Here is a 72,089-nt window from a genome sequence, read left to right as displayed (position 1 = left end):
CCCTATTTTTAAGCTGCTGCTACTCTCTGTTTATCATATATGCATAGTCACTTTAACCATATCTACATGTACATACAACTTCAATAAACCTGACTAAATACTTATCCATACCTACAGTGGTTCCTCCTTTAACAGTTGTGTCATACTGCAGCACACCTTGCAGGCTGCTGCAGCATTCTGTGGCACGTTATCTATTTGTCAGACATTTTTTTTGTTAATGCAAGTTAGTGCTAGTTTGACCACCAGAGGGCATCTTTGAGAAGCCTTTGATTGTCTTCCATATTGTCATTACCAGAGTTTTTTTTTGTTGGTAATAACATAGTATATGGAATTGCTTTTAAGAAAATTGGTTTAATTAATTAGATTAATATTATGGTGTTTCTATTCTGAGAAAAACGTAAAACGAAACCCTCAGGGTTTCCGTTAGGATGGAATGGAAAATATGGCACTGTACAATGTGGGGGTCGGGAGTAGGTATAAGACGATTGGAGGATTCTATATAGTTTGCCTTCATTAGACAACTTTCTTCCAATATTTCTGTAAATCAGCAATATTTATTCCCATAGTAATATGTTATAGATCCATAACTAAATCAACATCTGCATTTTGAAACAGTATTTTTATCATTATTTTATTAACAAAAGCATTAAGATGCTGATGAAGAAATACAGTACTCTACAGTATATGCTTTTACATTTGGATAATAAATCATTTAAAGTATGTTGAAGATATAAGCCACCTGCATTTGTTTATTAGGCTTCTGTGTAGTCTGGCAAGTAAACATAGACTACAGTACATAATATAGTACACAAGGGAAAGTACCTAATTCTTCACATAAGAGAGAGCAGGCAAATGTCTGTACTACAGAATGCAGGCACGCGAGAAACCGGGGTTCAATTTCCCGACTGGAAGGAAGGAGTAGGCTGTTCTTGTAAATAAGAATGTATTCTTAACTGATTCCATATGTGTTATTTCATAGTTGTGATGTCGTCACTATAATGCTACAATGTAGAAAATAGTACAAATAAAGAAAAATCCTGGAAGGAGTAGGTGTGTCCAAAACTGCTCTGTGTTCAAAGCTGAATTAATTTGATTAATATTATGGTGTTTCTATTCCAAGAAAAAGGGCACGCAGGAGACTGGGGTTCAATTCCCCGACAGGGAGGAAGGAGTAGGGTGTCTTTGTAAATAAGAATTTGTTCTTAACTGACTTGCCTAGTTAAATAAAGACTAACTAAGCACTAAACACTAAGAACATTTCTACTCTCTAATTCTAGTGTAACCAACTTTCAGTTGAGCGTACTTGCCTTCTCTACTTCTCCACCGGAAGTTGATGCTGTTGCTATGAAATCTCTCAACTTTCAGTTGAGCGTACTTGCTCTTTGCCTTCTCTACTTCTCCACCGGAAGTTGATGCTGTTGCTATGAAATCTCTTGCTAGCTAGTTAGCATAACAAATGACTAGTTAGACATTTTTCGACTTCGGGTGTGCTCTTCAATTCAATCTGGAGTGTGCTCTTAAATTCAGAGCGTTGTCAGATGTCGTTTTGCAAATTCAGAGCGTTTTCCTCTCGGCGAGCACACTAGGACCCTCGGGCCAGCGTTCTGACCTTACAACCGCAGTCAGGGCACCCAAGCTAACGTTGGCTAGTTACTTCCAGACACAAATGAGACCACGCTGACCATTTTACTCGCCCTAGCTGAGCTGGTTAGGCAGTTTTCATGTTAACCAGAGCGTTGGTGACTACCTGTGCTGCTGGACATTTACTGACACCTGCCATATTCAACGGGTGTTGAGAGCTTGTAAATTCATTATTCTGCGTTCTGGTACTCAGACAAGAGTACTCTGAAATCGGAGTAGATAGCCAGAGTGAATTTACAGAAGCTCCCGAATGTCCCTTGAGAAAGCATAACAACTACACCATTTAGCTAAGCTAAGAATGACGAGAACAATCAAGTCTATACTTAATCTACTGGCAAGTTTGATGTACAACTACTATGATACCGGTACATGGTGCTGTGTAATTATATGCTATGTGGTTCGTAAGGACATAACGTGTAAGGTAACTTATTTGAAAAGTCATTACATTATTACATAGAGCGCATCCTCGCGGTAGATTGCTACAATATACTCTGCGGCGTGAGCGCGCTGACTTCGGGCAAGAAGGTTGATGGTTCGAAACCTGCTCCCTGCGTGTTTCATTTGAAGTCGTGCACAATTATCAGTTTATTATTTGGTTTATATTGCACATTCATTGTCAGTTAGAGGCACAGTAGTGCATTTTGGGAGACAAAAGCAAAATCAGTGTGTACTTCCGGCGCCGACAGAGATGGCCGCCTCGCTTCGCGTTCCTAGGAAACTATGCAGTTTTTTGTTTTTTTACGTGTTATTTCTTACATTAGTACCCCAGGTCATCTTAGGTTTCATTACATACAGTCGAGAAGAACTACTGAATATAAGATCAGCGTCAACTCACCATCAGCACGACCAAGAATATGTTTTTCGCGACGCGGATCCTGTGTTCTGCCTTACAAACAGGACAACGGAGTGGATCCTATGCAGCGACCCAAAAGAACGACTCCGAAAGAGAGGGAAACGAGGCGGTCTTCTGGTCAGACTCCGGAGACGGACACACCGTGCACCACTCCCTAGCATTCTTCTTGCCAATGTCCAGTCTCTTGACAACAAGGTTGATGAAATCCGAGCAAGGGTAGCATTCCAGACGGAATTATAATTATAATCACAGCCGTATATATCCCCCCCCAAGCAGACACATCGATGGCTCTGAACGAACTTTATTTAACTCTCTGCAAACTGGAAACGACTTATCCGGAGGCTGCATTCATTGTAGCTGGGGATTTTAACAAGGCTAATCTGAAAACAAGACTCCCTAAATTTTATCAGCATATCGATTGCGCAACCAGGGGTGGAAAGACCTTGGATCATTGTTACTCTAACTTCCCCGACGCATATAAGGCCCTGCCCCGCCCCCCTTTCGGAAAAGCTGACCACGACTCCATTTTGTTGATCCCTGCCTACAGACAGAAACTAAAACAAGAGGCTCCCACGCTGAGGTCTGTCCAACGCTGGTCCGACCAAGCTGACTCCACACTCCAAGACTGCTTCCATCACGTGGACTGGGAGATGTTTCGTATTGCGTCAGATAACAACATTGACGAATACGCTGATTCGGTGTGCGAGTTCATTAGAACGTGCGTTGAAGATGTCGTTCCCATAGCAACGATTAAAACATTCCCTAACCAGAAACCATGGATTGATGGCAGCATTCGTGTGAAACTGAAAGCGCGAACCACTGCTTTTAATCAGGGCTAGGTGTCTGGTAACATGACCGAATACAAACAGTGCAGCTATTCCCTCCGCAAGGCTATCAAACAAACTAAGCGCCAGTACAGAGACAAAGTAGAATCTCAATTCAACGGCTCAGACACAAGAGGCATGTGGCAGGGTCTACAGTCAATCACGGACTACAGGAAGAAATCCAGCCCAGTCACGGACCAGGATGTCTTGCTCCCAGGCAGACTAAATAACTTTTTTGCCCGCTTTGAGGACAATACAGTGCCACTGACACGGCCTGCAACAAAAACATGCGGTCTCTCCTTCACTGCAGCCGAGGTGAGTAAGACATTTAAACGTGTTAACCCTCGCAAGGCTGCAGGCCCAGACGGCATCCCCAGCCGCGCCCTTAGAGCATGCGCAGACCAGCTGGCCGGTGTGTTTACGGACATATTCAATCAATCCCTATACCAGTCTGCTGTTCCCACATGCTTCAAGAGGGCCACCATTGTTCCTGTTCCCAAGAAAGCTATGGTAACTGAGCTAAACGACTACCGCCCCGTAGCACTCACTTCCGTCATCATGAAGTGCTTTGAGAGACTAGTCAAGGACCATATCACCTCCACCCTACCTGACACCCTAGACCCACTCCAATTTGCTTACCGCCCAAATAGGTCCCCAGACGATGCAATCTCAACCACACTGCCCTAACCCATCTGGACAAGAGGAATACCTATGTCAGAATGCTGTTCATCGACTACAGCTCGTTATTCAACACCATAGTACCCTCCAAGCTCGTCATCAAGCTCGAGACCCTGGGTCTCGACCCCGCCCTGTGCAACTGGGTACTGGACTTCCTGACGGGCCGCCCCCAGGTGGTGAGGGTAGGCAACAACATCTCCACCCCGCTGATCCTCAACACTGGGGCCCCACAAGGGTGCGTTCTGAGCCCTCTCCTGTACTCCCTGTTCACCCACGACTACGTGGCCACGCACGCCTCCAACTCAATCATCAAGTTTGCGGACGACACAACAGTGGTAGGCTTGATTACCAACAACGACGAGACGGCCTACAGGGAGGAGGTGAGGGCCCTCGGAGTGTGGTGTCAGGAAAATAACCTCACACTCAACGTCAACAAAACTAAGGAGATGATTGTGGACTTCAGGAAACAGCAGAGGGAACACCCCCCTATCCACATCGATGGAACAGTAGTGGAGAGGGTAGCAAGTTTTAAGTTCCTCGGCATACACATCACAGACAAACTGAATTGGTCCACTCACACAGACAGCATCGTGAAGAAGGCGCAGCAGCGCCTCTTCAACCTCAGGAGGCTGAAGAAATTCGGCTTGTCACCAAAAGCACTCACAAACTTCTACAGATGCACAATCGAGAGCATCCTGGCGGGCTGTATCACCGCCTGGTATGGCAACTGCACCGCCCTCAACCGTAAGGCTCTCCAGAGGGTAGTGAGGTCTGCACAACGCATCACCGGGGGCAAACTACCTGCCCTCCAGGACACCTACACCACCCGATGCTACAGGAAGGCCATAAAGATCATCAAGGACATCAACCACCCAAGCCACTGCCTGTTCACCCCGCTGTCATCCAGAAGGCGAGGTCAGTACAGGTGCATCAAAGCTGGGACCGAGAGACTGAAAAACAGCTTCTATCTCAAGGCCATCAGACTGTTAAACAGCCACCACTAACATTGAGTGGCTGCTGCCAACACACTGTCAATGACACTGACTCAACTCCAGCCACTTTAATAATGGGAATTGATGGGAAATGATGTAAATATATCACTAGCCACTTTAAACAATGCTACCTTATATAATGTTACTTACCCTACATTATTCATCTCATATGCATACGTATATACTGTACTCTATATCATCGACTGCATCCTTATGTAATACATGTATCACTAGCCACTTTAACTATGCCACTTTGTTTACATACTCATCTCATATGTTATACTGTACTCGATATCATCTACTGTATCTTGCCTATGCTGCTCTGTACCATCACTCATTCATATATCCTTATGTACATATTCTTTATCCCCTTACACTGTGTATAAGACAGTAGTTTTTTGGAATTGTTAGTTAGATTACTTGTTCGTTATTACTGCATTGTCGGAACTAGAAGCACAAGCATTTCGCTACACTCGCATTAACATCTGCTAACCATGTGTATGTGACAAATACAATTTGATTTGGTTTGATTTGATTTGGTCGTTAGGGCAAATCTGGTCTGTGATAGGATGGGGGTTTTTCACACCTAGCTCAGTTATTAGACTATTCTTTAATAAAGGTTGAATAGTCTATTGCTTAGCTGTTAGCCCCCCTCCCCAACTTGCAACAAATTGTTCTTAGTCTCATCTTGTTCCTTGTCCTCTAGCACATGTCATTCTCCACCTGAGTGGCTCGCTTGTGGGCGTGCCTGCAGGATATGGCTGCATTTTTGGTTGTGCGTCAAGAATTCTGCGTAGCAAGTTTGTATGAAGGTGTGGTTATTCACAGGAAAATTGTTACACGCTACATTTGTGTCCTTTTGTCGAAATAAACTTTTTTCTTTTCGATCAAAAACAATTGTTATGAAAGAAAAAATGAGGCTTCAAAGTAAAAAACAAATTGCAATCAAATATTTTGTAATAGAGCGCAAAACTTTATGCATTTTATTCCCCCAAAAGATTTAGAGAACAAAAATAGTATTTGAAAACAAAACTCCAATTTAATTTCGCTATCAACCACCCTCCATTTTGGCAAATGTTTGAGTGTCAGTTTGGCTACAACCAATACAGCCTTTCACAGCCTAGTGGTTAGAGCGTTGGACTAGTAACCGGAAGGTTGCAAGTTCAAACCCCCGAGCTGACAAGGTACAAATCTGTCGTTCTGCCCCTGAACAGGCAGTTAACCCACTGTTCCTAGGCCGTCATTGTAAATAAGAATTTGTTCTTAACTGACTTGCCTAGTTAAATAAAGGTAAAAAATAAAATAAAATAAAAAAACTATCATAGTGGACACCTACAAAGAAGGACTGTGTAATGATGGCATCTCAGGTAAGCAGCACTGGGTGTTCTTCAGAAAAGCAGAACTTAATATTTGGTACAGAAACCTTTTTATGCAATTACAGAGATCATATGTTTCCTGTAGTTCTTGACCAGGTTTGCACACACTGCAGCAGGGATTTTGGCCCACTCCTCCATACAGACCTTCTCCAGATCCTTCAGGTTTCGGGGCTGTCGCTGGGAAATACGGACTTTCAGCTCCCTCCAAAGTATTTCTATTGGCTTCAGGTCTGGAGACTGGCTAGGCCACCCCAGGACCTTGAGATGCTTCTTACGGAGCTACTCCTTAGTTGCCCTGGCTGTGTGTTTTGGGTCGTTGTCATGCTGGAAGACCCAGCCACGACCCATCTTCAATGCTCTTACTGAGGGAAGGAAGTTGTTGGCCAAGATCTCGCGATACATGGCCCCATCCATACTCCCCTCAATACTGTGCAGTCATCCTGTCCCCTTTGCAGAAAAGCATCCCCAAATAATGATGTTTCCACCTCCATGCTTCACGGTTGGGATGGTGTTCTTGGGTTATACTCATCCTACTTCTTCCTCCAAACACAGCAAGCTTGTTTAGACCAAAAAGCTATATTTTTGTCTTTTTTTACAGAAGCATGAAAGAACAATATATCTGTCAGGGAATGCTGTTCTGATATGTCAGATGAAGAGTTAGACCAGAAAGTCAGGGCCATTAAGGCAAGGATGCCCCATGCAGGCTTTACAATGGTCAAAGGAAGTCTCCAAGCAATTGGCCATTATGTACCAAGTCAAAGAGTTCAGGAGTCTTTGCAGCGTGTAGATCGAGGCAGGTATCATTTCCAAAATGATCCAGCTTTGTTGCATTGCTCAGCAAAAATACTCTGTTCCTGCTCCCCTGTCTCTCGTCCACATTGATACAAATCATTAATTGATAAGGTACTAAGATGTATAATGTCTCCATCAAATCTAAGAAGTGATTTAAACTTTTTTTATTCTTACTTATTTGTAGACACATTTTCAATGATGTATGAAATGGGACTTTTTCTTCATCAACTGGTAATACATAAACAATGAAGCAGGTTAATAGGTTAAACATCTCACTTTTAATTCCAATGCTTTTTCTCAAGATACAACATTGTCATCTTTGGCAATATAAATGGATTTTCAAGGAAGGTAAGTATATTATTTTCTATACATATTGCATATTTCCCTTTACCTAATGAACAAGCACAATACCAGTCTGGTGTTAAGCGTAGGCTACCTCTTGTATAGATGTTCTATCTAGACACTGCGGCCAATAACAAAGCAGCAACTGCTTTGGGATACTTTATGGATGGAGTCGGCAAGAATAGATGGCCTCCAAGGAAATATTGATATAGTAGAATGAAAAAAAGGATTACTTGTACTTTACATATTCATCCTAACCACGAATGTATTGTAACATCTTGTGAGGGGTTACTTTCTGTATTAAAACCCTTGACGTCCTCCTCATCAAACCTCGTAAGCTTTCTGTGCTGTATTGACGTATCCTGAAAATGACATCTGCTGCTTTAGATTGAACGGTCATATCTCAGTTATTGTTTTCATATCTACAAAAAATAAGCTATTTTCTTTACATTAGAGACCTGTCTCACATGCATTCATTAAAAAACCCTTAAGATGTCAGCTGCTAATTTTCAGATTTACACCACATAAACACAGCCATTTTCACTGGACTATCTGTTGCTGCCAAGTCATGATTTCCCTGGGGGTTAGCCTTGCAATAACCAAGTGGTGAGACACAGCCCTCTATATTTAAATGTTTCAGGTACACTCAGATAGGTGTCTGCGTCACATACAGTCAGTAACCACTCACAGCGGCACACACAACTTCTATAACCTCGGACCCACCTCAGTGTTCACTATTCATGGAGGACCACAGAGATTAGGTTCCTCCCACTCACAAAACATTATATTTCTCTCTGTTAGAATGGAACGCTTATGGAGAGATGTTTGTAGTGCTGTAACATACTACTACAACTTGCTGCACAGTTTGGAGGACCTACGTTGACCTGTCGAATTCTATTTTGTCGAATTCTATTTTCTACTTTTAAACTCGGACAAAACAGAGATGCTTGTTCTAGGTCCCAAGAAACAAAGAGATCTTCTGTTGATTCTGACAATTGATCTTGATGGTTGTACAGTCGTCTCAAATAAAACTGTGAAGGACCTCGGCGTTACTCTGGACCCTGATCGCTATTTTGACGAACATATCAAGACTGTTTCAAGGACAGCTTTTTTCCATCTACGTAACATTGCAAAAATTTGAAACTTTCTGTCCAAAAATTATGCAGAAAAATTAATCCATGCTTTTGTTACTTCTAGTTTAGACTACGGCAATGCTCTACTTTCCTTTCAAGGTTTTACTGCTAACCTACAAAGCATTACACAGGCTTGCTCCTACCTATCTTTCCGATTTGGTCCTGCCGTACATACCTATACGTACCCTATGGTCACAAGACGCAGGCCTCCTAATTGTCCCTAGAATTTCTAAGCAAACAGCTGGAGGCAGGGCTTTCTCCTATAAAGCTCAATTTTTATGGAATTGTCTGCCTACCCATGTGAGAGACACAGACTCGGTCTCAACCTTTAAGCCTTTACTGAGGACTCATCTCTTCAATAGGTCCTGATTGAGTGTAGTCTGGCCCAGGAGTGTGAAGGTGAACGGAAAGGCTCTGAAGCAACGAACCACCCTTGCTGTCTCTGCCTGGGTGGTTCCCCTCTCTCCACTGAGATTCTCTGCCTCTAACCCTTTTACAGGGGCTGAGTCACTGGCTTACTGGTGCTCTTTCATGCCGTCCCCTAGGAGGGGTGCGTCACTTGAGTGGGTTGAGTCACTGACGTGATCTTCCTGTCTGGGTTGGCGCCCCCCCTTGGGTTGTGCCGTGGTGGAGATCTTTGTGGGCTATACTCGGCCTTGTCTCAGGATGGTAAGTTGGTGGTTGAAGACATCGCTCTAGTGGTGTGGGGCCTGTGCTTTGGCAAAGTGGGTGGGGTTATATCCTGCCTGTTTGGCCCTGTCCGGGGGTATCGTGGGATGGGGCCACAGTGTCTCGTGACCCCTTCTGTCTCAGCCTCCAGTATATATGCTGCAGTAGTTTGTGTCGGGGGTTAGGGTCAGTCTGTAATATCGGGAGTATTTGTCCTGTCTTATCTGGTGTCCTGTGTGAATTTAGGTATTTTCTCTCTCTCTCTCTCTCTCTCTCTCTCTCTCTCTCTCTCTCTCTCTCTCTCTCTCTCTCTCTCTCTCTCTCTCTCTCTCTCTCTCTCTCTCTCTCTCTCTCTCTCTCTCTCTCTCTCTCTCTCTCTCTCTCTCTCTCTCTCTCTCTCTCTCTCTCTCTCTCTCTCTCTCTCTCTCTCTCTCTCTCTCTCATATTCATATATATATATATATATATATATATATATATATATATATAATCTCTGTATCTCTCTGAAGACCTGAGCCCTAGGACCATGCCTCAGGATTTTCCTGAGCCCTAGGACCATGCCTCAGGATTTTCTGGCCTGATCACTCCTTGCTGTCCCCAGTCCACCTGGCAATGCTGCTGCTCCAGTTTCAACTGTTCTGCCTGAGGCTATGGAACCCTGACCTGTTCACCGAACATGCTTCCTGTCCCAGACCTGCTGTTTTCAACTCTCTAGATGCAGAGGTCGACCGATTAATCGACCGATTTTGGACACCGATTAACTAGGCAAGTCTGTTAAGGACACATTCTTATTTTCAATGACGGCCTAGGAACAGTGGGTTAACTGCCTTGTTCAGGGGCAGAACAACAGATTTTTACCTTGTCATTTAATTTTTTTGCAACCTTCCGGTTATTAGACCGACGCTCTAACCACCTGCCTTACATTGCAGATGCTCTAACCACCTGCCTTACATTGCACTCCACGAGGAGCCTGCGTGGCAGGCTGACTACCTGTTATGCGAGGGCAGCAAGAAGCCAAGGTAAGTTGCTAGCTAGCATTAAACTTATCTTATAAAAAACAATCTTATCATAATCACTAGTTAACTACACATGGTTGATATTACTAGATATTATCTAGCGTGTCTGCGTTGCATATAATCGATGCGGTGCCTGTTAATTTCTCATCGAATCACAGCCTACCTACTCCTACTTTAACAAACGCATTTGCGAAAAAAAGCACTGTCGTTGCACCAATGTACCTAACCATAAACATCAATACCTTTCTATAAAATCAATACACAACTATATATTTTGAAACCTGCATATTTAGTTCATATTGCCTGCTAACATGAATTTCTTATAACTAGGGAAATTGTGTAATTTCTCTTGCGTTCCGTGCAAGCAGTCAGGGTATATGCAGCACTTTGGGCAGCCTGGGTCATTGTGAACTGTGTGATGTCCATTTATTCCTAACAAAGGCCGTAATTAATTTGCCAGAATTGTACATAATTATGACATAGCATTGAAGGTTGTGCAATGTAAGCAATATTTAGACTTAGGGATGCCACCCGTTAGATAAAATATGAAACGATTCAGTATTTCACTGAAAGAATAAACGTTTGGTTTTCGAAATGATAGTTTCCGTATTCGTATTTCTGTGTGTTGTTATGTTATACTTAAGTCTATGATTTGATATTTGATAGAACAGTCTGACTGAGCTATGGTAGGCAGCAGGCTCATAAGCATTCATTCAAACAGCACTTTCATGCGTTTGCCAGCAGCCCTAATTCTTCAAGCATTGCGCTGTTTATGACTTCAAGCCTATCAACTCCCGAGATTAGGCTGGTGTAACCGATGTGAAATTGCTAGCTAGTTAGCGGGGTGCACGCTAATAGTGTTTCAAACGTCACTCGCTCTGAGACTTGGAGTGGTTGTTCCCCTTGCTCTGCATGGGTAATGCTGCTTCGAGGGTGGCTGTTGTCGTTGTGTTCCTGGTTCGAGCCCAGGTAGGAGCGAGGAGAGGGACGGAAGCTCTACTGTTACACTGGCAATACTAAAGTGCCTATAAGAATAGTCAAACTTATATGAAATACACATGGTTTTGAGAGAAATAGTCCTATAATTCCTATAATAACTACAACCTAAAACCTCTTACCTGGGAATATTGAAGTCTCATGTAAAAAGGAACCACCAGCTTTCATATGTTCTCATGTTCTGAGCAAGGAACTGAAACATTAGCTTTTTTACATGGCACATATTGCACTTTTACTTTCTTCTTCAACACTTTGTTTTTGCATTATTTAATCCAAATTGAACATGTTTCATTATTTATTTGAGGCTAAATTGATATTATTGATGTATTATATTAAGTTAAAATAAGTGTTCATTCAGTATTGCTGTAATTGTCATTATTACAAATAAATAAATAAAAAATTGTCAGATTAATCGGTATCGGCTTTTTTTGGTCCTCCAATAATCGGTGTCGGTATCTGCGTTGAAAAATCATAATCGGTCGACCTCTAATTTGAACATCTTGGTCATGTTCTGTTATAATCTCCAACCGGCACAGCCAGAAGAGGACTGGCCACACCTCATAGCCTGGTTCCTCTCTAGGTTTCTTCCTAGGTTCTGGCCTTTCTAGGGAGTTTTTCCTAGCCACTGTGCTTCTACACCTGCATTGCTTGCTGTTTGGGGTTTCAGGCTGGGTTTCTGTACAGCACTTTGAGATATCAGCTGATGTAAGAAGGGCTATATAAATACATTTGATTTATCCACCTCTTCTGTGTGGGATATGTTTTCCTACCTCGTCTGCGGGCAGATCTGCAGCATTTCACAGAGAGTTGGAACAATCACCCTTTAAGTACAGAGGCGAACATGACACCTCACCAGCTGTGGCATATCGGAATGCTCCAAACACCCATGTCTGAGCCAGACTATGCAGAGGTATGTGTCTGTGATATGTGAATGGCTTGACAGATTTTCCTTTAAATGTATCGTCACTAATACAGATTTGTTTCTTTTGAGCATTCCAGATTCAGCAGGTGGAGGACCTGCTTTATCAGGAGGCTAATCTGGAAACACTGACAATGGGGTCATTGTTCCTGACATCCCATGCCCCCTGTCTACTGAGAATCTTGCTGTGCTGCAACGTCAAGTGAACCCTACCACTGACTCCTCATCTTATTATTAAAGAGATGTTTTACATTGAAACACAGATATAGATGTAGTAGTCCCAGAGTTAATGATCCAAGGTCAGTTTTGCATTTCACTTCCTGATGATTATGATGACTGACCGTGTTAGAATAAAAAAAGCAAAGCTTAATCATGCTCTCTCTACCCACCTGTCTCTCGTCTGCAGGTATGTTTTGATGTGAGAGAGGAAGCCAGTCCCGTCATCGCCACCTCACCCGCTCTTAAGATAACCTTCGGGCCAACTGGGAGCCCAAGGCTGGTTAGGCGACACCGTTAGAGACACAATGTAATTGTGATGAACTGAGAGAACATTAGCAGCACTGTAAATTCATGAATCATACGCTGTCTTCCCCGCTCCTCTGTTTAACCTCTTTCCCTTTCTGTCTTCTACACCTCTCTCCCCACCTCGTCTTTCTTCCTCCTTTTATAATGCGCAACATATGTGCGTTGAAGTACAGATTGAACATGTATTGATAATATATTATCGTAATTATAATGCATGTATTATGTATTCATAACACCTGGATCATCTACTTTCAATAAAGAGTTAAACATTCTCCACTGGTTGAAATTAAGTCTCTCATTGAAATATTCTCAGATATCCTTAATATCCTTAATCTGAGTATCCTCTGATTAATGCAGATGAAGGGAGTTAGATATGCTTGTTTCTAATCTATTGCATAGTTACAATGTGTAATCATTGTGACTAAGTAACTATGCGACGAGACAGCCTACAGGGAGGAGGTGAGGGCACTCGGAATGTGGTGTCAGGAAAATAACTTCTCACTCAATGTCAACCAAACAAAGGAGATTATCGTGGACTTCAGGAAACAGCAGAGGGAGCACTACCGTATCCACATAGAATGGAAAGTAGTGGAGAAGGTGGAAAGTTTTAAGTTCCTCGGTGTACACATCACAGACAAACTGAAATGGTCCACCCACACAGACAGTGTGGTGAAGAAGGCGCACCTCAGGAGGCTGAAGTAATTTGGCCTGTCACCTAAAACTCTGACAAACTTTTACAGATGCACAATTGAGAGCATCCTGTCGGGTTGTATCACCGCCTGGTACGTCAACTGCACCACCCTCAACCGCAAAACTCTCCAGAGGGTGGTGTGGTCAACACAACTCACCCACCGGGGGCAAACTACCTGCCCTCCAGGACACCTACAGCACCCGATGTCACAGGAATGCCAAAACGATCATCAAGGACAACAACCACCCGAGCCACTGCCTGTTCACCATGCAGAAGGCGAGGTCAGTACAGGAGCATCAAAGCTGGGACCGAGAGCTTACAGCTTATCACGGTCATCAGACTGCTAAACAGCCACCACTAACTCATAGAGGCTGCTGCCTACATAGAGACTCATTAGTCACTTAAAAAAACGCCACTTTAATATAGTTTACATGTCTTACATTACGCATCTCATATGCATATACGGTGTCTTATACCATCTATTGCACCTTGCCGCTCATCCATCGCTCATCCATATATTCATATATTCTTATTCCATCTCTTTGGATTTGAGTGTATTAGGAGGTTGTTGTGGAATTGTTAGATTATTGTTAGATATTACTGCACTGTCGGAAATAGAAGCACAAGCATTTCGCTACACTCTCATTAACATCTGCTAATGAGACATGGCCACTAAAACACATGGCCACTAAATGGCCACTTAAACACATGCTTGCATTCATGTCCAACTTGGTCAGCTGTCATGTCCAATCAAAACCCTCCGTATATCCTAAGACAAGCAGTCTAGGCCAATCACAACGTAGAGTGTATCCTCTGCATTTTGGTTTATAATTGTCACCATAATAAAGGAACACCACCTCTAATAAGCAGCCATCAAATCGTATCAGTGCCCTCAGAATCTGGCCTGACCCCTTTTACCTCACACGACCCCTAATGACCTCACGTGACCACAGAGGAAGTCACTACTTCCTGTGCCCAGGGGCGCCATGGGGGGGGGGGGGGGGGGGCAGACCAGAGAGGATAGTTGGCAAATAAGGACGTGGAAGTTGGATGTTGTCCCCGATCCGTCCAGATTACCTCAGGATCATCTAATGAAGTGTGTGTGTGTCACTCCTGGAGGTCAACCCAGTGACAGCTGACGCTTTAACCCGGAAAACAACTCAGAACTGGACGCATCACTTCACCATTTTCGGCTTTTCAAAAGACAGATTGTTCCGTGACAGTCCGTTGATTCACAGCAGACACACACAGTCACCCTAAGTGAAGCCAGTCAGAAAAGCCTAAATCCACACAATCACCTTTTGTTCTTTGTTAGAGAGGGGGAGAGGAAAAAACTGTGTTGCAACACGACGGGGGTTTCGAACCCTATATGTAAAGACTCATGGGAGATTACAGGGACGCTGCCTGTCGTTCGGCCTGAACAAGACCCCAGCTGTTTGACAGGAAGTCACCTTTGACACGGCCGGGTGAGCACCATCCAGCGGGCTGGAAGTCCCTTGGAGGAGGAAAGTAAAAACTGACACTGAAAGTGTATGGGCAGCAAGAAAGCACCCTGTGTCCTCTGAGTGTGGTTTGTGTGTGATAGAGAGAGTGTGTGTGTATGTGTGGCGGGGGGGGTGCACAGTGTGGTCGCTGGCCAAAATAATTCCGGTGAGACATTTTCAGTGAAGTCACACAGAGAGAGGAATCATGAGTTTGCAACGAGGTGTTTAATACTTTTTGGAGTACTTTGAATTCTGTTTTTATCGGGCAGAAGAAGAAGGGAGATCAAACACCTGAAGAAGAAGGGAGATCAAACACCTGAAGAAGAAGGGAGATCAAACAACACACCTGAGAGAGAGGGAAAGAAATTGAGAAACTGTGTGATATTTTTGTTGTCCATAATATGTCAAGAACGTTTCAAGAACATTTCCAGCACAAAAGCCATTTGACAGAAAACCAGGACAAATGTCATAAACAACCTTTGAAGGGCATTTCTGACAGCGATTGAGAGACCGCAAGCACACAGCTGAATCAAATTACGCCTTCTTCTGACACTTATGCCTTTGATACAAACTTCAGATTCCCCCTACGCGAAGGCAGAGAGAGAGAAAGAGAGACAGGGAGAGACGGAGAGAGAGAGGGCAGAAAGAGAGAGGGCAAGAAAGAGGGGCAGAGAGAGAGGGCAGAAAGAGAGAGAACGAGAGAGAACAAGTGAGGAGACAGAGAAAAGAGAGGGCAGAGAAAAGAGAGGAAGAGAGAGTAAGGGAGAAAGACAGATGTTGCATAAGAATAAGGGCATGAAACAGACAGACACACAGAGGGAGAAGAGAGAGAATGAAATACACAGAGAGAAAGGGAGAGAGAGAGCACAACCTTGCCATGCCAAAAGACGAACACTATACAGTAAGTCATTAGCATTGCAGATGCTAGCGATAGGAAGACTGAATAATAGCTCTCATGCATCCCAGGCTGAATCGCTCAATCCCAGCATTGTCCATTGAGTACGTGTGGGAATCTGAGAGAACTCCGAAAGCTCCCATTCCGGCGTTAATGGAATTTTGCTGTGAATGTGTGTGGGATTCAAGGCTTTTCCTCTTATCACAGCAAAATGTCAGCTCGAGGAAGTAGCGGTGTGGAAAGAGAAGAAAGCATAGTGGGAATACTTCTCAGGCTATGTCAGAGGCATACTTTACATTCATCTGGCAAAGGATTTCACATGATGGGCCATTTACATGCATTTATTTTCAGCTGGCAAGTGTTTAGCTGTTATATAGCTTACCATGCACAGACATGCACAGACATGCACAGACATGCACAGACATGCACAGACATGCACAGACATGCACAGACATGCGCACACAGTCATGCATAGCAACTCGGGAAGTTAGTTTTATTGCAAACACACAGACAGATGCATGTGAAGACTGGTTTACTAACTGACTCACAAACACAAAGACATATATTTATGAAGTTGAGATGTTATTTCATTCATTACCAGGGATGTAGTAGTACCCCTTTAAAATAATCTATGAATTGATGGACTCGTGACTCAACCATTGGCAACTCAGACTTATACTCGACTCGTACATGAGCCACAGGGACTTGTGACTCGACTCTGACTCGAGAACATGGGCCTTGGGACTCAACCTCCAGGTTTAGTGTCTCGACTACAACACTGGCTACCATTTATTCAACATACCTTGTTGTCATTGGTGAACTGACATATCACAGATTACGGTTGACATAAAGCTATAGCTACAGGGTATAGATCAAGAACTGATTCATTAACATAGGCCTACTAATCTTAAACGTAAACACTGACCGCCAGTTGAGATGACGGGAGGCGATTAACACTTATTTTGCGTAAAAGGTGATAAATGCTACTGAAATCCCCCAAAAAGTGTTTAAATGGCACATACAGTTGAAGTCAGAAGTTTACATACACCTGGTTTAGCCATGTACATTTAAAGTCAGTTTTTCACAATTCCTGACATTTAATCCGAGTACAAATTCCCTGTCTTGGGTCAGTTAGGATCACCACTTTATTTAAAAAATTTGAAATGTCAGAATAATTGTAACGGTTTTCTTCGGCCCCCGCCTCTGACGTGTCCGCCTCCACTATGAACGCTAAAGAGGGGTCCGGAAGCGCACCGGTTCTCTCTTCAGCAGTGAGGAAATGGGATCAGCCACCTGACCAAAACCCCGGATAAACCTCCGGTAGTAATTGGTAAACCCTAAAAACTGCTGCACTTCTTTCACCGTGGTCGGAGTCGGACAATTACACACGGCTGTAACGCGGTCATCCTCCATCACCACCCCGGGGTGGAAATACGATAACCCAGGAAGGAAACGGCCTGTTTGAAGAACTCACATTTCTCCGCCTTGCAATACAGGTCATGCTTCAGCAGTCGCCCAAGTACATTACGCACCAGAGACACATGCGACACGCGTGTGGCAGAATAGATCAAGATGTCATCGATGTACACTACCACTCCCTGCCCGAGCAGGTCTCAGAGAATCTCATCTACGAAGGATTGGAAGAGGCTGGAGCATTCTTCAACGGCCCGTCGTATGAGGTTCCGGTCTGTAGACTGTTGCCGGACGCTCTGGACTGGGTACTGTTGCCGGACGCTCTGGACTGGGTACTGTTGCCGGATGCTCTGGACTGGGTACTGTTGCCGGACGCTCTGGACTGGGTACTGTTGCCGGACGCTCTGGACTGGGTACTGTTGCCGGACTCTCTGGACTGGGTACTGTAGCCGGACGCTCTGGACTGGGTACTGTTGCCGGACGCTCTGGACTGGGTACTGTAGCCGGACGCTCTGGACTGGGTACTGTATCCGGACGCTCTGGACTGGGTACTGTTGCCGGAGGCTCTGGTCTGGCGAGGCGCACTGTAGGCCTGGTGCGTGGTGCCGGCACTGGTGGTACTGGGCCGAGGACACGCACCTCAGTGCGAGTGCGGGGAGGAGGAACAGGACGTACTGGACTGCCGAGGCGCACTATAGGCTTGGTGCGTGGTGCCGGCACTGGTGGTACCGGGCTGGGGACACGTACCTCAGGGCGAGTGTGAGGAACAGGGCATACAGGGCTCTGGAGAAGCACAGGAAGTGCAAAAACACATACATCACCCATGTCACACCTTGACCTAACCAAAACAACAAAGAAAACAAAGAATACTCAGGTCAAACCACAATCTCTCTCTCTCTCTCTCTTTCCTCTCACCCCCCAACCATCATTACCCATCTCTGTCTGTCCAGCTTCCAGTCTGTCTTTTCCCTTTGAAGTGTGGGTCACCATTGCCTCGTTTCCTAACTACCATGTCCAGTGCTGTGACAGACGACCAAGTGACCTGGTCTCTCACAGAGCCACGTGATCAATAACTACAACAGTCTGATCTGATCTTGCCCCTCCCCGACTCAGCGGGGGGTTTTGTGTGTGTCCAACTGGAGTGGGTTCTCTGAGAAGCAGAGGATCAATACATGGGCATTCCTGATGATTAGCATTAAACATGTCTATTGATTATTAGGACCTATAGATTATCTGTTCACATCACTGGCTGTTTAAACACATTTTAATCTATGACCCTATAGACACAACATTAACATATGTGTCTAAACTTTAATATAACAGAGGTTTTTATTTTCTACTTTTAAATGAGGCTCAAGTCCAACCCCAAAGTATGGAAACTGTTATCTAACTGAGAGCTTTTTACTTTCTACCCTGGTCAACTCTTCAGACATAATGACAGGGACTCCACTTTGAATTGTTACGTAAGAGGAATATGTAACTAGGGTATTTGGACATGTATTTTTCCACATTTTGTTATGTTACAGACTTATTCTGAAATGGATGAAATTACGTGTTTTCCTCATCAATCTACACACAATACGCCATAATGACAATTGAAAACCGGTTTTATATATTTTTACAAAAACCTTATTTAGATAAGTTTTCAGACTCTTTACTATGAGACTCGAAATTCAGCTCAGGTGCACCCTGTTTCCATTGATCATCCTTCAGATGTTTCCACATCTTGATTGGAGTCCACCTGTGGTAAATGAAAATGATTAGACATGTTTTGGAGAGGCCCACACCTGTCTATATATGGTCCCACAGTTGACAGTGCATGTCAGAGCAAAAACCAAGCCATGAGGTCGAAGGAATTATCCTTCAAGCTCCGACACAGGATTGTGTCGAGGCACAGATCTGGGGAAGGGTATCAAAACATTTCTGCAAGTATTGAAAGTTCCCAAGAACACCAACCTGAGCAATCAGGGGAGAAAGACTTTGGTCAGGGAGGTGACCAAGAACCCGATGGTCACTCTAACAGAGCTCCAGAGCTCCTCTGTGAAGATGGGGATGTTTTTTAGTGCCAGGGACTGAGAGACTAATCAGGATCGAGGGAAAGCATAGTACAGAGATATCCTTGATGAAAACCTGCTCCAGAGCGCCCAGGACATCAGACTTGTAGCGTCATATACCAAGATGACTCGGGGCAGTAATCAGTGCCAAAGCTGCTTCAACAAAGTACTGAGTAAAGGGTCTGAATACTTATGTAAATGTCATTATTATGTGACGCCTCTAGCACTGAGATGCAGTGCCTTAGAGCGCTGTGCCACTCAGGAGCCCCCACTTCATAGGTCCTTATATCTACCCATAAACATCTAAATACATCCATAGAACACTATGACCAAGGCTGGATGAATATATATAATAATAATAATATATAGCTATAATAAGTGTTTTTATTTTTAAAAATGACTGATGTTTTACATTGGCTGCGGGAAACAAAAATGATTTAGCCTTCATTTATGCTTTATATGTTTTTATAAGGTAGCAGACTTGACCTTGTTGGGCAACTGTTAGTGACATAGACACATTTTCATAGGCAAAGCCATTGTACGTCAACTTCCCCTCGGTTTTTTCTACCTTGAATGCAATCAGGCCTACTTACAATCTTTCTTCTAATGACCTGCTTATTTGCAAAGTGTCCCACCCAGCATGTCACTTTTGGAATAGGGTTTTTAATTGTTGTGCTCTGTAGTTATGCTCATATGTTACATAATCAATGAGTGTGTGTCATAGCTACAGGCTTAGCCCATGTGTTATAATGGTTTCTATTTTGCAATGTTAATTATTATTATTACAAACTATAAAACTAACAAAAATCTATTGCTATGATAAAATACTCTTTGTTTAATGGTTGTAGCATCATATTTTACGGTGAATCTTAAGGCCTCCGTCACCCGACCTGCTATCACGCTACGTTTGCTTGGGCCACAAGAAACTATAACACACCAAAATAAATAGCATGTCATCCTGTGTGGGCAAAACACAAATGACTGTTTAACACACTAATTACTGTTTACCACTTTTCTGGGAGCTGGGGGAGCTGGAGCTTTCATCCTGAGTCGTTTGTATTTAGATTCAGCTTAAGCCTTATTATAAGACATTATAAAGGGTCATATATTTATAACAACTTATTAAGCATGACACCTGTAGTCTTTAATAACTAGGCTACATTACATATCAGAAAACGATTTCTTATTTTTCATATACCATTTATTCATCCATATCCCAGTGGGAGAGAAATCATGATGATACTTTAAAGAACGGAAGTGTTTAAATGAACATTACATTACTATTAGATAGTCTTCTTGATTAGCTACATTAGGTTATGGCCTCTTTGCCTCGGATGACTAGGTGTTTCATTAATGGCCCCAAGGTATCATCCTTGGCAGTCTAAACAAAATAGTGTTTGTTTGCATGACATTGTTTCTGTCCAATCCCACGTAGTCCTAGCTATAAAAGCACAACCCTACCTCCCATCAGAATCAAAACAGCAGGAGACACGCCAGCAAAGGAAACATTGTAGTATCCCAGTCAAGGTATGAATACAGCAAGGAACGCAAAAATGCATCTTCTCAACTTTTTGATTTTGGCCATTATGGTCACCAGCATCAGTCAGTTATGATTCAGTGACTGTGGTTCTCAAATTAGAGCCCCAGAATACACTGACATCTATGTACAGTGCCTTCAGAAAGTATTCACACCCCTTTTTCCACATTTTGTTGTGTTACAAAGTGGGATTAAAATGGATTGAATTCTCATTTTTTTTCAAAGATCTACACAAAATAATCTGATGTCAAAGTGGAAGAACAATTCTAATATTTGTTAAAAAATACATTTAATAACACTAACGCTATTCAATAAAGATATGAACATGTATAATTGTTTGTGTGTTATTAGTTTAAGCAGACTGTGTTTGTCTATTGTTGTGACTTAGATGAAGATAAGATCACATTTTATGACCAATTTATGCAGAAATCCAGGTAATTCCGAAGGATTTACATACATTTTCTTGCCACTGTGTCTTGATTAGATAAGTATTAAACCCCCTGAGACAAAACATGTTATAATCACCTTCGGCGGTTGACATCTAGTGGAAGCCTTAGACAGTGCAACTTGACCCCATAGACACTGTGTATTCGGTAGGCCAAGCTTTGAAAAACTACCAACCTCAGATTTCCCACTTCCTGGTTGGATTTTTTTCAGTTTTTCACCTGCCATATGAGTTCTGTTATACTCACAGACATCATCAAACAGTTTTAGAAACTTCAGAGTGTTGTCCATCCAATACTAATAATTATAATCATATATTAGCATCTAGGACAGAGTAGGAGGCAGTTCACTCTGGGCAGTTCACTCTGAAAATGCTGCCCCCTATCCCAAAAAGGTTAGCTCTGTCAAATTTGTTGTTGATCATTGCCTGTGCTTATCTCCATTCCATTTATTTTTTTGATCCTGAAAAGCTCCCTAGTCCTTAATAATTACAGGCATACCCATAACATGATGCAGCCACCACTATGCTTGAAAATGTGGAGAGGTACTCAGTATTGGATTTGTGTTGTATTGGATTTGCCTCAAACATAACACTTTGTATTCAGGACAACAAGTTCATTGTTTTTCTATTTTTGTTCAGTATTACTTTAGTGCCTTGTTGCAAACAGGATGGATATTTTTGAATATTTTTTTCTGTCAATTACGTTCGTGTTGTGGAGTAACTACAATGTCGTTGATCCATCTTCAGTTCTCTCCTACCACAGCCATTAAACTCTAACTGTTTTAAAGTCAACATTGCCCTCATGGTGAAATCCCTGAGCGGTTTTCTTCTTCTTCGGCAACTGAGTTAGGAAGGATGACTAGATCTTTGTAGTAACTGGGTGTATTGATACACCATTCAGAGTGTAATTAATAACTTCACCATGCTCAAAGGGGATATTTGTTGTCTGCTTTTAAATGTTTTTCCCATCTACAAATAGATGCCCTTCTTTGTGAGGGGTTGAGAATCCTCCCTGGAATTTGTTGTTGAATCTGTGTTTAAAATCCACTGCTCAACTGAGGGACCTTGCAGATACAGTGTGTTTGGAAAGTATTCAGACCCCTTGACTTTTTACACATGTTGTTACTTTACAGCCTTATTCTAAAATGGATTCAATTGTTTTCTTTCCCCTCATCAATCCACACAATAACACATAATGACGACGCAAAAAACAGATTTTTTGACATTTTTGCAAATGTATACAAAACAATAATAACTATATCACATTAACATACGTATTCACACCCGTTACTCAGTATTTTGTTGAAGCAACTTATTATGTGAATTGTTAAGCACATTTTTACTCCTGAACTTATTTATGCTTCCCAATTACAAAGGGGTTGGATACTTATTGACTCAAGAAATGTCTGCTTTTTCAAATAAACTTTTTAATAACTTCTAGAAAACATTCTAGAAAGATCATTCCACCTTGACATTATGGAGTATTGTGATGTTTTTGTTTTGCTTTTGTTGAATCTATTTTAAATTCAGGAGGTAACAAATAATCAAAGCTTGATGAACAGTTTGTTATTTGAATCAGCTGTGTAATCCTGACCTGCCAGTACCGTTTGCTCCTGGACCGATGCTACGCCAAAATGTTTCCCCTACCCACTGACTCCACGTTCATCAACCATCCCTTACTCTATGGATCACATGACCACCATACACGAGTAAGGAGAGAGCCAGCACACCCACGTCTCCTTTACGACCTTCTGCTTCATGGAGCAGCAGAATGAGAGTATGTCCACCTACTTCCTCCACTGAATCACCCATCTCAAATCACCCATCTCCCATCTCTGCGAGAGGGGGCAGCTGCAGTACGTTTATGCAATGCAACAACCGGAGGAGAAGGAGCGTCTTTTCCACTACCCAAGACAGAGTGACCAACTACAAGACCATCAACTCACCTCCCATCACCACCAGAGCAGAGACCATCTCATCATCAAAAGAACAGTGGATTTGTGACCACTTTGAATACATTATGGGGCTCGAAGTGGGTGTCATTGGCTTCGCTTGCATCACCATCACCGAGAGTGAGATCTTTGAGACACATCAGTAGATATGTCAGACATAGCAATTATTGCACTATTAAACAAGGAAATGTAATGTAATGTAGCAGAGAAATAGTAGTATACGTTTAAGATAGGATAACAAGAATGCTTCAACAATTATTGTGTGTAGGCCTACAAGCTATACATAAGACAAGCATGGAAAGTGTTTAAATGCTGTATATGACTGTAATTTGCTTTGGATGAAAGTGTCTGCTAAATGGAATATGTTATTATGTTATAATGTTTTAGTGTTCTACTATGAAAAATAACAATAATAATAATCTATTAGCAATTTACACACAGTACCCTATAATGAAAAAGCGAAAACAGGTTTTTCGAAATGTATTTATAAAAAGTATTTAGACCCTTTGTTATGAGACTCGAAATGGAGCTCAGGTGTATCCGTTTTCCATTGATAATCCATGAGATGTTTCTACAACTTGAGTGGAGTCCACACTTGGTCATTTAAATTGATCTGACATGATTTGGAAAGGCACACATCTGTCTATTTAAGGTCACACAGTTGACAGTGCATGTCTGAACAAAAACTTGAGGTCGAAGGGATTGAATGTAGAGCTCCGAGGCAGGATTGTGTCTAGGCACAGATCTTGGGAAGGATACCAAAACATTTCTGCAGCATTGAAGGTTCCCAAGAAAACAGTGGCCTCAATCATTCTTAAAAGGAACCACCAATACTCTTCCTAGAGCTGGTCGCCCGGACAAACAATCGAGAGAGAAGGGCCTTCATCAGCAAAGTGACCAAGAACCCGATGGTCACTGTGACAGAGCTCTAGAGTTCCTCTGTGGAGATGGGAGAACATTCCAGAAGGACACCCATCCCTGCAGCACTCCCTCACCAACATGTTCTTTATGGTAGAGTGGCCAGATGGAAGCCACTCCTCAGTAAAAGGCACATGACAGCCTGCTTGGAGTTTGCCAAAAGGCACCAAAATACTCTCAGACCATGTGAAACAAGATTCTATGGCCTGGTGAAACCAAGATTCATCTCTTTTGCCTGAATGCAAAGCATCTAGAAAAAACCTGGCACCATCCCTACGGTGAAGATTGGTGGTGGGAGCATCATGCTGTGGGGGTGTGTTTGAGTGGCAGGGACTGGGAGACTAGTCAGGTTTGAGGAAAAGATGAATGTGTCAAAGTACAGAGAGATCCTTGATGAAAACATGCTTCAGAGCACTCAGGACTTCAGACTGGGGCAAAGGTTCACCTTCCAACAGGGCAACAACCCTAAGCACACTGGCAAGACAACGCAGTAGTGGCTTTGGGACAGGTCTCTGAATGTCCTTGAGTGGCCCAGCCAGAGCCCGGACTTGAACCAGGTCAAACATCTATGGAGAGGCCGGAGAATAGCTGTGCAGCAACACTCCCATTTATCCTGACAGAGTTAGAGAGGATCTGCAGAGTGAAATGGGAGAAACTCCCCAAATACAGGTGTAGTGTCATACCCAAGAACACTCGAGGCAGTAATTGCTGCCAAAGGTGCTTCAACAAAGTACTGAGTAATGGGTCTGAATGCAAATGTAATTGTGATACTTCTGTTTTATTTTTAGTATTTTAGTAAACCATAAAAAATTTTTTTTTTTAAATGCTTGGTCATTATGGGGTATTATGTGTAGTATTTAAAAAAAATCAATTTAGTGTACATAGTGTACATAAACTTAGGTTAGAGTCATTAAAACTCATTTTCAACCACTCCACACGTTTCTTGTTAACAAACTATAGTTTTGGCAAGTCTGTTAGGACATCTACTTTGTGCATGACACAAGTAATTCTTCCAACAATTGTTTACAGACAGATTGTTTCACTTATAATTCACTGTATCACAATTCCAGTGGGTCAGAAATGTACCACGTTCATCTGTACAAACAATAGTACGCAAGTATAACACCATGGGACCATGCAGCCGTCATACCGCTCAGGAAGGAGACGTGTTCTGTATCCTAGAGATGAACGTACTTTGGTGTGAAAAGTGCAACTCAATCCCAGAACAACAGCAAAGGACCTTGTGAAGATGCAGGAGGAAACAGGCACAACAGTATCTATATCCACAGTAAAACGAGTCCTTTATCGACATAACCTGAAAAGCCGCTCAAGCCACTGCTCCAAAACTGCCATAAAAAAGCCAGACTACGGTTTGCAACTGCACATGGGGATTAAGATCGTACTTTTTGGAGAAATGCCCTCTGGTCTGATGAAACAAAAATAGAACCGTTTGGCCATAATGACCATCGTTATGTTTGGAGGAAAAAGTGGGAGGCTTGCAAGCCGAAGAACCTCATCCCAATCGTGAAGCACGGGGGTGGCAGCATCATGTTGTGGGGATGCTTTGCTGCAGGAGGGTCTGGTGCATTTCACAAAATAGATGGGATCATGAGGATGGAAAATTATGTGGATATATTAAAGCAACATCTCAAGACATCAGCCAGGAAGTTAAAGCTTGGTTGCAAATGGGTCTTCCAAATGGACAATGACCCCAAGCATATTTCCAAATTTGTGGCAAAATAGCTTAAGGAAAACAAAGTCAAGGTATTGGAGTGGCCATCACAAAGCCCTGACCTCAATCCCATAGAAAATTTGTGGGCAGAACTGAAAAAGCATGAAAAAAGCAAGGATGCCTACAAACCTGACTCAGTTACACCAGCTCAATCAGAAGGAATGGGCCAAAATTCACCCAATTTATTGTGGGAAGCTTGTGGAAGGCTACCTGAAGTGTTTAACCCACGTTAAACAATTTAAAAGGCAATGCTACCAAATACTAACTGAGTGTATGTAAACTTCAGACCAACTGGGAATGTGATGAAAGAAATAAAAGCTGAAATAAATAATTCTCTCTACTATTATTCTGACATTTTACATTCTTAAAATAAAGTGGTGATCCTAACTGACCTAAAACAGGGACTTTTTTCTTGGATTAAGTGTCAGAAATGTCTAATAACTGAGATTAAATGTATTTGGCTAAGGTCTATGTAAACTTCCGACTTCAACTGTTTCTGCGTTGTTTGTAATAATTTTTTTACTATTTTTGTACATAATCTTGCAGCTACCGTCTCTCATGAATGAAAATAACTTCTAGACATCAGGCCTGCGATTACTCACCACGGACTAGCAGAATCCTTTTTCTTCTTTCACAACTCTGACGAGCCCAAGGTGGAGGATATACGGCTCCCTTGGGAACATTCCCCGACCCCCGTGATCTGCATGAAGAGGAGGTGGAGAAAGAAAGGTCGGAGGGCAGGCTGCATTCTGAGGAGTATGAGGCGATCGAATAAACAACCACTCCCCCAACATGCAATCTTTGGACAATAAAATTGATGAGTTATTGGTATTGGGAAGATTAAACCACCAATGGGACATTAAAAACTGTAACATCTTATGCTTCACAGAGTCGTGGCTGAACGACGACACTATCAACATACAGCTGGATGGTTATACGATGTACCGGCAGGATAGAACAGTGGCGTCTGGTAAGACAAGGGGTCGGCAGTCTATGTATTTTTGTAACAACAGCTGGTGCACGATATCTAAAGAAGTCTCTAGCCAATGCTCGAATGAAATGTTGCAGACCACATTACCTACCGACAGAGTTTTTGTCTACATTCTTTGTAGCTGTTTACATAACATCACAGTCCAGAGGCTGACACCAAGATAGTATTGAATGAGCTGTGTTCCGACATAAGCAAAAAGAAATACACTCACCCAGAGGCGGCGCTTCTAGTAGCCAGGGACGTTAATGCAGGGAAACTTAAATCAGTTTTACCTAATTTCTATCAACATGTTAAATGTGCAACGAGAGGAAAATAACTCTGGACCACCTATACTCCACACACAGATGCATACAATGCTATCCCTCTCCCTCCATTTGTCAAACCTGACCATAATTCTATCCTCCTGATTCCTGCTTACATACAAGAATTAAAGCAGGAAGCACCAGTAACTAGATTAAACAGAAAGTGGTCAGATGAAGCAGATGCTAAACTACAGGACTGTTTTGCTAGCACAGACTGGAATATGCTCCGGGACTCCTCCAATGGCATTGAGGAGTACACCACATCAGTCATTGGCTTCATCAAAAAGTGCATCGATGACTTCGACCACTTGACTTCGACCATACATACATACTCTAACCAGAAACCATGGATTACAGGCAACATATACACTGAGCTAAAGGCTAGAGCTTCTAGACTCTAACCCGGAAGCTTATAAGAAATCCCGCTATGCCCTCCTACGAACCATCAAACAGGTAAAGCGTCAATACAGGACTAAGATCGAGTCGTACTACACCGGCTCTGACGCTCGCCGGATGTGGCAGGGACTGCAAACCATTACAGACTCCAAAAGAAAGCACAGCTGAGAGCTGCCTAGTGACACGAGCTTACCAGACGAGCTAAACTACTTCTATGCTCGCTTCGAGGCAAATAACAATTAAATATGCATGAGAGCACCAGCTGTACCAGAAGACTGTGTGATCACGCGTCCGCAGCCGATGTGAGTAAGACCTTTAGACAGGTCAACATTAACAAGGACGCAGGGCCAGACGGATTACCAGGACGTATGCTGCGAGCATGTGCTGACCAACTGGCAAGTGTCTTCACTGACATCTTCAATCTTTCCCTGTCCGAGTCTGTAATACCAACATGTTTTAAGCAGACCACCATACTGCCTGCGCCCAAGAACACTAAGGTAACCTGCCTAAATGACTAGCGACCCATAGCACTCACGTCTAAAGCCATCAAGTGCTTTGAAAGTCTGGTCATGGTTAAGATCAACACCGTCATCCCAGAAACCATAGACCCACTCCAATTTGCACACCGCCCCAACAGATCCACAGATGATGCAGTCTCTATTGCATTCCACGCTGCCCTTTCCCACCTGGACAAAAGAAACACCAATGTGAGAATGCTATTCATTGACTACAGCTCAGCGTTCCACACAATAGTGCCTTCAAAGCTCATCAATAAGCTAAGGACCCTGGGACTAAACACCTCCCTCTACAACTGGATCCTGGACATCCCGACGGGCCATCCCCAGGTAGTAAGGGTAGGTAACAACACATCCGCCACGCTGATCCTCAAAACAGGGGCCCCTCAGGGGTGCGTGCTCAGCCCCCTCCTGTACTCCCTGTTCACTCATGACTGCATGGCCAAGCACGACTCCAACATCATTACATTTGCCGATGACACAACAGTGGGAGGCCTGATCACCGACCACATAGAGACACCCTATAGGGAGGAGGTCAGAGACCTGGCCATGTGGTGCCAGGACAATAACCTCTCCCTCAACGTGATCAAGAATTAGGAGATGATTATGGACAACAGGAAAAAGAGGACTGAGCACACCCCCATTCTCATCGACAGGGCTGCAGGGGGCAGGTTGAGAGCTTCAAGTTCCTTGGTGTCTACATCAACAACGAACTAACATGGTCCCCCTCAGGAGACTGAAAATACTTGGCATGGGTCCTCAGATCCTCAAAAGGTTCTACAGCTGCACCATCGAGAGCATCCTGACGGGTTGCATCACTGCCTGGTATGGCAACTGCTTGGCCTCCGACTGCAAGGCACTACAGATGGTAGTGTGAATGGCCCAGTACATCACTGGGGCAAAGCTTCCTGCCATCCAGGACCTCTCTACCAGGCAGTGTCAGAGGAAGGCCCTGAAAATTGTCAAAGTCTCCAGCCACTTTAGTCATAGACTGCTCTCTCTGCTACCGTACGGCAAGTGGTACCGGAGCGCCTAGTCTAGGTCCAAGAGGCTACTAAACAGCTTCTACCCCCAAGCCATAAGACTCCTGAAAATCTAGTCAAGTGGCTACCCAGACTGTTCACAATTTTTTATTTTTTATTTTACCTTTATTTAACTAGGCAAGTCAGTTAAGAACACCCCCCCCCCCTGCTCCTCTTGTTACTTTAATCTCTTATTCTTATCCGTATTTTTGAAACTGCACTGTCAGTTAGGGGCTCATAAGTATGCATTTCACTCTAAGGTCTAAATCTGTTGTATTTGGCGCATGTGACTAACAAAATGGCAAAATCAAAAGTAACAGTCAGTATCTGGTGTGGCCACCAGCTGCATTAAGTACTGCAGTGCATCTCCTACTCATGGACTGCACCAGATTTGCCAGTTCTTGCTGTGAGATGTTACCCCACTCTTCCACCAAGCCACCTGCAAGTTCCCGGACATATCAAATCACAAATCACACACAGAACGAGCAGTATGGCTGGTGGCATTGTCATGCTGGAGGGTCATGTGAGGATGAGCCTGCAGGAAGGGTACCACATGAGGGAGAGGGTGTCTTCCCTTTGAGATTGCCTGCAATGACATCAAGCGCAGTCCGATGATGCTGTGACACACAGCCCCAGACCATGACAGACCCTCCACCTCCAAATCGATCCCGCTCCAGAGTACAGGCCTCTGTGTAATGCTCATTCCTTCGACGATAAACGTGAATCTGACCATCACCCCTGGTGAGACAAAACCGCGACTCAGTGAAGAGTACTTTTGACAGTCCTGTCTGGTCCAGCGATGGTGGGTGTGTGCCCATAGGCGACGTTGTTGCCGGTGATGTCTGGTGAAGACCTACCTTACAACAGGACTACAAACCCTAAGTCCAGCCTCTCTCAGCCTATTGTGAACAGTCTGAGCACTGAATGGAGGGATTGTGCATTCCTGGTGTTACTCGGGAAGTTGTTGTTGCCATCCTGTACCTGTCCCGCAGGTGTGATGTTCGGATGTACCGATCCTTTGCAGGTGTTGTTACATGTGGTCTGCCACTGCGAGGACGACCAGCTGTCCGTCCTGTCTCCCTGTAGCGCTGTCTTAGGCATCTCACAGAACGGACATTGCAATTTTTTGCCCTGGCCACATCTGCAGTCCTCATGCCTCCTTGCAGCATGTCTAAAGTACGTTCACACAGATGAGCAGGGACCCTGGGCATCCAACTTTTGGTGTTTTACAGAGTCAGTAGAAAAGCCTTTTTAGTGTCCTAAGTTTTCATTACTGTGACCTTAATTGCTTACCGTTCCACAGGTGCCTGTTCATTAATTGTTTATGGTTCATTGAACAAGGATGGGAAACAGTGTTGAAACCCTTTACAATGAAGATCTGTGAAGTGATTTGGATTTGTCTGAATGATCTTTTATAGAGGGTCCTGTAAAAGGGAGGTTTACTTTTTTGCTGAGTTTATAAATGTTATTTATTAAATGTATCTTAATAGCAAATAAAATATAGGAAAATACCTGAATTCTGAATTTGTTGCTAAAAACACATTTTCATTGACTCATTCCTGAAATGCCTAAAAGCTTTTTTGACATATCAACAATTTCTCCACACTCACAAAATGAATGTTGCTCACAATTGGTGTTTGTGATGTATTCCTACGCGGTAAAGGTTTAGTTAACATGAGTAAAATACTAATAGTACTTTGATAAAGACACGATCTAAAATGGTGTTTTTGATGTATTCCTACGCGGTTTAGTTAACATGAGTAAAATACTAATAGTACTTTGATAAAGACACGATCTAAAATTGTGTTTTTTATGTATTCCTACGCGGTTTAGTTAACATGAGTAAAATACTAATAGTACTTTGATAAAGACACGATCTAAAATGGTGTTTTTGATGTATTCCTACATGGTAAAGGTTTAGTTAGCATGAGTAAAATACTAATAGTACTTTGATAAAGACACGATCTAAAATGGTGTTTTTGATGTATTCCTACATGGTAAAGGTTTAGTTAACATGAGTAAAATACTAATAGTACTTTGATAAAGACACGATCTAAAATTGTGTTTTTGATGTATTCCTACGCGGTAAAGGTTTAGTTAACATGAGTAAAATACTAATAGTACTTTGATAAAGACACGATCTAAAATGGTGTTTTTGATGTATTCCTACATGGTAAAGGTTTAGTTAACATGAGTAAAATACTAATAGTACTTTGATAAAGACACAATCTAAAATGGTGTTTTTGATGTATTCCTACATGGTAAAGGTTTAGTTAACATGAGTAAAATACTAATAGTACTTTGATAAAGACACGATCTAAAATGGTGTTTTTGATGTATTCCTACGCGGTAAAGGTTTAGTTAACATGAGTAAAATACTAATAGTACTTTGATAAAGACACGATCTAAAATGGTGTTTTTGATGTATTCCTACGCGGTAAAGGTTTAGTTAACATGAGTAAAATACTAATAGTACTTTGATAAAGACACGATCTAAAATGGTGTTTTTGATGTATTCCTACATGGTAAAGGTTTAGTTAACATGAGTAAAATACTAATAGTACTTTGATAAAGACACGATCTAAAATGGTGTTTTTGATGTATTCCTACGCGGTAAAGGTTTAGTTAACATGAGTAAAATACTAATAGTACTTTGATAAAGACACGATCTAAAATGGTGTTTTTGATGTATTCCTACATGGTAAAGGTTTAGTTAACATGAGTAAAATACTAATAGTACTTTGATAAAGACACGATCTAAAATGGTGTTTTTGATGTATTCCTACGCGGTAAAGGTTTAGTTAACATGAGTAAAATACTAATAGTACTTTGATAAAGACACGATCTAAAATGGTGTTTTTGATGTATTCCTACGCGGTAAAGGTTTAGTTAACATGAGTAAAATACTAATAGTACTTTGATAAAGACACGATCTAAAATGGTGTTTTTGATGTATTCCTACATGGTAAAGGTTTAGTTAACATGAGTAAAATACTAATAGTACTTTGATAAAGACACGATCTAAAATGGTGTTTTTGATGTATTCCTACGCGGTAAAGGTTTAGTTAACATGAGTAAAATACTAATAGTACTTTGATAAAGACACGATCTAAAATGGTGTTTTTGATGTATTCCTACGCGGTAAAGGTTTAGTTAACATGAGTAAAATACTAATAGTACTTTGATAAAGACACGATCTAAAATGGTGTTTTTGATGTATTCCTACGCGGTAAAGGTTTAGTTAACATGAGTAAAATACTAATAGTACTTTGATAAAGACACGATCTAAAATGGTGTTTTTGATGTATTCCTACGCGGTAAAGGTTTAGTTAACATGAGTAAAATACTAATAGTACTTTGATAAAGACACGATCTAAAATGGTGTTTTTGATGTATTCCTACGCGGTAAAGGTTTAGTTAACATGAGTAAAATACTAATAGTACTTTGATAAAGACACGATCTAAAATGGTGTTTTTGATGTATTCCTACATGGTAAAGGTTTAGTTAACATGAGTAAAATACTAATAGTACTTTGATAAAGACACGATCTAAAATGGTGTTTTTGATGTATTCCTACGCGGTAAAGGTTTAGTTAACATGAGTAAAATACTAATAGTACTTTGATAAAGACACGATCTAAAATGGTGTTTTTGATGTATTCCTACGCGGTAAAGGTTTAGTTAACATGAGTAAAATACTAATAGTACTTTGATAAAGACACGATCTAAAATGGTGTTTTTGATGTATTCCTACGCGGTAAAGGTTTAGTTAACATGAGTAAAATACTAATAGTACTTTGATAAAGACACGATCTAAAATGGTGTTTTTGATGTATTCCTACATGGTAAAGGTTTAGTTAACATGAGTAAAATACTAATAGTACTTTGATAAAGACACGATCTAAAATGGTGTTTTTGATGTATTCCTACATGGTAAAGGTTTAGTTAACATGAGTAAAATACTAATAGTACTTTGATAAAGACACGATCTAAAATGGTGTTTTTGATGTATTCCTACGCGGTAAAGGTTTAGTTAGCATGAGTAAAATACTAATAGTACTTTGATAAAGACACGATCTAAAATGTTTGTATATAAATAGATTTTTAAAAACTTTAAAAAGTCAATTTCAGAACAAACTCTTATTTACAATGACGGCCTACCACGGTCAAACCCGGACGACGCTGAGCCAATTGTGCGCTGCCCAATCACGGCCGGTTGTGATACAGCCTGGTATCGAACCAGAGTCTGTAGTGACGGTTCTAGCATTTAGATGCAGTGCCTTAGACCACTGATGTTTGTATGACATTCATGTTTTGGTACATTTCCTTTAGACAGTGTTTTTATAGTGTTTTATGAACAAAAACAATCATGATTAATATTTGTAGTAGTATATGAATAAAATCCTCTATGTATTTTATAGAAGTATCAGTGTGTGTACATCGCTGCAGCAAGCCTCTGTTTACATTTATCCCACCGCGCCCATGCTTAGCATCAAATCATGACTCAACGATTCCACTTGTTTTGTCTGACCCAGAGCTCAACAAACAAGAGCTTTCTCTGCACTCCCCATCACTTCCCATGATACCAGAGGTCTCCTTTAATTGCTTCTTGTAATCTTAGTTAAATACAAGGCTGATGAAAGGCCTGGTTCCTCGGAGTATAGCCTTCAAAAAAGGTTCCTGCCTATCTCCAGTCTTTTATTATCCCATTATGTTCAGCCGCATGGAACCGAAGTTGCGGGACGCTCTCGTTTCAACCAGTGCCAGTTAGTCAGTGACTCATCTATGTGGAGAAATACTGTGTGGACTTGGGGGTGTTTCTGCCTGACAGACAGACGTTATGTAAAAAGCTCACTAACTGTATACAGTATGAGTACATACAAAAATCCAAACAAGCTCGCCTTTGCCTTAGTTATGTGGCCAAACCCTTCTCCTTAGAACCACAGTACATACCACCAAGGAGTGGGCCCATCAACAAAATATAAACAGTGCAAAAACATTACATGGCACATGATGCAAATGTCTATGATAAATAGATACACAACATGTATTAAATATGGCACAGTTATAATGCAATCTAAAGCATCTTATAGTGTCTTAGTATCATCTAATGATCCTGAAAATAGCACATTTTGTCAATCTGTAGAAAATTTGGTACACACAGATACTGCATAAATAATAACATAAATGTTGGTCTGTATACCAATCCTACTCAGATCCAGAAACAGTTGAATTCGGAAGTTTACATACACACAACCCAACCAAGCCACACTGCTTCTTAACACAGCGCGCATCCAACCCGGAAGCGAGCCGCAGCAATGTGTCGGAGGAAACACCGTGCACCTGGCAACCTTGTGCCTGGCCCGCCACAGAAGTTGCTGGTGCACAATGAGACAAGGATATCCCTACCGGCTACACCCTTCCTAAAAGTTGGCAGATCGGCTGCTCCAACTTCAGACGAGTCCCAAGACACGTGTGGGGTGTCGTAGAGCAAAGCAGATAACACCATCGTGTTCGTGAGAGTCTGATCTTTCCATAGAGGTGTAAAGGTTTGTAGGCCGTTCGGGAGCGCTACAGACGATTTTCGGGATGTCTCATGGACTGGCAAACACTGCTGGAGCTCTGTCACTTTTCACGATATCTCTAGCTTTAAGAAACATTTTTCAGCGGAATGAATACACACCCATCAACCGCAACACAGTTCACATTCATAGCAGCCAAATGCAAACAGCATGATCACTTTGATTGTTGTATAATTCCTTTTCACATCTATGCACTCTTCTCCTCTCACACTTTCCCTTCGCTTGTCGACTTCATTGCACATCACAACGGCTGTCTGTGACCAGGCGAAAATTGTACCATAACCGCTAACCGCTACACACAGCCTACATCGTTGTCACCATAACATCATAGTCAACATAGCTACAAGTAAACCACTTACAATCATGCGGTACAGTATACAGCAAGCAGTTCAGCATTTACACTGGCAATAAATTAATAAAACCAAACGCTTATCTTGACTTGGATGAACATAGCTAGCTAGCTAACATAGCATCCTTCTCTGATTGAGCCGGGTGTTTGAGTAGGCAAAACTAGCAAGCTGCATTCGCTAGATTTTCCCTCATTTTTGTAGGAAATAATTTATTAAAAACTGTTCAACTCTCTTTCTCTCTGTTTGAGCCAAATACTCACCACATTTTCTGCACTGCAGTGCTAGCTAGCTGTAGCATATGCGCTCATTATTAGATGAATTATCTGATCCTCCTAGGTTTGATTTGGAAGCCAATGTACCCAAAGGAGGACAGAAACTAGCTCTCCTCAGCCAAACCATGGTGCTACAAACAATGGGCTGTTGAGGCTACTGTAGACCTTCATTGCAAAACATTGTGTTTTAATAAATTATTTGGTGACGTGACTATATTTAGTGTAGATTTATCTAAAAGTATAACTTTTTGAATGTTTCACAAAAACAATTATTCTGATAGTTACTGAGGATGGTCCTCCTCTTCCTCCTCTGATGATCCTCTACTGCTACAGATGTAGGATCTTAATTTGAGCCAGTTTGTTACAGCAGGAGAATAATCTTGCAGCAATAGGGAATGTTAGTTATTATGTTGATTATAATTATAAAAAGTATATACATTTTTCGTTAGGGCAAATCAAGTCTGACATTTTAATGTGGCAATTACAAACTTTAGAAGCATTTAAAAAACTCATACAATGCAAGTTTGCATTTCTTGCTGTGCAGGAACATTCTCAGTAACAAAAGAGTGATCAAATTAAAATCCTACATCTGTAGGTGGAATGCAAAGGAAGCCAGTGGGAGGAGCTATAGGAGGACAGTGTCATTGTAATGGCTGGAATGGAATTGATGGAACGGAGTCAAACATTTAGTTTCCATATGTTTGATGTGTTCAAATCAAATCAAATTTTATTGGTCACATACACATGGTTAGCAGATGTTATTACGAGTGAAGCGAAATGCTTGTCAAAATAAGATTTTCTGGGCTAACAATGTAAGAAATAATAAATAAATGAATAAATATTGAAAAGTTTCCTAAGGACTAGAAGCGAGGCAGACCTCTCTGTCGGCACCATCTGACTCTGTTCAATTTATTATATTTCGTCCTCCTGAGAACCCAGAGGCACTCTGGTGGAATGACTTGGTTATCAATCATGTTATTATCTCTTATTGGCCCATCGACAGCAGAGTAAATTACAGAGTGGGAATGGATTAGAGTTACAAGGGCCTGTTAACACTCACCCCTCTTAGTGCATTCCAATGCTTCTCCCAATACACACACACACACACTAACACACACACACACACACACACACACACACACACACACACACACACACACACACACACACACACACACGAACACGTACACGTACACTCACACACAAACAAACACACAGAACAAATGTTCTGTTGGAAAAAACTGATTAAAGCTGTATTAATATTAAGTCAATACTTAATTAATGAATAAATAAACAATGGTGTAAATTAACAAGGGAGCAGAAAAATGCATGCATAAATGAATGAAATGGTTAAGAGGGGCCTTCTGTGCATCACCAACCAGTAGAACACTGGTGTTGTGGTATTGTTTATAGGCCAATAGAGAAATCAGTGGCGATGCTTTAAACGCCTTAATGCAGTCAAATTGTTTTCAGATTTCCTATTGATGGACAGTTTCCTTTCAACCGGTTAAATACCGCAAGACACACGCACGCGCACACACACAGAATATTCGCTATAGCACTGACCACTGGTGGTTCTAAGCCTGGACATCCTTGACCCGTCACCTCTGACACCTGACCTCTAAGTGCTGTTGCCTCGTGAGCCACTAAGCTGGAGGGGGTGGGCGGGCTGTGGTGAGTGGGGGTTGGGGACTAATCTGGGACAGAATGTTTAAGGAAGACGAGAGACAGCTTGATTTAGAAAGAGAGCAGGGGAAGAGACATGGCGATGGAGATGTGTGGCCAAATAAGTGAGTGGATCAAAGACATAGATAAGGCTGAGAACCTACACTTGACACACACACACACACTCACACATATACAGTACCAGTCAAAAGTATGGACACACCACCTAATTTAAGAGTTTTCTTTATTTTTACGATTTTCTACATCCTAGCCGACGTATGTTTTAAGCTCTGCTCTGCTCTGCTCTGCACTCTGGTTTAACCTGTGATACTGAAGAGAAAGAAAGGAGGATGAGAAGAAAGTGTGAGAAGTTTACTAAGACTCTTAATGACGTGAGTGAGGCCAATGCACTTAAACTCACACCGTAGCATCCTCTACCAAGAGTCTTTTCAACCTGCAACAAATGTCCCATCAACTATCCACTTGAGGATCACCATGGCCACTCAAAGGCCATGTCCTCCTCACAATCTAAACTAACAATGTGTTTTAAAAAGGCATGTCTGCTTTTCCTCAGGTCCAGATGACCACTCCGTCTGTGTTAAACATAAGGGCTCCACATATTTTCATATCTGTGGTATACAAAATATTTGTATCATATTTGCAGTTTCTAAAGTTCAAGAAAGGGTACTTATGCAAACAGAATGAAGAAATATCTTACATTTCTGTTGTTCAGTTTTTTTAATGTTCTGTTTGCAAAATATACACCAACCACGGACATTTGACCTGTTTTGATTCCAGAACTGACACACAATCAAACCAGACGCACAAAAAGCCATAGAAGAAACAGAGTCTCAAATGAATTTTTAAAGGAGCTTTGGGGAACAGGAGGGGTAAGGGGTTCAGGCGTGTTCAGACATGTTTCGGTAGCTGGGGGGTGACAAGGAGGGTAGGGGATGGTGGGGGCACGGGGGTCATTCAGGAAACCAGTGAAGAGGGCGACAGATCCAAGCATTCCAACATACCAGACCTAACAGCTCTGCTGAGGTCGCCTTCATTGCGCTCTCACACTGAGTGATAAAAGTATAAATAATATGACCAACTCTCTTCTCACATCTTCTCTCCATTCTTTTCTAGTTTTCAACTGAAAACACAGTATACTCGAACAAAAGAGAGGTTTGTGGATGGGTAGTGTTCTACCAGGAATCTTTGTGGAAGGGTTCTATCTGGAACCAAGCATAATAACCTTTTATGGTTCTAAGTAGCACCCCCCCACACACACACATAAACACACACACACACATACACATCTATGGGTGATGAAGTGGTCAGCGGTCAGTCAAATTGGATGAGGCTTTAAAGGGAATTCCTCTATTTTACGGGTAGGTGAGTGGTAGATGGCTCTGGGCTAATGAGGGCCAACTTAAGTAGTGCACTACTTTTGACCAGAGACCTATGGTTTCCCCTATTGGTCAAAAGTAGTGCACTATATAGAGAACGGTGCCATTTGGGATGCATCCTTGGTTTGTGTAGTGCACCACCACCTCAGATCCCAATCCTAGCCATTAAACAACAAAAACAAACACAAGACAACAACACAAACAGTGCCAGAGTTAATTGACATTCATGATGAGGTGTATGTGTGTGTGTGTTTGTGTCTGTGTGCATCAATCACCGCTGGCCTCACTGCTCATTCTGTTTTGAGGTGATTGGAGATTAAAGGAGGAGAAAGAGGATACTGTCAGCTTTAGGGAGTGTGAATGAAGACAGTTAATGTGTAACCAGTAGAAAGAGGTCAACATTTCTCTCCCACTCGCTCTCTCTTTATCTCTCTCTGTGTCACTGTCGCAAGCCCAGCAGCTCTTACAGTAACAGCTGCAAATGTGTGCAGTCCATTCATAACTAACTTGAGACTTGCACTTTCAAATTGAATTCTGGCATTAATCCCACCCACATCTGATATGATTTACATGAATGTGGAAGTTACACATGCACATACATTATGTTAAGATTTAATAATTGCATAGATATTGATTATGTTTCATCAATATCTAATTTCAATTTCTACATGCATTTTCCCTTACAAATCCATATGTTAGTCCTTGCTAACCGGGATTCTTTGGACATCCAACTCTGAGATCATCCAATTGAAGTTGAAATGTAAAATGGTTATGGTAAGGGTAAGGTTAGGGTACTGGAGGTAGGGGAGGACCATCCTCCTCAGTGAATAACATAAAAATAGAATATGTTAGTCCTTGCTAACCGGGATTCTTTGGACATCCAACTCTGAGATCATCCAATTGAAGTTGAAATGTAAAATGGTTATGGTAAGGGTAAGGTTAGGGTACTGGAGGTAGGGGAGGACCATCCTCCTCAGTGAATAACATAAAAATAGAGAAACCTTAAAAAAGTTATTATTTTAAGATGAAACTATACTAAATATATTTACGTCACCAAATAGTTGATAAAAAACTGTAAAGACACTGGGCGAGACCCAGATGCAGACATAGAAGCCTCTGATAGTTATTAACTTCTTATGGGACGGTAGCGTCCCACCTGGCCAACATCCAGCGTCACACCTGGCCAATTACAGAGCGCGAAATTCAAACTACAGAATTATATAAATACAGAATTATATATAAATATTTAACTTTCATAGAATCACAAGTGTAATACATCAAAATAAAGCTTAACTTCTTGTTAATCCAGCCGCTGTGTCAGATTTCAAAAAGGCTTTACGGCGAAAGCACACCATGCGATTATCTGAGGACAGCGCCCCGCATACAAAAACATATTTTCAACCAGGCAGGTGCACCACTAAAGTCAGAAATAGCGATATAATAAATGCCTTACCTTTGATGATCTTCTTCTGTTGGCACTCCAAAAGGTCCCAGGTACATCACAAATGGTCCTTTTGTTCGATAATGTCCTTCTTTATATCCATTACACTCAGTTTAGCTGGCCCGCTTCAATCAATAATCCACCCAGTTTCCCTCCATCAAAATGCATACAAAATGAATCCCAAACGTTACTAATAAACTTTTCCAAACAAGTCAAACAACGTTTATAATCAAATCTTAGGTACCCTAATACGTAAATAAACTATACAATTTAAGACGGAGAATCGTTATTGTCTTTACCGGAGGAAAATACCAAAGAACACGCTCTCTTCCACGCGCTTGGAAATACTACAGCCAAAATGGGAGCCCCCCAGAAAAACTACAATTTCTGGCTCATTTTTCCAAAAACCAGCATGAAACTCTTTCTAAAGACTGTTGACATCTAGTGGAAGCCCTAGGAACTGCAATCTGGAGGATGTCCCCTTATAATAAAAGTGACATTGAAAACAGTGGTAAGCTGATTTTTTGGGGAGGGGATGGTTTGTCCTCGGGGTTTTGCCTGCCATATCAGTTTTGTTATACTCACAGCCATCATTTTAACAGTTTTACAAACTTTAGAGTGTTTTCTATCCAAATCGACCAATATGCATACCCTAGCATCTGGGCCTGAGTAACAGGCAATTTATTGCTTTTCATCCAGAGGTGAAAATACTGCCCCCTACCCAAGAGAGGTTAAAACACAAAGGGCAGGCAATAGGCAGGTTGAGGACAGGCAGAAGTTCATAAACCAGGTTAGAGTCTGAAATGTACAGGGCTGCAGGCAGGCTCGAGGTCAGGGCAGGCTGAATGGTCAGGCAGGCGGGTTCAGTGTCAGACAAAGGGTCAGAAAAACAGAGACTAGGGAAAAGCAGGAGCACAGAAAAACACGCTGGTTGACTTGACCAGACAAGATGAACAGGCAACATACAAACAGAGAACACAGGTATAAATACACTGGGGATAATGGGCGACACCTGGGGGGGTGAAGACAAGAACAAAGACTGGTGAAACAGAGCAGGGTGTGACAGAGTTGAGGCGCTTGGCTGTGCACAGATACTCTAAATTCTTATGGTCAGTCCACACCAAAAATGGATGTCCTGCCCCTTCCAGCCAGTCCCTCCACTCCTCCAGCGCCATCTTGACCGTCAGAAGTTCCCTGTTCCCAACATCATAGTTTCTCTTTGTGGTGTTGAGACGATGGGACTGGAAGGCACAGGGATTAAGCCTTTGGTCCTATGTAGACCGCTGGGATAGGAGAGCCCCCACTCCAATGTCGGAATTGTCAACCTCAACTACAATCTGATGGGACGGATCCATTTGGATGAGGATGGGGGCTGTAGTAAATGCTTAAGGTCCACAATCACCCTGTCAACAGCTTGGGACCATGTGAAGAGTACCTTGGGAGAAGTGAGTGCAGAGAGGGGTGCCGCCAGGGTGCTGTGGCCCCGAATGAAGCGGCGGTAGAATGAGCAAACCCCAGGAAACATTGCAGCTGCACTCTGGATGTGTGTTGGGGCCAATCCACGACCACTCTCACCTTTTCAGGATCCATCTGAACATTCCCTTCCGCGATGACATATCCCAGAAAGGAGATAGTAGAGCGGTGAAATTCACACCTCTGCTTTCACGAACAACTGGTTCTCCAGGAGGCGCTGAAGGACTTGTCGGACATGAAAGACGAGGTAGACAAATGCAAATCGATTCAACGTGTATTGTAGCACATCGTTGACTAGGACCTGGAGCACTGCGGGAGTGTTGGTGAGTCCAAACAGCATGACCAGGTACTGTTGAAGGCCGTCTTCCATCCGTCTCCTTCGTGTCTCCGAACAAGGTGGTAGGCATTCCAGAGGTCCAACTTTGAAAAGATAGTAGCCCCCTGGAGAGGTTCGAAAGCCAAGGAGAGGAATGGCAGAGGTTAATAATTCTTGACCGTGATGTCATTGAGGCCCCGGTAATCAATACATGGAAACGGGGTCTTGTCCTTCTTTTCCACAAAGAAGAACCATGTGCCGACAAGAGAGGCAGAAGGGCAAATACTCCCAGCAGTCAGAGAGTCCTCAATGTACTCCTCCATGGCCTTGGTCTTAGAGCCAGACAAGGAATATAGCCGGCCATGAGGCGGTGTGGTGCCCAGGAGGAGGTCGTTAGGGTAATTGTAGGGATGCCGCGGAGGAAGGGGGGTGGCACGAGCCTTGCTAAAAACCTCCAGGAGGTCCTGGTACTCCACGGGAACAACAGAGAAATCTGAGGCTTTACTGAAACCCATAGGAGGACGCCCCGGGGCAGTCTGCGCCGCCTTAAGGCAATATAAGTATTAGAATGGGCTCCAACCCAGGATAGCACCAGTATTCCAGTCAATGGCAGGGTTGTAACTCTGGAGCCATGAAAAACCCAAAACAACAGGAAAATGGGGAACTTCGATGAAAAGAGGCTGTATGGACTCACTGTGATTGCCTGACACCCGTAGGTTAATGGGAACAGTACTGTGAGTGACCCTGCTAATGGAGCGTCCGTCCAGTGCTTGTGTGTTGTGTGGAGATACCCAGATCCGATACCAGATTAGCATCCATAAAACTCTCATCAGCCCCAGAGTCAATGAGCACCCAGAGAGATTTATACAGGTCACCCCACAACAGTATAACATGGAAGGGGGTACGAGCAATGGGAGTTAGAAAACTCCCAGTATGGCCCACCATGTTACACGTACCTAACTGATGAGTCTGGTCTTTTACTGGATAGGTGGATTTAAATTGGCCTGTTGCACCACAACAGTTGGAGTTAAGCCTCTGTAATCATTCCTGAGACTGTCGCCTATCTCTGCCCCGTTGCATAGGCTCCAGAGTAAATGAGTTGCCCATCCCCAATGATTCCCGAGGGGACTTTCCTGGACTTACTGTTTTTTTTGGAAGCAAAGGAGCGAATGTGACCGAGAAAAGACCTCCTCTCCCTCCTGTGTTCGTGTAGACGTCCATCAATCCTTATGGTTAAGGCTATGAGGGAATCGAGGACCAAAGGTAACTCCTGAGCTGCGAGCTCGTCTTTTATCTCCTCCGACAATCCATTAAGGAAGGTATCAAACAGGGACTCTGGATTCCAGGCACCTCGGCGACCAATGTGCGAAAATCTACTGCGTAGTCTGCCACACTATGGGAGTCTTGACGTAATCCAAGTAGTTTTCGGGCCACCTCTCTCCCGGACACGGGAGAATTGGACACCTTCCTCACCTCCACATTCTGTAGGGTAGCACCATGGTGTAGTTAGAGGACAGCTAGTTTCCCTCCTCCTCTAGGTACATTGACTTAGGTACATGGTTCTCACCCCCTTCTATAGACTTTCACAGTAATTATGATAACTTTCGGAGGACGTCCTCCAACCTATCAGAGCTCTTGCAGCGTGAGCTGACATGTTGTCTACATAATCAAAAGAACAGAGAACGCAACTAGTACTGAAATCATAAGTTACAGCTAGCTAGCACTGCAGTGCGTACAATGTGGTGAGTAGTTGACTCAAACAGAGAGAAAAACAGATATATATATATATATATATATAAATATATATATAGATAAAAAGTTTTGAACTAATGAATTTCTTCCAAAATGAAGGAGAAGCAAGAGAGAGAGAGAGAGAGAGAGATAGTGAAAACAGTACAATGAAATATACCTATCACTAGCCAGTGATAGTGATAGCTAGCTAGTTTAGCCTAGTCAAACACCCGGTTGAAACAGAGAGGGATGGCTATGTCTATCCAACACTGGAGCTCTTCCAAGTCAAGGTAAGCTTTTGGTTTTATTAATTTATTGCCAGTGTAAGTGCTGAACTGCTTGCTGACTACACTGTACTGCATGATTGTAGCGGGTTTACTAACGCGTTAATTCTATTACCTATGTTGACTATGAAGTTAGCTAATATATAATGATGTGAGAGGCTGTGTGTAGAGTTATGATATGAAGGTTTGGCTTGGTCACAGACAGCTGGTGTTGTGCACTGAAGTCCACAAGCAAAGGGAAAGGGTGAGAGGGGGAGACCACGTAGAAGCGAGAAGGAATTACAATGAGCAAAGTGATCATTCTGTTTGTATGTGGCTGTTGTGAAAGTAAACTTTGTTTGGGGGTGATCAAGGGTGTATTCATTTTGCCAATTCTGTTGAAAAACTTTCTTAAATTGAAGCAAACTGGGATAAACAGGGGTAAAGAACCTGAATTTGTTCAATTGAATCTCTCATTTGCAACTGTTGGACTAATGGTTATACATTAGATCAGCTAGATGCAGGCAAGAGTGTGCAAGGCGTTATTGAATGTGTCACTGTCTTTCACCTTGATTACAATCAAATGTATCTCGACCTGTGCAACTACGCTGTAAACTTTCATCCATAGGCTAAGTGGTAGCAACCTGATGATGGGTATAAGGAAAATGTGAGAATCATGTAGTAGCCTAAACCTATCGATGTTAGATTGAGCTGGGTGAATGGAATATGAATGACAGTCATCCAATAAAATTAATCGTCCTCCCTCATCTTAAACACCACCGACTGCCACTGGGTTAGGGTAAGTGTAGAGGTTAAGGTTATGATTAGGGTTTAGGGAAGGGACGTCCCAAGGATCACATCAATACATTCCTGATTGAATGACAGCAGCTAGATCTAGACTCTTTGGAACTACAAAAAAATATATCTTTCTTCAAGAGAATCTCAAAAGAAATGGAAATGAGTGAAATTAATGACTGAGATTTCAATTGAAATGGAAACGAAAGAATTGACTGAGTGACTGATTGAAAGACAGATCGTTGCCTTGCAGCAGTCTTAATGTGTTGAGTCATGGCATGTGGCTGATCAGGCTATCTAAAGCTCTCAAAAGTTCCAAGCCCAGGCCAAGCTCCCCCACCCCACTCAACGCCCGCCCCAGCATCAACAATCAACAATCATGCGGCATTGTGGAGCTCTGTGATCCTGCGACCTCTGATCTTTGGAGTTAACCCCTGTGCGACCAGCACTGAGTGCTAACCCTGTTTGTCCATTGTAGAGGCAGGAAGGTTCCCATGAGAAAGAGAGAGGGGGTCGGGCCAGAGACGTAGAGATCCCACTAATGAAGGCTTAAGAGTGGGCCTTAACTCTCCAGTATGTGTGTTTGGTCTGCCGACTCTGGAGAAAGGAGATATCAACAACCTTTGGGTCTAGTTACAAAATTATAGGTAAATACTGTCAGTGGAGGTCAATATTTTTGAGGAACCTGCAGCCAAATTCAACATCTTTACATGACCGATTCCATGAAATTCTTGTAGGTTTTCTATTGAAAAAAAATCCTAATTGGGGGGCAGTTTCAATGGGTGTGACAACTCTGAAGACATGGTAACCGGTGTACTCTATGTAAAATTTTATCCTTGTAACACAGTCATACAGTTTCTATGTAGCACACATTTTCCGCAAATGGCCATAGAGCAGAGACATTAGCTTGCAGCACGGCAGTAGAATTTTACGTCAATGGAAAAGTATACCAATGCATCATCTATAGGCTCACTCTGCAGTGTGTGAAGCTTCTGTCATTACAGTGATAACTCTGACAGGCTAACACACAGCAGCTGGCCCGGCCACCTCTAGTACCTCCATCCCCTCTTGTAACCAGAGGCTGAATCCTCCCAGCCCTGGCTTGGCTAAAGTGCTTCTCACTGGGCATCCGGGTCAGTGACCCCTGCTCAACCCTGAGGACCACTGGTCCTGTGTTCATGGCACCAAAATATCCCCGAAATAAATGGGAACAGCTTGGATAAATATCACTTCTCAGAGTTATGGCACTAAGAAACGAAGAACACCCTCGCCAATCCCAACATCCCTACTATCAGTGGTCCTCAACTCCTGGTCCTAGGACCGGCACTGGGCCCTGGGATATTAATGACTAGTCCCTCAGATGGTGCTTCGTTTTAGTCTGTTTTCAAGTTCTAGTTTTCAACTATATAGTCCTCCATAAAGTGTACGGTTTAATGTAATCTCCACCCGGCACAGCCAGAAGAGGACTGGCCACCCCACATAGCCTGGTTCCTCTCTAGGTTTCTTCCTAGGTATTGGCCTTTCTAGGGAGTTTTTCCTAGCCACCGTGCTTCTACACCTGCATTGCTTGCTGTTTGGGGTTTTAGGCTGGGTTTCTGTACAGCACTTTGAGATATCAGCTGATGTACGAAGGGCTATGTAAAATAAAAAAATAAAAAAGAAGAAAGACCATACCTGGTTCTAAAAAGGTTCCAAAACACAGTCCTAAAATTGAATTTACACAACCCTGTACCACCAGAACTTACAAAATCATCTTCTCATTACAACACCACCAAATAACCACTTGTGGGAGGAAGCTCTGAATGGAGCTTGGGGTTGTGTCACAAATGCGATTCTATTTCCTAAATTGTGCACTACTTTTGACCAGGGACCATTTGGATCTGGTCAGAAGTAGTGCACCATACAGGGAAGAGGGTAAAGTTACAGTATGTCACCTTGTAAGGCCATTCTGCATAGTGACCCTTTCAGTGGTTTCATCTGAAAATACAGAAGTAGGATCTTAATTTGAACAATATTATCACAGCAAAATAATGCAGCAACAGGATTTGAATGTTTAGTCCATAATGATAGGTAGTTAGCTGGCCAAAACAGGAGGAAACATGAAATGTGAAATACCATTAATATAACTGTGTGTTATTGTGGGCTTTCAGTGAACCCCGTTCTGCTAGCGGAACCCCTCGCCAATAGCCAATGAAATTACAGGGCACCAAATACAAATCAACAGAATTCTCATGAATCAAATTTCTCAAACATACAATTATTAGGCACCATTTTAAAGATAAAATTCTCGTTAATCCAGCCACAGTGTCTGATTTTAAAAATGCTTTACAGCAAAAGCTCCACAAACAATTATGTTAGGTCACCACCAAGCCAAAGAAAAACCCAGCCATTTTTCCAGCCAAAGAGAGGAGTCACAAAAAGCACAAATAGAGATAAAATTAATCACTATCCTTTGATGATCTTCATCAGATGACACTCATAGGACTTCATGTTACACAATACATGTATGTTTTGTTCGACAAAGTGCATATTTATATTTAAAAAATCTCATTTTACATTGGCGCGTTACGTTCAGTAGTTCTAAAACATGCGGTGATTGTGCAGAGAGCCACATGAATTCACAGAAATACTCATTATAAATGTTGATGAAAATTCTAGTGTTATGCATGGAACATTAGATACACTTCTCCTTAATGCAACCACTGTGTCAGATTTTTCTTTTTGTTCGAAAATGTCCATCATTTATGTCCATTTATGTCCAATAGCTTCTTTCGTTAGGGCGTTTGGTAAACAAATCCAAAAGCGCGATCTGATCCAGTTGAACGAAACGTTCAAAAAGTTATATTACAGGTCGAAGAAACTTGTCAAACTAAGTATAGAATCAATCTTTAGGATGTTTTATCATAAAAGTCTGTAGACTTTGTAGAAAAGCCATGGAACGAGAGCTAACTCTCTCGTGACCGCGCGTCATGAGGCTGTGACACTCTGCCACACTACTGACTCAAAGAGCTCTCATAAAGACTGTTGACATCTAGTGGAAGCCTTAGGAAGTGCATATTGACCCATATCCCACTGTGTATTCGATAGGGCTGAGTTCAAAAACTACAAACCTCAGATGTCCCACTTCCTGGTTGGATTTTTCTCAGGTTTTCACCTGCCATATGAGTTCTGTTATACTCACAGACATCATACAAACAGTTTTAGAAACTTTTCTATCCAATAATAATAATAATATGCATATATTAGCATCTGGGACAGAGTAGGAGGCAGTTTACTCTGGGCACGCCATTCATCTAAAATTGAAAATGCTGCCCCCTATCCCAAGGACGTTTAAGATCCTACCTCTGTAGCATTCTCAAATGGAAGTAAAAACCTTATTTTCCATATAATTTAATATAGTCACTATAAACACACACAACCCCTGCAGGGTCTATTTTCAGAACATCTGATCTGTTTTGGAACTATTACTGATCTACAGTGCATTCTGAAAGTATTCAGACCTCTTGACTTTTTCCACATATTATGCCTTATTCTAAAATTGATAACATTATTTTTCTCATCGATCGACACACACCATAATGAGGAAGCAAAAACAGGTTTAGAGATTTTTGAAAATGTATAATGAAAAAAAAGTATTCAGACCCTTTACTCCATACTTTGTTGAAGCACCTTTGGCAGCGATTAAAGGCTCGAGTCTTCTTGGGTAAGACACTACAAGCTTGGCACACCTGTATTTGGGGAGTTTCTCCCATTCTCCTATGCAGATCCTCTCAAAATCTGTCAAGTTGGAGGGGGAGTGTCACTGCACATCTCTCCAGAGATGCTCGATCGGGTTCAAGTCCTGCATTGTCTTGGCAGTGCAGTTATGGTCGTTGTTCTGTTGGAAGGTGAACCTTCGCCCCAGTCCACGGTCCTGAGCACTCTGGAGCATGTTTTCATCAAGGATCTCTCTGTGCATTGCTCCGTTCATCTATCCCTCGATCCTGACTAGTCTCCCATTCCCTGCCACTGAAAAACATCCCCACAGCATGATGCTGCCACCACCGTGCTTCATAATAAGGATTGTGCCAGATTTTCTCCAGACGTGAAGTTTGTCATTCAGGCCAAAGTGTTCAATCTTGGTTTCATCAGACCAGAGAATCTTGTTTCTCATGGTCTGAGAGTCCTTTAGGTGCCTTTTGGCAAGGTCCAAGCTGGCTGTCATGTTCCTTTTACTGAGAAGTGGCTTCTGTCTGGCCACTCTACCGTAAAGGCCTGATTGGTGGAGTGCTACAGAGATGGTTGTCCTTCTGGAAGTTTCTCCTATCTCCACAGAGGAACTCTGGAGTTCTGTCAGAGTGACCACTGTGTTCTTGGGGACTTACCCCAAGCGACATACAGCTGTAATCGCAGCAAAAGGTGGCGCTACAAAGTATTAACTTAAGGGGGCTGAATAATTTTGCACGCCCAATTTTTCAGTTTTTGATTTGTTAAAAAAGTTTGAAATATCCAATAAATGTCGTTCCACTTCATGATTGTGTCCCACTTGTTGTTGATTCTTCACAAAAAAATACAGTTTTATATCTTTATGTTTGAAGCCTGAAATGTGGCAAAAGGTCGCAAAGTTCAAGGGGGCCGAATACTTTCGCAAGGCACTGTATATAAGGTATTTCTGTTAAACCGTTTTTTAATTGCTAAAATGTTTTTAAAAAATGTTTGTTTGCTTCATCAATGTGGGGTATTGTATGTAGATAGATGAGGAAACCTTTTTTAAATGCACTTTAGAATAAGGCTGTAAAGTAACAAAATGTGCAAGGGAAGAGGTCTGAATTCTTTCCAGATGCATTGTATTTCTTGATAGAAAGTGTAAGTCTAGCCATTTGATGTTTGATAATAATAGAATGATTTTTATTTTTAACTTCATAACTTTTGCTCCTCACTCTCTCACCCTGTCTTCCACGATATGTGGCTAAGCAGACAAATATGTATTTGTTAAAAACCATTAGTAGGACTGGAGCCCTGTTCAAATACTTCCCTCCCTGTTTCCTTAAAGTAAATGATTGGATAGGCGAAAGCAAGGTTACCTACCAATTACTTTCACCAATCAAACCAATTCAGATCAGTGATTTCTTCAAGGACGGTACAGGAACGAAGCATTTCTAAAGTATTCGAACAGGCCTCCCAAAAGGTCTTACATAAGGGGACAGGGAAGTGATACCACAACTTAAAGTGAATTTAAATGGGTCATACATGGCGAGGTTGGTGCTTGTTCACTTTTTAAAACCCCGTTTTTTGGGTAGAGGCCGTGTTACTCACACAAGCAGATGGAGGCTCGTAAAAGCGGCATTGGATAAACTGTTGTGAAGATTTTGACAGCGTGAACACTTAAGTGATACACACATACTGACATATGCACACACACATTGGCTTTCGCTTTTGCCCTGATCCCACAACGCACATGCACCCACACACACACACAACCAACACCCTTCCCCCGCACACACACTAAACAGTGGTCCAGTCCTGTTCATATCCTGTGTGGTGCACGACTAGCCTGTTGAACAATGTGTCCTTTAGATAAGATCTGATGTGAGATGTAATAAATTATAGTACTCATTATGGCCCGGGCCTCCCAGCGTTACTGCAGCTGTCTGCATGGACTCACTGACCTTACATCAGTACAGGTCCTCGGGCTATCAATCCTGTTAACTGTGTCCCAAATGGCACCCTACTCCCTACACAGGGCTTTATTATACCATAGGGCTCTGGTAAAAATAAATAAATAGTGCACTACGTAGGGCATAGGGTGCCATTTGGGACTCGGGACTAACACTTCAAAACCTCGACTACTGTATCTGGACACACAGCCCGATAACTAGGAGCTACACTGTAAGGACCCTATGTTTATTTATTTAATTGTATTTAACCTTTATTTAACCAGGTAGGCAAGTTGAGAACAAGTTCTCATTTACAATTGCGACCTGGCCAAGATAAAGCAAAGCAATTCGACAAATACAACAACACAGAGTTACACATGGAGTAAAACAAACATACAGTCAATAATACAGTATAAACAAGTCTATATACAATGTGAGCAAATGAGGTGAGATAAGGGAGGAAAAGGCAAAAAAAGGCCATGGTGGAGAAGTCAATACATTTTAATGGGGTGCAAAGGAGTTGTTGTTGAATTTTACCCCCTTTCGTGGTATCCAATTGTTAGTAGTTACTATGTTGTCTCATCACTACAACTCCCGTACAGGCTCTGGAGAGACGAAGGTCAAAAGCCATGCATCCTCCGAAACACAACCCAAACTTAACACAGTGCGCATCCAACCCGGAAGCCAGCCACACCAATGTGTTTGGGGAAACACAGCGCACCTGGCGACCTGGTTAGAGTGCACTGCACCCGGCCCACCACAGGAGTCGCTAGTGCACGATGATACAAGGATATCCCTACCGGTCAAACCCTCCCTAGCGACTCTAGGCCAATTATGCATCTCCCCATGGACCTCCCAGTCGCGACCGGCTGCGACAGAGCCTGGACGCGAACCCAGAGTCTCTGGTGGCACAGCTAGCGCTGCGATGCAGTGCCCTAGACCACTGCGACACCCGGGAGGTCTGGGGAAGAGGTAGTTGGGCTAAATTATATATGGGCAATGTACAATAATCTGTGAGCTGCTCTGACAGCTGGTGCTTAAAGCTAGTGAGGGAGATAAGTGTTTCCAGTTTCAGAGATTTTTGTAGTTCGTTCCAGTCATTGGCAGCAGAGAACTGGAACCGACTTGCCAAAACTATAGTTTGGCAAGAAGTCATTTGTGGTTGAAAAACTATTTTTAATGACTCCAACCTAAGTGTATGTAAACTTCCGACTTCAACTGTACATTAGTTGTTTGTCATGAAATATGGTGTCTCTAGCTCTATCGATTTCAGTGTATTTTCGTTCCGTTCTCCCCTACCCCAATAACAAGGCATAGCCTAGAGTCGGGAACGTGTGGCAAATCTGTCAGTAAACAGCATGCAGACAAAACAGGCCTTTTGCAATAGTTTGAAAATACATTAGCGGGAAAACACAGGTTGATTCCTGCTTACAAGCAAAAATTAAAGCAGGAAGCACCAGTGACTCTGTCAATAAAAAGTGGTCAGATAAAGCAAATACTAATCTAGAGGACTGTTTTGCTTGCACAGACTGGAATATGTTGCAGGATTCTTCTGATGGCATTGAGAAGTACACCACTTCAGTCACTGGCTTCATCAATGCATTGATGATGTCGTCCCCACAGTGACTGTACGTACATACCCCAACCAGAAGCCATGGATTACAGGCAACATCCGCACTGAGCTAAATTTTAGAGCTGGAGGCTAATAACAAATCCCGCTCTGCCCTCCGACGAACTATCAAACATAAGATTGAATTGTACTACACCGGCTCTGACGCTCGTCGGCTGTGGCAGGGCTTGCAAACTATTACAGACTACAAAGGGAAGCACAGCCTAGAGCTGCCCAGTGACACAAGCCTACCAGTTGAGCTAAAATGCAACCTCTATTGCACTTCATACTGCCCTTTCACACATGGACAAAAGGAACACCTATGTGAGAATGCTATTCATTGACGACTGCTCAGCGTTCAACACCATTGTGCCTTCAAAGCTCATCACTAAATTAAGGGCCCTGGGACTAAACACATCCCTCTGCAACTGGATCCTGGACTTCCTGGCGGGCAGGCCCCAGGTGGTAAGGGTAGGTAACAACACATCTGCCACGCTGATCCTCAACACGGGGGCCCCTCAAGGGTGCGTGCTCAGTCCCCTCCTGTACTCCCTGTTTACCCATGACTGCATGGCCAAGCTCGACTCCAACACCATCATTGAATTTGCAGTGATAGGCCTAATCACCGACAACGAAGATACAGCCTTTAGGGAGGAGGTCAGAGACCTGGCACTGTGGTGCCAGGATAACAACCTCTCCCTCAACGTGATCAAGACAAAGGAGATGATTGTGGACTACAGGAAAATGAGAGCCGAGCACGTCCCCATCACATCGAGGATGCAGCTGTAGTGGAGCAGATTGAGAGCTTCAAGTTCGTTGGTGTCCACATCACCAACAAACTATCATGGTCCAAACACACCAAGACAGTTGTGAAGCGGGCATTACAATTCCTATTCCCCCTCAGGAGATTGAAAACATTTGGCATGGGTCCCCAGATCCTAAAAAAGTTCTACAGCTGCACCATCGAGAGCATCCAAACTGGTTGCATCACCACCTGGTACGGCAACTGCTTGGCCTCCGACCGCAAGGCGCTACAGAGGTTAATGCGTACTGCCCAGTACATCACTGGGGCCAGGATTTCTGCCATCAAGGACCTCTATACAAGGCAGTGTCAGAGGAAGGCCCCAAAAATTGTCCAAGACTCAAGCCACCCTAGTCATAGACTGTTCTCTATGCTACTGCACAACAACTGTACCGGAGCACCAAGTCAAGGTCCAAAAGGATCAGCGTAGCGGACGTGTTGTTACCTACCCTTACCACCTGGGGGCGGCCCATCAGGAAGTCCAGGATCCACCTGTACATAGCCCACCTATAATTTAGCCCAATCAACTACCTCTTCCCCTACTGTATTTATTTATTTATTTTGCTCCTTTGCACCCCATTATTTTCATTTCTACTTTGCACATTCTTCCGCTGCAAATCTACCATTCCAATGTTTTACTTGCTATATTATATTTACTTTGCCACCATGGCCTTTTTTTTGCCTTTACCTCCCTTATCTCACCTCATTTGCTCACATCGTATATAGACTTGTTTCTACTGTATTATTGACTGTATGTTTGTTTTACTCCATGTGTAACTCTGTGTCGTTGTATGTGTCGAACTGCTTTGCTTTATCTTGGTCAGGTTGCAATTGTAAATGAGAACTAGTTCTCAACTTGCCTACCTGGTTAAATAAAGGTGAAATAATTAAATAAATAAAAAACATCAGGCGAGCGTCAAAGCCAGTGTAGTAGGGTATTCAATCTCAGTCTTGTGTTGATGTTTTGCCTATTTGATGGTTCGTCATAGCGAGATTTCTTTTAAGTGTCCGGGTTATAGTCTCCTTGAAAGAGGTAGCTGTACCGTTTAGCTCAGTCCGGATGTTACCTGTAATCCATGGCTTCTGGTTGGAGTATGCATTAAAGTCCCCGGCCACTAGGAGCGCCACCTCTGGATGAGCATTTTCTTGTTTGCTTATGGCCTTATACAGCTCGTTAAGTGCGGTCTTAGTGCCAGCATCGGTTTGTGGGGGTAAGTAGACGTCTACAAAAAATAAAGATGAAAACTCACTTAGTAAATAATGTGGTGTACAGCTTATTTCTGCAACTTCTGTAAGCGACTCTACTGCTCTGTGCCACTACAGAAATGCGATGATATGAATTCAATGCTTTAATATAAAGGCCAAGAAAAGATAATGCGTTCCGATACATCAGTAAACAAATTATCGAGCTACCTAACTAGCAGATTTACATCATTCATCAACGTCAATGATCACCTGATAGCCTACCCTCTTTTTCCCATGTCAATCATGTCTTTCCGAGGCGCTGTAAATCGTTTGCTTTCAATTTGTGACGAGTGTGTTGTTGCAGAAATAAACAGGCCAATGTTCACTACAGAGGCAGTATGTTATGAATTTCGAGATATGAATGTGTAAACTCTTTTTTATCAATTTGAGCCCCTGCCCCCTGAAAGGTCTATGCACGGGCTCTCTCTCTCTCTCTCTCTCTCTCTCTCTCTCTCTCTCTCTCTCTCTCTCTCTCTCTCTCTCTCTCTCTCTCTCTCTCTCTCTCTCTCTCTCTCTCTCTCTCTCTATCTATCTATCTATCTATCTATCTTCTGGCTCTATACACAGATAGACCCTATCTCTATTAACCGTATCTCAGTCACATTGGTGTCATGAGTCCCATGCATCACCCCAGGACAGTGTACACGCATAGACACAAACTGTGATATCCATGACCTGCAAGAGTTGGAATTGTGATCTAGGATCAGTTTAAATCATAATGAATAAGGGGAGCCTGTTCCTAGATCAGCATTCCTTCTCTGAGCACACTCACACTTAACACACACACACTACACAAACAGTCAAAGATGAGTGCCAAACTAGTAACTAACACAGAAGGGTGTGGGAGAGATGTATGTAAATGAGTAGACAAAACCAGATGCATGTTTTCAACTGCTGCATGTATTTGCTTTACCTCACTTCACACATACAGATGGAGGCTTGCTTCACAGGCTAAACTCTTAAACCTTTTGACAGTGATACACACATAGGCACAGACACAGACACAGAGAGACACAGACACAGGCACAGACAGGAACAGATAGGCACAAACAGACAGGCACAGATACAGGCACACAGCAGAGTGTGAGAGACATGAGTAAATGAGCGGATGGAAAATGTATGCTTGTTTTCAACTGCACTACTGCAGCTTGTCGTTCCCTTACCTCACTTTAAGCAGACGTGAGTTGAAAGCAGGGGAACAAGGATCCCAAGATCCTAAGAAAGAGCAGTCACTCTCTGTCCTCTCTCTTTCTCGCTCTCTCCCTTCTTTTGTTGATGGATGTCCATGTGACTAATGTGAGAATATGATCCGAGGTGATTCCTGTTTTCAGAGGCTGAGGCGGGAGAGGACCACCGCAATGTAAACACATTTCCTGCTGTACAGAGTGTGTGTGTGTATGCTCCTGCAGTGTGCGATTGCTCCATTAGGCCTGTCTGGCAGTGTGTGTGTGTGTGTGTGTGTGTGTGTGTGTGTGTGTGTGTGTGTGTGTGTGTGTGTGTGTGTGTGTGTGTGTGTGTGTGTGTGTGTGTGTGTGTGTGTGTGTGTGTGTGTGTGTGTGTGTGTGTGTGGACGTGTTTAAGTATTCTTGTGGGGACCAGAAGAATAGTAAACAAACAAAGATTTGACAGACTGGGGACATTTGTTGGTCCTAACAAGGTCAAATTCTATTTCTAGGGTTAAGGTTGGAATATGTGTTAGGTTTAGAGTTAGGAACTAGGGTTAAGGTTAGGGTTAGGTTAGGTTAGGGTTAAGGTTAGGGTTAGGGTTAAGGTTAGGGTTAGGGTTAAGGTTAGGGTTAAGGTTAGGGTTAGGGTTAAGGTTAGGGTTAGGGTTAAGGTTAGGGTTAGGGTTAAGGTTAGGGTTAGGGTTAAGGTTAGGGTTAGGGTTAAGGTTAGGGTTAGGGTTAAGGTTAGGGTTAAGGTTAGGGTTAGGGTTAAGGTTAGGGTTAGGGTTAAGGTTAGGGTTAGGGTTAAGGTTAGGGTTAGGGTTAAGGTTAGGGTTAGGGTTAGGGTTAAGGTTAGGGTTAGGGTTAAGGTTAGGGTTAGGGTTAAGGTTAGGGTTAGGGTTAAGGTTAGGGTTAGGGTTCTCTCTTGTCGTGATTTGTGTATTGTACTATATTTTATTTAATATTTTATTTTTAATCCCAGCCCCCGTCCCCGCAGGAGGCCTTTTGCCTTTTGGTAGGCCGTCATTGTAAATAAGAATTTGTTCTTAACTGTCTTGCCTAGTTAAATAAAGGTTAAATAAAAATAAATTAAAAGAAAAGGTTCAGGTTAGGGTAAGAGTACAGGTTAGGGTTTGGTTTTGGGATTAGGGAAAATAGGATTTTGAATGGGACTGAATTGTGTGTCCCCACAAGGTTAGCTGTACAAGACTGTGTGTGCGTGTGTGTGTGTGTGTGTGTGCGCGTGTGTGTGTGTGTGCTCGCCATTCAATATGAGAATGGAAAATACTTTATCTTACTTGAGAGAAAAAACAAGGAGAAACGTGGAGTAGGACATTGGAAGAGGCGAGGGGGGCAGGGAGGTTCGATGTGAGGAAGTGCCCTTTCCCTAAGCTGAGCTCCATTTCCTGTGAGGACAAGAAGTCCCTCATTGGGCGTGCGGTGATCTCATTCTTTACTGCGAGGCTCTTCCGTGGGGCGGCCACTTGGAACCTATCAGCCCGAGGGGGCATGTGGAAGAGTAACACACACACACATACACTTATACATGCACACATACACAAACACACAAAAACACACTCCTGCCTCTGATTACTGCACCCGTGTAGGCTGGAAAACACACACGCACACTCCCACACACCCGGCCTGACAGGAAACAGTGCTGGCCGGAAAAAACAAGCACTTCCTTTGCGCCTTGGTGCCTTTCACAGAGAGGAACCAATCAAAATGAAAAGTCCTGTCCAGTGTTGTTAACGAATGGCCATGCATGCAGAGAACATTACTGCTCATTTACTATGTTCTGTTTGAGGCTCAAACACACACACATTCCCATGTACACATCCACACACACATTCACAGAACACAGGCATGCAGCACACAAACACACACATCCCTTCCGCCTACCCAACCACCCACTCATTCACCGCTTTCCCCTCCACGACCCAAGTTCAGTCACATTTTTCTGTACAGCACCCCCCTCACACCCCTTTTTTCCCCAAAAGTACCCACTAATTTAAATACATTAGGCTTAAATTGCCTCTCTCTTCCTTTCACCCTTCATGTTGACAGACTTACTGTTTTCTCTCTCTAATTTGTAGTAGTAATACATGGGAATTAGCTAGCAGGCCATAATAATCTGCTCCAGGATGCTTGCTTTACAGTACTATTACAGTTGAGAACTAGCAGGAACAGAGCAACCATTATGTCCATGTTCTCTTTAACTACGGTGCGCTGCCCTATGGGACTCTCAATCACAGCCAGATGATGCAGCCTGGATTCGAACCACTGAGATGCAGTGTCTTAGACCACTGCACCACTCAGGAGCCCATTTAGATAGGCATCTGATATTACCTGAAAGGTAGCTTCTGCCCAGGCCCCAACAACCGGACGTACCGGATTTCAGGGGAAATGGAAAGAGAGCCTGTGACAGGACTTTCGCTTTTGGACTTTAACAAGGCGACACTCCATCTTAACTCCTCCTCCACATTTACTGGATTGGTTGAACAGAGCAGAAGAGAACCTCCCCCAACAGTTTGTATTATTCTCGTCAAGACCAGTATTTAGGAGATCTAGTTTCAGTCATTTATTTTACACCTGCTATGTTAGGTTTCCTGAAAAGGGTAAAGACCAGTATTTAGGAGATCTAGTTTCAGTCATTTATTTTACACCTGCTACGTTAGGTTTCCTGAAAAGGGTAAAGACCAGTATTTAGGAGATCTAGTTTCAGTCATTTATTTTACACCTGCTACATTAGGTTTCCTGAAAAGGGTAAAGACCAGTATTTAGGAGATCTAGTTTCAGTCATTTATTTTACACCTGCTACGTTAGGTTTCCTGAAAAGGGTAAAGACCAGTATTTAGGAGATCTAGTTTCAGTCATTTATTTTACACCTGCTACGTTAGGTTTCCTGAAAAGGGTAAAGACCAGTATTTAGGAGATCTAGTTTCAGTCATTTATTTTACACCTGCTACGTTAGGTTTCCTGAAAAGGGTAAAGAGTAGAGGAAGGTGAGTTCAACACTCAATGGATAAACTGTTGGAAATGTTCTGGGAACACTTTAATAAACTATTGATAAACAGTTTGTAGAGAGTTTACTTACCAATTATGAATCATTATTTCTACACTTGAAAAAAATAGCATCTAAAGCATGTCATGATAAAATTGGAAGTACACACACAACACAAGGAATATTATATTTTTGATTGAATTCCATGAAAATGTGACACCTGTAGCTCTGGGGTGAGTTGCTGCCGGAAGCGTCAGCTAGATTTCTTTGTAATGGTGTATAACAATGGATTCATTTTAATGTTAAAATGTAGACAGCCCAAGGCTATTTATATTCGTTGAGGCCCGGGCTATTCTTGTGTTGAATGACCATGTAGCACTGTATATAAGCTTTTGGTTCAAATGCAAGTTGCAGTAGATGATCACTTGTGATTTATAAGGCTTTTGCAGTTCGGAATCCTATGAAATATGTAACTTAAATTGTTCATGCAAGAGATTCATGCTATAAAATGTATTCTGTAGATGCTCTGTGTTTAATAAGTCACATTTAAAAATGAGGTCATACTTTGACATTGGTGGATAATCAGGTATAATCTACTAATGTGGCAGTCTTTTGGGGAGTAACAAGTCATGTATATAAGTTTATAAAGTGTAGACAGTGCACACTTTAGATTAGAGGCTGCAAAATAGTTGATTAGTAATTTGTAACTTGTTTATAAGGATCTGCATTTATCGTCAATTGATGTATTAGTAAGTGCATATACTCACATGTACAAAAGCACTCATTTACAATGATTTAATATCCCATTCATGATGTATACTGTATAAATCCATTTATAAATATGTATATAAATGGTGAGTCAAACTATAAATCAACCATTAAAAATGCCTCATAAATAATTATATGAGTTTTGTATTTTTTTTATTTCACCTTTATTTAACCAGGTAGGCAAGTTGAGAACAAGTTCTCAATTACAACTGCGACCTGGCCAAGAATAAAGCAAAGCAGTTCGACACATACAACAACACAGTGTTACACATGGAATAAACAAACATACAGTCAATAATACAGTAGAAAAAAAGTCTATATACATTGTGTGCAAATGAGGTAAGATAAGGGAGGTAATACCCTGACTACACCACTCAGGTCGCGTGCGCGAGTGTTGCAAAAATAATGTAGGAATCCATGTTATTCAATTATTGCACCCACACTGCTCGCGTGCGTCAACGAGCGTCTGCGATGCAAAGGGCTAAAATAGAAGTCATTTCTATTTATGACGCAGATTACGCTGCAAGTCCTGCCTCTCCCATCTCCTCATTGGTTTATAGAAGCAGGTACCCACGTGCCATCTCCTCATTGGTTATACCCACGTGGGTCATTGAAATACGAACTTTGTTGCCGGTTATCGTGGTAATACCATGAAAGTTTAGTAGCTAGCTAAATTGCCATATATGTTTAATGCTTTTTGACCTGTCCCCAAATTAATGTAATTGGAGTTTGTTTTGATATTTTAACCTGCATGTCGTGATCGCGTTTGGTGTGGGGGACAAAATAAATGTATGCACGATGGCACACGCGCGCGTTGAATTGTGCACCCTTCCATTTCACCGGAAGTTGTAGACAGGTGACGCCCCAAAATAAATTCTTATTTACAATGACGGCCTCGGAACAGTGGGTTAACTGCCTTGTTAAGGGGCAGAATGACAGATTTGTACCTTTTTAGCTCAGGGATTCGATCTAGCAACCTTTCGGTTACTGGCCCAATGCTCTAATCACTAGGCTACTTGCCGTTATTTAACGAGGACGATAACACATAATCACTCAGGACAGACACAAGCAAAAACCCATGACATAAATGTTGCAGCAGCCTAGGCTACACCTAAACTGTCACGTTCTGACCTTAGTTCCTTTTTTATGGCTTTGTGTTAGGTTGGTCAGGGCGTGAGTTGGGGTGGGTTATTTTTTCTATGTTGTTATATTTCTATGTGTTTGACCTCGTATGGTTCTCAATCAGAGGCAGGTGTCGTTCGTTGCCTCTGACTGAGAATCGTACTTAGGTAGCCTGTTTTCCCATTTTGGTTGTGGGTGTCTGTTTAGTGTCTGTTCACCTAGCAGAACAGTTTCGTTTTCACTTCGTTGTTATTTTGTGTCGTTTTTCAATTAAAATATGACGAACACTTACGACGCTGCATTTTGGTGCTCCTCTCCTTCCACCAACTAGAAACGTTACAGAAACACCAACCAAGGACCAAGCAGCATGGTAACAAGGAGCAGAGGGTTCTGGACTCCTGGACTTGGGAGGAGATACTGGATGGCAAGGGACCCTGGGCACAGGCTGGGGAATATCGCCGCCCCAAGAAAGAACTGGAGGCAGCGAAAGCTGAGTGCTTTCAGAGAAATATCCAATCCGGAAGTGCCCCATATTTTGAAAGCGCTGCGTTCCAATGAGTCCCTATTGAGCTGTGAATGTGCTATCAACCAGTTTACGCTTTCTACGTATTCCCCAAGGTGTCTACAGCATTATGACGTAGTTTTACGCATTTATCTTAAAGAATAGCCGTAGGCGGCTACATTGCGTAAGTGGTCACCTGATGGCTCCAAGGGTGACTCTCGCGTAAAATACAGAGGGAGCCATTACATATATTAGCAATCTAGGACAGAGTAGGATGTAGTTCACTATGGGCACGCAATTCATCCAAAGTGAAAATGCTGCCCCCTATCCCTAACAGGTTTTAATGCCATTAATGTCTCTGTTGGAATGTCTGTGTGAGAGGTTGTGGGTGTTTGTTACTGTTGGGATGTTCCTAATGGGGTACAGGTATTCAAATAAGGAAAAGGACAAATGTGTTTAGTTTAGGGTTGAGTTTGAGTTCTATAGAAGGATAAAAAGTGTGGAGATGTTTCAGGAGATATGGTGTGTTGGGGGGGGGCTGTCTGTATAGCTGTGGAAGATGTTATGGATATACGGTTGTAGAAGTGGTGTGGTTTTTTGGCTATTGTGATGTGTGGTGTTGTTTTGTATCGTGTGGTAGAGGGAAAGGTGAGTATGGCACGTGTATGCATGTACCATCAATTCTCTCTCTCTCTCTCTCTCTCTCTCTCTCTCTCTCTCTCTAAGTGTCCTTATCTCAGCACACTAACTCACTGGACAGGCCTGTCTGTGAAGGAACCGCCAGCTACTTGATTGACAGGCTGTTTAGACACAACATATCTACAGTGGGAGGCTGCTATAATAACACTGGTCAATGGAAAATAAAATATAGCTTAATAATAGGCCGTTCCGGTTTTTACAATTTATATGCTGTTCTGCTCTGTGTTTCCCTGGTCTTTGTATGTGATATAGCCCTGGCTCTCTGTGATTTTGAGACAGCTGAACTCTGCAAGGGGCAGATCTTCACCCTGTTCCCATTCCCACTTTTCTTCCCACATAATTTGAGTAAAATATCTGGAATCTTAAAGAATCTGCCCCTTTTTTTCAATGTTCACCTAAAATGACATACCCAAATCTAACTGCCTGTAGCTCAGGACCTGAAGCATGGATATGCATATTCTTGATACCATTTGAAAGGAAACACTTTGAAGTTTGTGGAAATATGAAATGACTTTAGGAGAATATAACACATTAGATCTGATAGAAGAAAATACAAAGGAAAAAGCAACAGTGTTTTGTATTTTTTGTACCATCATCTTTGAAATGCAAGATAAAGGCCATAATGTATTATTCCAGCCCAGGCACAATTTAGATTTTGGCCACTAGAAGGCAGCAGTGTATGTGCAAAGTTTTAGACTGACCCAATGAACCTTTGCATTTCTGTTCAAAATGTTGTATCAAGATTGCCCAAATGTGTCTAATTGGTTTATTAATAAGTTCATAACTGTGCACTTTCCTAAATCAATAGCATGGTATTCTTTCACTGTAATAGCTACTAGAAATTGGACAGTTCAGTTAGATGATCAAGAATTAAAACATTCTTCCCATATGAGATATGTCTATGTCCTGGGAAGTTATCTCATGCTAATTGCATTAGCCTACGCTAGCTCAACCGTCCAGTGGGGGACCCACCTATCCTGAAGAAGGGACTGTCAAGACATCACTGTTGACCTATTATTAAACTCTCATTCTCACTCACTTTCTCTCTTTCCCCTTCTCTAGCACTGATATTCTCCCTCAGTCGGTCCATCCATCCATGTCTGTCTCTCTGTCCGTCCGTCCCTCCTTCTATCTGCCTACCCTCCTCTCTCTCTCTCCCCCTCTCTCTCTCTCTCTCTCTCTCTCTCCCTCCTTCCCTGCATCCCTGTAGTAAGAGTGTGTGTAGTCCAGGGCAGCAACAGGCAGCAGCAGCATGGGTGGCAGGTCTGGAGGTCTGGGTCTGCTGGGTCTAGCCCAGGATAATCACATTAATTATTGTGATTACAGACCATTTACCCCCAGAGTCACACTTCGCTCCTACTTACAGCCCCCTGTGCTCTGTACATGAAGTCCCAGTTGCCACGGGCGGTCTGTCTTCCTGTAGTGCTCTCGGGGAGCGGAGGCCACCCCACTCACCAAGTTTCACTCAAACACAATCGGTCCCGAAGGTAACCAGGGAACACAGTACCTCATCTCATTGCTGCAGGAATCGCAGACGAAAATACATTTTGCCATTGAAACTCAGTAGTCCTGTAAGTACTTTTTCCATTAAGCTATACTCTAAACACTGCAGACACACACACACACACACACATATGGTCTTTCCTTTGCATTTCACAGTTTTCATTAAGAACACATTGAAGGATAAAGTGTTCCCTGATACTTTGAGGGCAGTGAAAGACATACACCCTGGCCAATGCCCACACACACGCTAGCACACAGGCACACAGGCACACACACACACACACACACACACAAAGACACACACACACACACACACACACATACCTTAAAAGTTCAATTAAATGAAGTCTCAAATAGCCTAATTACCTGCATGACCACCAATGTTATTTACATGTTGAAATGTCCTTGTGGTCTGTCTCACATAGGGAAAACCCATAGAAGCCTTAAGATACGGATCAGGGAGCACCGCAGCAATATAGGGACAGGTGAGACCAAAAATCTGATTGCTGTTCATTTCGTACAAGCTGGACATCCTATTACTTCTCTGAGATACATTGGAATAGAAATGGGAAGGGGACTTTGAGAGGAAACTTCTTCAAAGGGAATCTTTCTAGATCCACATGCTCAACACACACTCCTCTTGGCCATTTTTATAGTTTCAAAAGGTCCAAAAAGTGTTTTAGTTTAATTCAATATTTTATGTGTATGTATATAACAGGAAATATTGATCAAATTCCTTGTGATTATATATTTTGATACACTGAATGTTAATATTGTGAACCTATGTTATACATGTTTTACCTCCTGTTTCAGGATGTGATGTCATGAAGTACTCCCCCTATATACATGTATAGGACCTTCCACCCCCACCTGGGTTATGGATGCCTGATGAAGACCTACATGCCGAAATGGTATGAATAAATATCACATGGGAGCATGAGCAGCAGTGTGCAGTGTTTTCCTTTCTGTTTTCCATGAGTTTGCCTACAACTCCAGCACCTGGATGTGCGCATGTTCTTCAGCTTTAGTCTCAAATAGCCATCCCTTGATTTGTATTTTTTATTTTTTTCTCTTCTTAAAATGTGATTTTAAACCTAACTTGAACCACACTACTAACCGTAGGGCTCCAGAGTGGCGCAGCGGTCTAAGGCACTGCATCTCAGTGTAAGAGGTGTCACTACAGTTCCTGGTTTGAATCCAGCCTGTATCACATCCAGACATCCTTTTTTGGAGCATGCAATATTATAAGAATTATAAGTGTTTGTATTAGGACTAATTATTTCATACAGATTTCTGCTCATCTTTATTAAGGGTGGCAATAATGATGGACCTGACTTCATATTATAATAACTTATAGTAGTCGGGTATCTGCACGCATTTCAGCACTGTGGTTTAACGGTGTTATTCAAGAGGCTCAACAAGTAAGAGAGTGGTGACATTTCAGCTCGATCTACTGTCTCTATTATATTATGACAGACCAGCTAGATCTACTGTCTTTATTATATTACAACAGAACAGCTGTATCTACTGTCTCCATTTCACTTTGGCCGTTGATGTGGGCCTGCCCTCCCCTCAACAGCCTCAAATAGGCTATTTCATTTCATAAATAATATTTGTATATTATTAATTGCAAACAACAGCATTAGCATGAGAAGAACTTACCAGTCCAAAACGATGTCCTCTCCGTTCAAAAAATATTCCTCCATTGGGAATCGCTAAATGAATCGTCCTCCAACAGTCTCTGTCACTTTCCCAATCAATTTCTTCAAAAATTGTGTGTACATCTGTATATCTAGACTTAGATTTAGCTTTCCCTGACTTAGACGCCATACTGATTGATATATTATCAGCTGAAGATGCGCTTTACCAAAACAATGCTGTGCGCAACATGCGTTGCTCTTTCCGGTATGAATCTTCAATGGCGAATTAACCTCTTTACGGCGGAGTTTACTACATGAGTTGGTCTTCCAACACATAAACATTACATATTACCATTTACCTCAGCTCATTGGCTATCTACCCAGCTAGATTTCAAGACGATCAGTGGTCATTGGGTTAAAATACAGTCAATCAACGAAACAGTGGTCATATCATTGGTGCACAATGATATCATTACTTGTTGTCTTCAAATCGGTTTCTTTCAGTCAATACGTCCCGTGAAATTACCCATCAGGTTTGGTTGTGTTACAAATAAACCAGTTGATTGCAATGAAACCAAACATGACTGGAAAAGTCACGTTTACTGTGTGTATTTACATCGAATGTGTCGTCGAAAATGGAATGAGACGGAATTCACGACACAAGCGGTTCACAAAATGTTTCATGTTAGGCTATACAAATGGATTTTATCAAGCAAAATACCATTCATTGTGTAACAACGAGCATTGGGATTGCAAAAAGAGGAAGATCGTCAAAGGTAAACTATTTATTTTATTGCAGTTTGTGATTTTGTTACGCCTGTGCTGGTTGAAATAGTTGTTTTTTATGGGGCTCTATCCTCAGATAATCGCATTGTATGCTTTCGCAGTAAATCCTTTTTTAAATCTGACAACGCAGTTGGATTAGCAAGATTCTAGGCTTTCGACCCATGTGAGACACTTGTATTTTCATGAATGTTTAATATGACTATTTATGTAGCGATCACCGTATGTTGTCGAATTTAATCCCGTTTATGGGTTGCACAGAGAGGTTAAATGGATGTTCTACTAGATGTTTTCAAATGACAGAAAAATGATTAACTGAATATTCATGTATAATAATGATAAAATAGTGGGAAAAAAGTAGAAAAAAGGTATGCAGATGTCTTTATATTTCTCCAGTTAAAAGTTAAACATTCTCTTGTCAGACTGCGTACACGACCGTATTGATTATCATTACAGATACAGGTAGTTTTCGACATTTAGAAAAACGTTAGATTTCAAATGTATGAATTTATGAATATTTTAATTTCAGACAGTCAGCAAGTAACAAAAAGAAAGCTTTAGTGAAGTCTGACAAAATTCAGAGAAAAAGTTTACACCAACCCAGAACTGCTGAAGAGTACAGAAAGAAGGAAAGAGAGAGGTTAGGGGTTGGAGAGGTTACAGAAATAGTTCTCTCTCTATATATATATATATATATAACAGGACACTGTACTGTCTATACTCGGTTTGTTGTTTACATTAAAACCTTTTCATTAAATCGTTTTTAATCCCGAACTAAAGTTTTGTTGCTAAGGATTCCACGACGCCGTTAGCCTTTACGGACTGCAAGTTTGTGTTCCTTTTTTTGCATGGATTCCGCGAGTGCTAGCTGGCTGGTTGCAGTATAGAGCCAATTTTGATACCAAGCAGATCCTGAGGGAAATCGATGAGTACCAACAGCTTTACCCTATGGAGGGACAACATACTCCTTCGTGGAAAGATCTGACCGCCTCACAAAATAACTTTAACCCAACAAAAAAAGAAAAACAGATTAATCTACAGGCACGGACAATTCACTAACCATTGAGGTAGAGGCTAGTGCTCTGGCTGGAATCCATGCAACACTGGCAAAGTTGTGTGAGGCGGTAGCAGGGAACATGGATTGTCTACTCAGGGAAAACAGGGTGATGAAGGAGACGCTACAAGACATAAAGTCATATCATGCGTGAAAATATTTTTTTTCTGGGATTCCTGAGGACACATCCAATAATCTAGAGGGCGCGATCAGAGAATTCATGCAATCGACCTTGAAACTTCCTATAGAGACTGTAAACAAGGTGGCTTTCCACTGAGTACACAGACTTGGAGTTCGGAGCGACAAGACCAAGGGTACCCGACCGATCATCGCAAAATTTGAACACTACCAACAAAAGGAGCTGATCAAAAGAGGACGGGAGCTCAAAGGGACCAAATTCAGTCTCAATGACCAACTTCCATATGAGATAAACGAACATCATAAGACACTGTATCTGGTACAAAGACAACAAAGGATGGATGGTAGGCCTTTATCATTGTGGACCAACTCTTTATAGATGGACAGCTATTCCAAGACAGCTCCATAACACCGTGGCTGTACAAAATTCTACAGGGACTTCAGGTTATGAAAGAAATAAGGTATGGGAACTGTTTAAAATATCTGAACATTATGAAGTGGATATGAACACACACGTACTCAACTACATGCTTGCTTACACATACGGACTTATACATGCTCACACACACCTGATCGCGCTCGCTTCTCTCAATCTCTTTCTCTCTTTTCTCTTCCTCTCTCTCTATTGTCGTTATGGCCATCAAAATGCTAGCTATTGAAATCAAATCCAATGACAACATTAGAGGATTAGAAATCCAAGGCTTAAAAACAAAGGTGTCCATGTATGCTGATGACTCAAGTTTTATATTAAGTCCTCAAGTTAGATCCCTGCAATGTCTCATTGAAGATCTAGATAACTTTTCTGTACTCTGGACTAAAACCTAATTATTAAGTGTCAACATTACGTTTTGGATCCTTAAAAAATTCAACTTTTACATTACCTTGCAGCTTACCTATAAAATGGGCTGATGGTGAAGTAAACAAATTCGGGAATTCATATCACTAAAGATATAGTTAAGCTCTCCACAATGAATTTCAATAGAAAACTTGTAAAAATAGACATGATCCTGCAAGAGGTTACAGAGGTTACAGAAAGAGTATGTATACAGTGGGGCAAAAAAAGTATTTAATCAGCCACCAATTGTGCAAGTTCTCCCACTTAAAAAGATGAGAGAGGCCTGTAATTTTCATCATAGGTACACTTCAACTATGACAGACAAAATGAGGACACAAAATCCAGAAAATCACATTGTAGGATTTTTAATGAATTTATTTACAAATTATGGTGGAAAATAAGTATTTGGTCAATAACAAAAGTTTATCTCAATACTTTGTTATATACCCTTTGTTGGCAATGACAGAGGTCAAATGTTTTCTGTAAGCCTTCACAAGGTTTTCACACACTGTTGCTGGTATTTTGGCCCATTTCCTCCATGCAGATCTCCTCTAGAGCAGTGATGTTTTGGGGCTGTTGCTGGGCAACACGGACTTTTAACTCCCTCCAAAGATTTTCTATGGGGTTAAGATCTGGAGACTGGCTAAGCCACTCCAGGACCTTGAAATGCTTCTTACGAAGCCACTCCTTCGTTGCCCGGGCAGTGTGTTTGGGATCATTGTCATGCTGAAAGACCCAGCCACGTTTCATCTTCAATGCCCTTGCTGATGGAAGGAGATTTTCACTCAAAATCTCACGATACATGGCCCCATTCATTCTTTCCTTTACACGGATCAGTCATCCTGGTCCCTTTGCAGAAAAACAGCCCCAAAGAATGATGTTTCCACCCCCATGCTTCACAGTAGGTATGGTGTTCTTTGGATGCAACTCAGCATTCTTTGTCCTCCAAACACGACGAGTTGAGTTTTTACCATAAAGTTATATTTTGGTTTCATCTGACCATATGACATTCTCCCAATCTTCTTCTGGATCATCCAAATGCTCTCTAGCAAACTTCAGACGGGCCTGGACATGTACTGGCTTAAGCAGGGGAACACATCTGGCACTGCAGGATTTGAGTCCCTGGCGGCGTGGTGTGTTACTGATCGTAGGTTATGTTACTTTGGTCCCAGCTCTCTGCAGGTCATTCACTAGGTCCCCCCGTGTGGTTCTGGGATTTTTGCTCACCGTTCTTGAGATCATTTTGACCCCACGGGGTGAGATCTTGCGTGGAGCCCCAGATCGAGGGAGATTATCAGTGGTCTTGTATGTCTTCCATTTCCTAATACTTTGCTCCCACAGTTGATTTCTTTAAACCAGGATGGATACACACAGTCTGTAAGCCATTCAGTCCCTTCTATAGGCTGCACACCAACACACACACACACAGTCTGTAAGCCATTCAGTCCCTACTGTAGGATACGTGCACACAGTCAGTAAGCCATTCAGTCTCTACTATAGGATGTGTGCACACACAGTCTGTAAGCCATTCAGTCCTTACTATAGGATTTGTACACACACAGTCAGTAAGCCATTAAGTTTGCTTTAAAATACATGAGCAGAATCTATACATTACATTCTTTCAGGTTTGCCATATCATTTTGAAAATATGTCAGGTTTCAATGAAATATCAAAAATATTAGGTTGTAGATTGCGGAAGGTGTTGAGGTAATGAAAGAAATCAGTCAAATCAAATAAAAATGGTAATTTAAAAAATATATATAATTTCAGAGTTTCAAATAACTGTGCATGACTGTTAATAATCCATTTTTAAAACATGTGAAAATGTATTAGCTTTCCAAATGGTCTTGACGTTTTTTCACCGTTGTAATGAGATTTTTAAGGACTTGTTTTGCAAAATATGTTCAAAAAGGTGTTAAATTGTCAGTAAATGTTTTTAAATTAATGCTCACAAACACTTCAGACCTTGTAATTAATGCCAAAAAAAGAAATTTGTTGATGCAAGTCTTTTTAAAGATTTCATGTTTGACGCAACCTTCTGATCCAGATTTCGTGAGAATCACCCAATAGCCTGGAACTCTGCTGCAACACTGAGCCACTGTTGAGGTCGGAAACACATTCCTCCATTCCTCGCCCTCTCCTTGTGACTCCCAGAATGAATGGGGGGGAGGGGAGAGAAAGAGAGAGAGAAAGAGAGAGAGAGACGGTCGGAAGGGCAGACAGTCAGACAGTCAGAAGGGCAGTCAGACAGTCAGAAGGGCAGACAGACAGTCAGAAGGGCAGTCAGACAGTCAGAAGGGCAGACAGACAGTCAGAAGGGCAGTCAGACAGTCAGAAGGGCAGTCAGACAGTCAGAAGGGCAGTCAGACAGTCAGAAGGGCAGACAGACAGTCAGAAGGGCAGTCAGACAGTCAGAAGGGCAGTCAGACAGTCGGGCAGTCAGAAGGGCAGACAGACAGTCAGACAGTGAGAAGGGCAGACAGACAGACAAACAGAAAGAGGGAGACTCCCACAATCCCGACATCAATGTTTGGGCATGAGAGAAGAAGAAGGAGGGAAAAGGAATCGGGGGACATTCTGATATGACCTCACACCAGCGGAATGTACAACAACGTGTGGCTTAATTGATTTGGAGCTCCTGAGTGGTGCAGCGGACTAAAGCACTTCATCTTTGTTACCCGGTGTAGGCCGCCATTGTAAATAAGAATGTGTTCTTATTTAAGGTAAGGTTTAAGCTAAAAAATAATTGACCATCACCAGGACAGAACACTCAACCTTCTGATCCAAAGTCATGGGATTAGTCATGATGAGTGTTAACCACTGGGATCAAACACGCAACATTCTGATCCAGTCACTGACATCGAACACGTTACCTTCTGATCCAGAGTCACTGAGATCAAACATGCAACCTTCTGATCCAGAGTCACTGGGATCAAACACGCAACATTCTGATCCAGAGTCACTGAGATAAAACACGCAACATTCTGATCCAGAGTCACTGGGATCAAACACACAACATTCTGATCCAGAGTCACTGAGATAAAACACGCAACATTCTTATCCAGAGTCACTTAGATAAAACACGCAACATTCTGATCCAGAGTCACTGAGGTCAAACATGCAACCTTCTGATCACAGTACCCTAGCAAGACCCAAGCCTACTTGATGGTAATACCGCTCCCTGTTTCCCCTAGCACACACTAACCTTGTGAGTCCACACATGTTTTAAAGGGTTTACCCTAGGTCCTCAGCACATCGATAGACGTCGACAAGTCATACTTGTGCGATCTGCCTGGCCTTAGCTGGGTGACATGGATCATCACTAACTCCCATTTGTGTGCATCTTCACCACACACACACTTACCTGGACCAGTGTAGACAGAACTTGATGGCCATTGAGTGTGTGTGTGTGTGTGTGTGTGTGTGTGTGTGTGTGTGTGTGTGTGTGTGTGTGTGTGTGTGTGTGTGTGTGTGTGTGTAGTGTGAACTCAATGGCCAGGCCACTCCATTCCCTAGTCCCTCTGTAACAAAGGCTAAAGCACTTATTTTAAGCCACAATCTTGAGTTTTTGTCTCAGGGGTTGCGACTGGGGAAATGTAACCACTCTCAAATGTATAGATGTATCTATGGATGCAACTAAGCACTGACGGTCTGTGAGATCAACATATCCCAGATTGTGCCTTTGACCTGGCCCAGGCAGCACAGACTCACAACTATGTCTGCTGCATACTGAGCATGTCTACATATATCTAGTGGGTATTTCTGCTCCAGACATTCCATCTTTGACCTTTCACAATTGTCCTCTGAACACACAAAAGCATGACACCTGCGATACAGATATTCCTCTCAATCTGTTGGATAAATAATTATTGGTTCACTTGCAGAGTGACCTGGATGGATGTTTATTTGAATTGTTCTGAGCATAAATCATGTCACACTACCAATGGCTGGTCACACTTTACTTGGATAGTCTGGATTCTCCATCTGTAGATGCTCTACAGATTGTCATACTATCAACAAACTATCTGTTGATAAGCAACTGCTTGCTAAGGTTAGGGTTAGGATTAGGTTTAGAATAAGGGTTAGGGTTAGGGTAAATCAAATCAAATCAATCAAATGTATTTATTTATATAGCCCTTCTTACATCAGCTGATATATCAAGTGCTGTACAGAAACCCAGCCTAAAACCCCAAACAGCAAGCAATGCTGTTGTGGAAGCACGGTGTCTAGGAAAAACTCCTTAGAAAGGCCAGAACCTAGGAAGAAACCTAGAGAGGAACCAGGCTATGTGGGGTGGCCAGTCCTCTTCTGGCTGTGCCGGGTGGAGATTATAACAGAACATGGCCAAGATGTTCAAATGTTCATAAATGACCAGCATGGTCAAATAATAATAATCACAGTAGTTGTCGAAGTTGCAACAAGTCAGCACCTCAGGAGTAAATGTCAGTTGGCTTTTCATAGCCGATCATTGAGAGTATCTACCACTCCTGCTGTCTCCAGAGAGTTGAAAACAGCAGGTCTGGGACAGGAGCCATAACAGCATTAGTGAGGTCAGTCATTGATGTTGGGCAATTAGGCCTGGCTCACAGTCAGCGTACCAATTAATCCCAAAGGTGTTCGATGGGGCTGAGGTCAGGGCTCTGCTCAGGCGAGTTCTTCCACACCAATCTCGACAAACCATTTCTGTATGGACTTCGCTTTGTCCAAAGGGGCATTGTCATGCTGAAACAGGGAAGGGCTTTCCCCAAACTGTTGCCACGAAGTTGGAAGCACAGAATCATTAAGATTTCCCTTCATTGGAATTAAAAACAGCCCCAGACCATTATTCCTCATCCACCAAACTTTACAGTTGGCACTACTTATTCGGGCCGGTAGCGTTCTCCTGGCATCTGCCGAACCCAGATTTGTCCATCGAACTGCCAGATGGCAGTCCCATTCTGTGAGCTTGTGTGGCCTACCACGTCTCGGCTGAGCCGTTGTTGCTCCTAGACGTTTCCACTTCACAATAACAGCACTTACAGTTGACCAGGGCAGCTCTAGCAGGGCATTCGACCAACTGACTTTTTGGAAATGTGGCATCCTATGACAGTGCCATGTTGGATGTCACTAAGCTCTTCAGTATGGGCCATTCTACTGCCAAAGTTTGTCTATGGAGATTGCATGGCTGCGTGCACGATTTTATACACCTGTCATCA

This window comes from Oncorhynchus kisutch, linkage group LG21 (genome assembly GCF_002021735.2).
Source record: "Oncorhynchus kisutch isolate 150728-3 linkage group LG21, Okis_V2, whole genome shotgun sequence".
Lineage (NCBI taxonomy): Eukaryota > Metazoa > Chordata > Actinopteri > Salmoniformes > Salmonidae > Oncorhynchus > Oncorhynchus kisutch.
Note: the sequence above shows the minus strand (reverse complement) of the source record.